General features: G+C 42.6%; 2 protein-coding genes and 1 long non-coding RNA gene across 11 annotated transcripts in view; all 3 read left to right on the top strand.

The window, feature by feature from the left end:
- The window catches only part of LOC106599995 (uncharacterized), a 12,675-nt gene extending 11,465 nt beyond the window's left edge, over window positions 1–1,210 (top strand). For 2 of the 4 annotated variants that reach the window (XR_006769131.2, XR_014391902.1), the window contains exon 5: window positions 326–1,210. This is a non-coding gene — a long non-coding RNA (uncharacterized LOC106599995). The remainder of the gene's footprint in view (window positions 1–325) is intronic. The other 2 variants (XR_001327648.3, XR_006769130.2) reach the window with 1 other exon arrangement.
- An 875-nt stretch (window positions 1,211–2,085) lies between these two features.
- LOC106600441 (dual specificity mitogen-activated protein kinase kinase 2) lies at window positions 2,086–18,214 on the top strand. Its single transcript, XM_014191798.3, has 13 exons — window positions 2,086–2,192; window positions 3,442–3,554; window positions 13,048–13,258; window positions 14,723–14,779; window positions 14,926–15,015; window positions 15,183–15,260; window positions 15,381–15,432; window positions 15,557–15,681; window positions 15,759–15,969; window positions 16,054–16,106; window positions 16,255–16,316; window positions 17,389–17,434; window positions 17,548–18,214. Exons 2-13 carry the CDS (start codon window positions 3,526–3,528, stop codon window positions 17,656–17,658), a joined length of 1,125 nt encoding a protein of 374 aa, XP_014047273.1. The 5' UTR covers window positions 2,086–2,192; window positions 3,442–3,525; the 3' UTR covers window positions 17,659–18,214.
- Window positions 18,215–26,106: 7,892 nt separating this feature from the next.
- Window positions 26,107–69,389, top strand: LOC106599996 (transcription factor E2-alpha). 6 transcript variants are annotated; one of them, XM_014191332.3, is made up of 21 exons: window positions 26,107–26,651; window positions 30,503–30,595; window positions 31,474–31,546; window positions 36,960–37,033; window positions 46,698–46,773; window positions 47,538–47,578; window positions 47,863–47,992; window positions 50,026–50,075; window positions 54,128–54,230; window positions 54,708–54,844; window positions 54,983–55,121; window positions 55,311–55,363; window positions 58,013–58,091; window positions 58,650–58,726; window positions 58,906–59,085; window positions 59,275–59,362; window positions 59,491–59,623; window positions 59,955–60,008; window positions 63,416–63,666; window positions 64,477–64,623; window positions 64,723–69,389. In XM_014191332.3, the coding sequence occupies exons 2-20, from the start codon at window positions 30,542–30,544 to the stop codon at window positions 64,614–64,616; spliced, it is 1,932 nt and encodes a 643-aa protein (XP_014046807.1). In that variant the 5' UTR covers window positions 26,107–26,651; window positions 30,503–30,541; the 3' UTR covers window positions 64,617–64,623; window positions 64,723–69,389. The 6 variants fall into 6 exon arrangements, with proteins under 6 accessions (XP_014046807.1, XP_014046805.1, XP_014046803.1 ...); XM_014191330.3 differs by having other exon boundaries at window positions 26,109–26,651; window positions 54,705–54,844; window positions 63,419–63,666; XM_014191328.3 differs by having other exon boundaries at window positions 26,109–26,651; window positions 54,705–54,844.
- The last annotated feature ends 2,700 nt before the right edge of the window (window positions 69,390–72,089 follow it).

Below are 72,089 nucleotides of genomic sequence, written 5' to 3'. Positions count from 1 at the left end.
GTGTTGCATCGTGCCTAAGAACAGCCCTTACCCATGGTATATTGGCCATATACCACACCCCCTCGGGCCTTATTGCTTAATTATACTCTTTGAGGAAAATGTCTATCTATCAAAAGCCCAGCCCACCCTGTAAATCTCTAGGACTAGGGTTAGGGAATCTGTTAATCTTAATTGAACTATTATTGACGGAAACTGCTACAAGTAGCTGTAATAACAGGTTGTAGTATATATTATGTGCTGATAGGTGTATTGTGTTGTAGTAAAATGACTGGTCTGTATTGTGTTTCCTTGTGTGGTTTCCTGCCCTGCTCCTGTGTCCCCTCAGATCAGCACATCCTGTCCCAGGTACTGGCGTTGCTGGACGTGTCTGGGGGCGTACTGTTTCCTCTACCTCTTATCCACTGCGCTCTTGTACACTGGCCTGGGCATGGCCTCCATGGAAGCACGCATAGAAAGCATCCTCTCCCCCACGTCATCTACATCAGTGTGTGGTGGGGGGGGGGGGAGTTTGTGTGTGCCGGTTTGTGTGTGTGTTTGTGTCAGGTATGGATGATTTCATGCATTAGCAAGCATGAATGTACACTGAACACAAATATAAACGCGTCATGTAAAATGTTGGTCCCATGTTTCATGAGCTGAAATAAAAAAAAATCACAGAAATGTTCCATACGCACAAAAAGCTTATTTCTCTCAAATTTTGCAGAAATGTGTTTCTACCCCTGTTAGTGAGCATTTCTCCTTTGCCAAGATAATCCATCCACCTGACAGGTGTGGCATATCAGGAAGCTGATTAAACAGCATGATCATTACACAGGTGCACCTTGTGCTGGGGACAATGAAAGGCCGCTTTAAAATGTGTAGTTTTGTCACACAACACAATGCCACAGATGTCTCATGTTTTGAGGGAGCGTGCAATTGGCATGCTGACTGCAGGAATGTCCACCAGAGCTTTTGCCAGAGAATTGAATGTTAATTTCTCTACCATAAGCTGCCTCCAATGTCGTTTTAGAGAATTTGTCAGTACGTGCAACCTGCCTCACAACCGCAGCCCACTTGTAACCACACTAGCCCAGGACCACATCCAACATCTTTACCTGCGGGATCATCATGCTGAGGAGTATTTATGTCTGTAATAAAGCCCTTTTGTGGGCGAAAAAATCATTCTGATTAGCTGGGCCTGGGTCTCCAGTGGGTGGGCCTGACTGCCAATTGGGGGGGGGGGGGGGGGGGCTATGGCCTGCAAGGCCCACCCATGGCTGCCATGTGAAATCCATAGATTTAGGGTCTAATTTATTTATTTCAAATTACTTATTTCCTTCAATGAACTGTGACTCAGTAAAAACGTTGACATTTTTGCAGGTTGTGTTTATATTTTTATTCAGTATAGTATGCATGAACCCAGATCTACGATGTTCTGTGCCATTATGATTGAATATACATATGTAGGATCTTAATTTGATCTCCCTGCAATGCAGGAAATGTAAAACTTGTAGTGTATTTGAGGTTTAAAAAGGCTTCTGAAGTTTGTAATTTCCACTTTGAAATTTTAGACTTCATTTTCCCTTACAAAAAATGTATCAACGCTTACAACAATGTCCATTAATTATAATCCACATAGTGTCTTCAGAAAGTACTCATACCCCATGACTTGTTTCACGTTTTGTGTTACAGCCTGAATTCAGAATGTATTACATGTTTCTCACCCATCTACACACAATACCCCAACATGAAAACATGTTTATAGAAATCTTTGCAAATATATTGAAAATTAAATTCAGAAATATTTCATTTACATATAAAAAGCAACAGTTCATGGCACAACAGCTTTACCCCATGTGACCTACTTGTTGTGTGTATGTACTGACTTGTATGTGACTGATAGATGCACACACACACCTCATGTTAATGTATGTCAATTGTAGTTTTTTTTGTCTGTAAGGTCTTTTTCGTTATGAGTCGGACCCCAGTAAGACTCAAATCAAAAACCTTTGCTATGACACTCCAAATTGAGCTTGGGTGCATCCATTTCCTTTTGATTATCCTTGAGATGTCGCTACAACTTGATTGGAGTCCACCTGTAGCCAATTCAATTGTTTGGACATGATTTAGAACGAAACACACCTGTCTTTATAAGGTCCCAGAGTTGACAGTGCACGTCAGAGAGGAAACTAGACCATGAAGTCTGAGGAACTGTAAGTAGAGTGCTGAGATAGAATTGTGATGAGGGATGTATCTGGGTAAGGATATAAAACAATTTCTAGAGTGTTGAATGTTTCCAACAGCACAGTGGTCCCCATCATTGGAAAATGTAACAAATGTGGTACTACCCAGACTGCCTATAGCTTGCCGTCCAACCCAAACTGGGCAACCGGGCAAGAAGGACCTTGGTCGGGGATGTGACCAAGAACCCGATGACCACAGACAGAACTATGAAGTTTCTTGTCTGAGATGGATGAACCTGCGAAAAGGATGTGTCTCAGCACATCACCAGTCTGGGATTTATGGGAGAGTGGACACATGGTAGCTATTCCTGAGCAAAAGGCACATGGCCGCATGCCTGGAGTTTGCAAAAAGGCATGTTAAAGACTGCGAGCGTAAGGAAAAGTATTCTGTCGTCTGAAGAGACAAATGAAACTTTTTGGCCTGAATACAAAGTGCTATGTCTGGAGAAAACCAGGCACAACTCATCACCCATCTAACATCATCCCTACTTTGAAGCATGGTGGTGGTGGCATGGTATGTGGGATGCTTTTCAGAGACTGGAACTGGGAGACTGGTAAGGATAGAGGGAACAAAGAATGAAGCCAAATACAAGCAAATCTGTGACAACCTGTTTCAGACTGCAAACTACCTTATGTATGTTCCAACAGAACAATGACTCCAAGCATACAGCCAAAGCAATGCTGGAATGGCTTCAGAACAAGAATGTGAAAGTTCTTCTTGAGTGGCCCAGTCAAAGCCCAGACTTGAATCCCATTGTAAATCTGTGGAAAGACTTGAAGGTTGCTGTTCACTGCAGCTCCTCATCTAATTTAAGAGATTGAGAATCTGCAGCGAAGAATAGGAGAAATGCCCCAAATCCAGATGTGCAAAGCTGATAGACATACCTAAGACACAACTCAAAGCTGTAGTCACCACCAAAGGTGCTTATACAAAGTATTGACTCATTGGTGTGAATACTTTGTAAACTAGGTTTCTGTATTTCATTGTCAATAAATTTCAAATCATGTCACTTTATTGGGTATTGTGTGTAGAAATGTTTTACTAATTCCATTTTGATTTAAGGCACACAAATGTGGAATAAGTCAAGGGTTATGAATACTTTTTGAAGGCACTAATAATTCACATTTCCTGTTGCTGCAGGATTATTTTCCTGCTATAGCAAACTGGCTCAAATTTAAGATCCTACATCTGTAAATAACTTGATCTTTCTGTTTTCAGGAGTTTACAACACAATCCTGCCATACATACTTTTTGGGATAATCAGCCTCTTCTCCGCTGGCCTGTCTTCTGCTTCTGGACACCATGGATTGTGAAGTCCAGATTATCACATGGTAGGTCATAAATGAGACATTGAACCATGGTACTAATTTATCTACATGTCATTGTAATATTTGTCAGGGGTTGTCATGAACCGGTAAGTGGAGGTCAACTTCTATAGACATTTATGGTCAAAGTTAGTGCCATATTGCTAATGTCGTGTGCCATATGATTTTGAAAAGGCAGAACCCAGCTAGCACATCTTGTTTCCTTGGAAGTTGTGGGAACATTGGTTGTGGCAATGAAGCCATACCTTTCCTAACTGTTAAAGAAATGTTTTTTTTAAACATTCTGAGAACAAGTGAAAATGTTGACTTCTGGGAACATTCATTTATAGGTTGCGAGGAGCTTCTGATAACATTTTGCTCTGGTTCCTTAACTTTTCCTGGGAGGTTTTATTAACACTCAGAACAGAAATGATAGGTTTTTGTGAATTTTACCAAATGTTTCAAGACTTTTAATAACACTACTAGTTTATCTTGGGTGAAATGTTATTTTTATCCCCAAGCACAGATGGGACACATGGCAATTCATTTCACTAGGCTTTCACAGATAGGGCTCTACCTATGCAGAGCACATGCCCCTTTGCCCAACCAGTCTCAAGTGCCCTTTTCAGTGGTATTTTCCAGAAAAGTGAGTTAGATGCACAAATAACTTCCCCTGTTACTGTAATGGTGAGAGGTTAGCATGTCTTGGTTATGATCAGTAGAGACCCCTCATTTAATGCAGGTGGGGCAGAGCCCCACATTTTTTGCAATAAATGTATTTAAGGCAGCTCCCAAATGCAGGTGTTTCAGCCTAGTTTAGTGCTTTCGGTGGTGGCGCGAGCCAGCAAAAATAGGAGCATTGCGCGGTGATTGGCTCAGTGTTTTTGTCACTCATGGACACTAAGTCATGCCAAGTTTAAGCCTTAGTAAGGATGGACATCCAAAATATGTTTGCATGTGACTATTCCTTTATTTGTTAATTTAAAAAAAGGATTCGGGGGGGGGGGGCATCCAAAGTATCAGCCCTTTGGGTCCTGCTATATAGTTATATTAAGAAGGCTCGGTCATTGGCCACAGAACGTGATTTTATCTACAGTAGCTTTGATTGAACTGATCATGTCAATCATACTTTCAAAGTCTTAGGTAGCGGTCATCATGAATCATATTGACAATCCACTGGCAAATCCTTTTAATTGTCATATGAAGAGAAATCACAAATGTATCGGTGCTCATTGGTCAAAGATTACAGCAAGTTAGAAATCGCAAATTCAACAATGAGTTGTTTGCAAGGAATCGGTGGCTAACTCAAAGCAACCAGTAGCCTGCTATTCAATGGCGTGGCTGTCTTTATTTTGAGTTCCCACCATGGCATTCTCTGGATTTTGACTTTGACAAAGGACTGCCGCGCCACCTTCATGTTTAAGTGAGCACAAGCCAAGGTGAGTCCAAAAAATCTCTTGTATGCTACTACATAAATAGTAATACTTTCTTAACTACAGTATACATAAGTGTGTAAGGTGTTAGTAGTCCATGTGCCTCACCCTAATAATTTGGTCTCTTTTCACTTAATTTTGCTTAATGTCACTGTTCTGACTTGGTGGCGCTGCCTATAACCTGTTTTTGAGAAATGTCATCTGATATTGTAAGAGCTTTCACTTATTTATCCTACGGTTCTGGCCTGGTGTACAGGGAAACTACTTTAAGAGCAGGCCATGTTCTGCATTCTGTCGCTGTACGTTTAAAAAGTGCTGAACAGTCATATTGACTACGTCTGTCGTCGCTCGCTCATTAATGTCCTAATCGAAATTACGGAATGCCTCATCTGCTCATCGCTCCCTTATGCCATCGTTTGTTCATCTCATTTGTCAGGAAACCACATTTGTCTAAGTCAGCTATGTCTTTATTTTTTTTAAGGAAGTAAACGAAGCTGAATGAACTGTTTCGCTGCCAGACAAGACTCCGCTGGTAGCCAGTTGTAGCGGTTGTAGGGACTCACTCTCAGGGGCGAAAATATGATATCAACTTTGGAGGGGACAATTACATGAAATTTTCTCAAGAGCAATTCCTGAGGGGGACACCAAAAGTAGTGCTGTAACACATAGCCTACATTGTAATATGGTAAATGTATATTGAGGAACCAAAGAAATAAGGTGTTTGCCGTACTCCTAACTACCGGTACCCAAAACTTCACAACAGCAATACCATTGCCTTTAACAAATCTTAGTTCAGTCACCAGTTTAAGTTGAGAGGGGGGGTATCCATGGCATTTTCCAATTATATGTTCCTATTTTACAAGTCAAAAAAAATGGAGAACCTTTCATAATGTTGCCAAACAAAGACTCAACAAACTTACCTGAGACTCCCTGTCTCTGCCAGTCTGTCCCTGCATATCTGTCCCCAACTCTGCTGTCTGTGTGCCATCTGTTGCCTGCTCTGCCTAATGACATCATTGTGAAACATTTCCATTAGAATTGCATTTCTTTCTTATGAACATTTTATCAACTAGTCTTTGAGATATTAGGCTAGTAGGGTTCTTTGCGTTTTGGTGTACTGAAAAATACTCTGATGTCCGTCTTTTATTTTTCTACCTGGCTGGCTACACAGTGTGTAGGTTATTTACAGTAGATGGGCTTCTATCATATCTTTTATCATTCTATTTGGGCTTTGATCTAAAAGGTAGCTAGCAAATGTGAAATGGATTAAAATGACAAGAGTTGACAGCTGTATGAGATCACCATTTACACAACATATGCTGTAACCTTTAGTAATTTTAGTTTGTTTCATATTGGCTGGCTTCCAACAATAGCTGAATTTGCAAAGCTAGCAAGCACCAATTCCATTTCAGTGGTGTTTGCTATAATCTTTGCTACCCGGGTGAAATAAAATGAATAAATAAAAGTTCCCTTGCGACAATTTAGCTTTTGTAACGAGACCATTAAATATATTTAAGACAATGGTAGAGTGTAGTTCAGTTTGGACTTCAGTTTATTGCTAACCTTATCACAGGGACTTTGAAGCACTAACTTACATAATCTGCATGCTGATCTTGGAATAAATTGACGATAGCAAAGATTCCATCTTTGACGAGGCCACATAAATGGAATAGGTACTAGCTAGCTTAATAGTTAATATTTGCACGCTAGCTCTGCATATTCAGCTAGTGTGTGTGCGCGATTGACTGGATTAACCTCACGTCAGTTACGTTCATTGAGTGCCTTTCAGACAGTAGATACGACCCCTCTGTTACCTTGTCAACTAAGGAACTGGCAGTGGATCAAACCATTGAGGCGGGGGGGGGGGGGGGGGAAGGTTGTTGTGCCCTCTCCACAACTTTTGGTTTGTTTGGACCATGATAGTTTGTTGGTGCTTTGAGGTCCACATCACAACTCTCAACCCGCTCCACTATGGCCCCATCAATATTAATGGGGGACTGTTTGGCCCTCCTTTTCCTATAGTCCATGATCAGCTCCTTTGTCTTGCTCCAGTTGAGGGAGAGGTTGTTGTTGTTGTCCTGGCACCACACTGCCAGGTCTCTGACCTCCCTATAGGCTGTCTCATTGTTGTTGGTGATCGGGCCTACCACTGTCATCAGCAAACTTAATGGTGATGTTGTGCTTGGCCACGCAATAGTGGTAGTACAGGAGGGGACTAAGCACGCACCCCTGAGGGGTTCAGCATGGCAGATGTGTTTTTGCCTACTCTTACCACCTGGGGGCAGCCCGTCAGGAAGTCCAGGATCCAGTTGAAGGAGGTCTTTAGTCCCAGGGTCCTTAGCTTTGTGTTGAATACTGAGTTTTAGTCAATAAACGGCATTCTCTCACTACCGTTCAAAAGTTGTCACTTAATGGCCTTGTTTTCCATAAACATGAGTTGCATAATGAAAAGGAAATAGTCAAGACATTTGCAAGGTTATAAATAAGAATTCTCCTTAACTTTTCTTTCGTCAAAGAATCCTCCATTTGCAGCTATTACAGCCTTGCAGACCTTTGGCATTCTTGTCAACTTGAGGTAATCTGAAGAGATCACCCCATGCTTCCTGAAGCACCTTCCACAAGTTGGATTGGCTTGATGGGCACTTCATACGTACCATTCAGTCAAAGCTGGTCCCACAGTAGCTCAATAGGGTTGAGATCCAGTGACTGCTGGCCACTCCATTATAGACAAATACCAGCTGACTGCTTCTTCCTTTAATAGTTCTTGCATAGTTTGGCACTGTGCTTTGGATCATTGTCCTGTTGTAGGAGGAAATTGGCTCCAATTAAGCGACGTCTATTGGGTATGGCGTTAGCCTTCCTCCAAGATCCCTTTTACCCTTTTCAAATCTCCCACATTACCACCACCAAAGCACCCCCAGACCATATTGCCTCCATACTTGACAGATGGTGTCAAGCACTCCTTTTTTTTCTGCATCTCACGAATCTTCTTTGATTTGTCTGTCATAACTTTTTTTTCTTTCCCAATCTTCCTGTCCAGTGTCTATCTTGCCCAGCTTAATCTTTTATTTTTATTGGCCAGTCTGAGATGTGGCTTTCTTCAACTCTGCCTAGAAGGCCAGCATCCCGGAGTCGCCTCTTCACTGTTGAGACTGGTGTTTTGCGGGTACTACTTAATGAAGTTTCCAATTGAGGACTTGAGGTGTCTGTTTCTCAAACTAGAAACTAATGTACTTGTCATCTTGCTCAGTTGTGCACCGGGGCCTCCCACTCTTTCTATTCTGGCTAGAGCCAGTTGGTGCTGTTCTGTGACGGGAGTAGTACACGGCATTGAATGGGGTCTTCAATTTCTTGCATGGAATATCATTCATTTCTCAGAACAAGAATAGACTGATGCATTTCAGAAGAAAGTTATTTGTTTCTGGCAATTTTGAGCCTGTAATCAAACCCATAAATTTCCATGCTCCAGATACTCAACTAGTCTAAAGGCCAGTTTTATTTCTTCTTTAATCAGAACAACAGTTTTCAGCTGTGCTAGCATAATTGCAGAAGGGTTTTCTAATTATCAATTAGCCTTTTTAAAATGATAAACTTGGGTTAGTTAACACAACGTGCCATTAGAACACAGGGCCATTATCAGCAACCATCACTCCGATGTAGATATTCCATAACAAAATCTGTTTCCAGCTCCAGTAGTCATTTACATTCAATGTCTACACTGTTTCTGATCAATTTGATATTTTAATGGTCAAATGTGGTGGGGGGGGGTTCTTTAAAAAAACAATGACATTTCTAAGTGACCCCAAACTTTTGAATGGAAGTGTAGGTGTTTTTTGTCCAGGTGGGAAAGGGCAATGTTGAGTGCAATTGAGATTGTTGGGGCTGTATGCAAATTGGGGTGTTGATGTGAGCTATGACTCACCTTTCAAAGCACTTCATGGCTACAGACTTGACTGCTATGGGGCAGTAGTCATTTAGGCAGAGTCCCTGTGCCCAAGAAAGCAAAGGTAACATGGTTGTCTGCTTGAAACGTAGGTATAATAGACTCGGTCAGGGAGAGGTTGAGAATGTCAGTGAAGACACTTGCCAGAGTACACATCCTGGTAATCCGTCTGGCCCTGCGGCCTTGTTAATGTTAACTCTGTAGCAGATGTGAGCAAGACCGTTATCACAGTTGTCCGGAACAGCTGGTGCTCTCATGCATGGTTCAGTGTTGCTTGCCTCTACACGAGCATAGAAGGCATGTAGCTCGTCTGGTAGGCTTGCGTCACTGGGAAGCTCACGGCTGGGTTTCCATTTTGTAGCCCTGTCTTGGAAATTCTAATCAAAGGTTGAATCTATAGTCTACAACTTATTTTATTATAAGATTTACAATTCTGGAGCGGTTGACAAACACTCAAACAGTGTAGTCATGAGCCCAAGCTTATTTCTCTCAAATTTTGTGCAGAAGTGTGTTTATACCCCCTGCATTTCTGCTTTGCCAAGATATTCCATCCACCTGGTAGGTGTGGCATATCAAGAAGCTGATTAAACAGCATCATTACACAGGTGCACCTTGTGCTGGGACAAGGACACTTTGTTGTGACAACTGCACATTTTAATGTCCACCAGAGCTGTTGCTAGAATTTAATGTTCGTCTCAATCATAAGCTACCTCAACATCGTTTTAGAGAATTTGGCAGTACATCCAAACAGCCTCCTAACCACAGGACCTCCACATCTGGCTTCTTCACTTGTAGGATCATCTGGGTGGGCCTATGGCTGCACCCTTTTTTTTATACTCTTTTGTAGTCAACATCTGGCACAATGGCAGAATGGCCAGAAAATAGGCAAACATTTTTTAAAGTTCTAGTGTTTCCTGATCAGATTTCATGATCCTCTGTCCAACTTTCATTACTCACTCTCCTGTCTATCTATAGGTTAGTTATACACATGAGCAAAGGGGATTTACTCACAATTCTATACTGGGTGGTTCAAGCCCTGAATGCTGATTGGCTGACAGCTGTGGTATATCAGACGGTATGACATTTTTACTGCTCTAATTACGTTGGTAACCACTTTATAATAGCAATAAGGCACATTGGGTGTCTGATATGGCCAATACCCCCCCCGTGCCTTTATTGCTTAAATATAAACCGAGTTCCAGCCCTGAATGCTGAAAGCTGTGGTTCCAGACCTTGTTCCCCTGGTATTTCTTTTTTTACTGTTCTAATTATGTTTGTAACCAGTTTAATAGCAAGTGGCAATTTTAGCATGTAAATCTTGGTTGGGCAAACCCCAAATGTGGGGGGATGCATGCCAGCAAAGTCACTACACAATACATGAATTGCACTAACTGTCTCCACAAACTGTTAGGGCCAACATAAAGCTGTACCAACAGCAGTCCTAACACCTTACAACTGCGACACCTGGCTATTAGCAGAGCCTTGTCTGGCAGCGAAACAACAGTTCATTCAGCCTCATTTACTGCCTTTGCCAAATCAGCTATGTTCAATTTTTTTTTTTTAGACTTGCTTAGACAAATGTGTTTTCTCCTATGAATTGAGATGAACAAAACTATGGCGTAAGGGGACAAGTGGATGCGGCAATCCATAATTTTGATTAAGACCTTAATGAGCGCGCTAGGACGGACATAGTCAACTGTTAAGCACTTTTGAAATGCACAGCGACAGAATTCGGAATATGGGCCATTAGTGTTCTCCCTGTACACCAAGTCAGAACCATAGGATAAATAAATGGGGCATATAAGCAGACAATGAAAGCTCTTACAATGGTCAATGACTGTTTCTCTAAAACGGGTTATAGGCTACATGTGCACCACCAAGTCAGAACAGGACTGGAAAATAGACCAAGTTATTAGGGTGAGGCACATGGGCTACTAACACAACATACACTAAGTAATACTTTCTTAGCTACAGTATACATACCTCCCTGGCATATTACATTTATGCAGCATACAATGCATTTTTGGACTCACCTTGTGCGGTGGTCCTTCGTCGGCAAACTTTGTCATTAAAGTCTGGATTTATGGTGCTTTCAGGACAACTGGGAGGGGGACACAAGGTTGAACCATGACTTCAGCAATCTTCAGGTTGTATCTCTAGAAAGAGGTGTGCTCATTACTTAGAATTCTGAGTTTGATGACCGTTCAAAACATTTTCCCAGTCGGCGCTTTTTTTTCTTGGTTTCCCAGTTGTCTTGAACTCACTGAAGTCAGATTTCCCAGCTCTGAGGTAACAGTTTTGACCACGGCAGAAGTCATGCTGGAATGACAGCATGGCCAATGTTTATAATTTTAATCTTGGAAAAGAACCTTAAACTGAGAATTGGGACCACACTCCACTGAATAGCAAGCTAGTGATTGCTTTGCGATGCTTGCAGTTAGCCACTGATTCCTTTTTAAACCACTCATTGTTGAATATGCGATTTCCAAGTTGTGTAATTTATGGCTGATTAGCACCACTATGTTATCTATAATTTATTTTCTCTTTAAGATTAAAATATTTGCTAGTAGGTTGTCGACTTGATTCATGACTGCTAGCTAAGACTTTGAAAGTAAGATGTTGACATGATCAATCAAAGCTACTGTAGAATTTCATCAAATCTGTGGCCAATGGCCTTGGATGGGCACCTTTAATGTAACTCTATGGCTGCACCCAAGGGGCTTGAATTTTCGAGCTCTACTCTTAGATTTGGCAGTGATGTAGTGTCCCCATGAGTGAGAACTGAGACAATCACGGTGCAACTAGAGAACATTACCAACCCCTACTCTGTTTTCCTCTGGCTGCCCCACCACAAAGCATTGAGCTAGGATGAAACTCATGCATTTTGGAGCTGCCTTCCTCAAGAAAGCAAAGAGACCATGTTTGTATGGAGGCTTTATTAAGTCATTGATATTTTACCTTGATGTGACACTGCCTCACCTGCCCTGAATGACGGGTCGCCACTGAACAGCAATAAGGTACCCCATGGTTTGTGGTATATGGCCGATAAACCATGGCTAACAGCTGCATCCAGGCACTCTTACATCATACTTAAGGGCAGCCCTTAGCCCTGGTACAGTATATTGGCCACATACCATAACCCCTTGTGCCTTTTTTAAGGGAGTATTATTTTCTCTTGCAACATTCAAATTCGTTTGTCATAGTTTGCAAGAAGTATTTTGAACCGAATTTTTCTAATTTCATTACAGAACTTTATCGCGCCAATTAAGGCTTAAGTAGAAAGTGTTTATTGTATAAATGTTGCAACTGCTACTTTTACCTTTGAGCAGGTTAAGTGGCAATTGTGTTGTAGTTTTATTAGGACCTGGCAACCCTGGCCAAATTTAGCTGTGTGCCCCCCCCCCCCCCCCCCCCATCTGGTGTACAGAGCCCCCAGCAGGAATGTAATTTATTGGTTCCTACAGTCCTCACCTTCTGGACGTTCTAGGCCTAGACTGTTTTGGCTAGTTAACTTGAATAGCTAAAGCATTTGGTATGAAATGTGCCTGTGGTCCATATACATTTGAGCTTGTGTTGGTAGCTGATTTATTTTTTTACCCCCAATCTGGACAACTATTTACAACGTAGTTAGCTAACGTTACATGTCTTACTAGTTATTGCTTTGTTACCGTAATGTTAGCTTGCTAGCTAGTGCCTGTATGCTAATTTATCCAGCCATCTTAAGTTAACAAATTAGCTTGAGTTAGACCAGATAACAGACAGCTTAGCTAGCTAACCACCTTGTCACCTGTTTTGATTTGATAGATGCACAGGCTAGTTTGATAGCTAGGCAGTCAGGTGGCTTTTGGATTGTTTGATCTGCCAGCTGCATTAAGTCACACTTCTGTAGACAGCAATTTGGGATCAATAAGCTTTATTTAGCGATCAAATTATTCTCCAAAACATGGCCCCCAATAGACCAGTGCACCTAAACATCACTCCCACTGGTGGTGAGGGAGTATTGTCGACCTCTACAACCATCACTGCTTCCTCAGTAAGTGTAATTGCTTAGCCAGCTGGCTACTGTTCAACAGATGCACTTCAAGTCCCCCTCTACTTTCAAAGTCTTATCCGTGAGCTAATTCATCCTCCATCCCTCCCTCAGCGCTAACCTGGAGGCCCTACAGAAGAAGCTGGAAGAGATGGATCTAGATGAGCAGCAGAAGAAGCGCTTGGAGGCTTTCCTGACCCAGAAAGCCAAAGTGCGCGAGCTGAAAGACGATGACTTCCACCACATCTGTGAGCTGGGCGCTGGCAACGGAGGTGTGGTCAACAAGGTGTGCCACAAACCCTCAGGCCTGGTCATGGCCAGAAAGGTGAGTGGTGTGAATTCCGTTGCCAGTATGAAGTCACCCCCCCACCTTTTTTCTTAGGGTGTTCTTCACATATAGTATTCTTTCAAATAACTGATCTGTCTTTAAATTGAACCATGCGGTAAAATAATAGCTAATTCACTGTTGTGATTCTCACCATGTCTTCTCACACTATTCAATCGAATAAACAGTTTGAAGCTGTCTTAGCCTATAGTTCACATATTGCAAACAAATAATCAAAACACTCCACATTTTGGAATTTCTGCACCTTGACTTGCTAATCATATCCAAAAACAGTTGTTTTTTGCGACCCTTCACAGCTCTGTTTTGGTTCCAGGGGTTATGGCAGGGGAAACGGTGTTGCAGTTGTCTAATGTGTGCTGTGGGAATAATGACAAGCCAACCTGGGGAGCTTTGTGTTCACATTGCCCTAAAAAAGGGAAATCAACTGTGGAATTCAAGTGACCTGAACTCAGACCACCTCTCGAGATGGTGTCAGTTTTGGTTCGCTTCTGGGGCTCTTGAGTGGTTCTCACTGCACAAAAAATAAGTAACTCGCCTAGTTACAATTGTCTGAATGGGACCAAGTGTGACACCCTCCCATTCCTTCCAGATCTAAGAGTGTTATCAGATTGAGGGGAAGTCCACTTGGACAACCAGTGGTTTAGATGGCATTATTCCGTTACCGTGGAGTTGCACCTGAGACTGAATTTTCACTTTAAAATGTATGCTAAACATTTGATTTCCAAGTTTAACAAACCATACAACTCTATGCACAATGATTACTTTGAACAATTTATGCAATACATAGACATTTACTCTATGCACAAGGACTACTGTAACAAACAAATTACTGAACAGATGTAAAGTTTGGTAACAGAATTATTGTAAAAGCTACCTCAGTTTTAACCTTTGTCGGTAGCTTTTACAGTAAATCTGTTAGCAAACTTTGCAAGCTTTTCCAGTACATGTTATAGTAGTCCTTGTGCATAATGTTCTATGGTTTAGTTAAACTGAAATCAATGTTTTTTGTTTGGAATACATTTTAAAGTGAATGAGTCTCCATGGAATTGCCTGTAGCTTATCAAATTGCTTACACCTGTCTGATCCTTATGTATTTAGAGTATAGGGGTTGGTCATTTTATTTATTTTTTTCAGACTGGATATCTGTCATGCTAGTGTAACCAGTGAAATGGCTGGCTAGTTAGTGTTTCAAGCGTTGATGTCACTGACTTTGAAGTAGTAGTTTCCCTTGCTCTGCAAGGGCTGCGGCTTATGTGTAGTGATGGGTAATGATGCTAGTTGGGTGACTGGTTCAAGCCCAGGTTGGGCCAAGGGGAGGGACTGAAGAAACGCATTACAATAAAACAATTAGATGGCCATTTGATTCAAAACCAGCATTGGCTACTAGTGATGAGACAAAGCTGTTTAGATTGTGTATTGTATTCATCCCTCCTCCCTCCTCAGCTGATCCATCTGGAGATCAAGCCAGCCATCAGAAACCAGATCATCAGAGAGCTACAGGTGCTGCTTTTGTGATTCAACTTCAAATACAAAAATGTAGTATTCCACAATGTTAAATGTTTTAGTCACTGTTGGGATGTATCAATAATTTAGTAATATTTGAGCTAAAGAATAAGTCTATTCCCCTGTGTTCTATCTTCCCTCAGTTGCTACATGAGTGTAACTCGCCCTACATCGTTAGTTTCTACGGGGCCTTCTACAGCGACGAAGAAATTAGCATCTGCATGGAACACATGGTGAGGGAGGGGGAGAGAATGGGGGGGTGAGTGCCTTTCAAGAGCAAGGAAAATATTTTGTAGGAGTGGGGGAGATGGTGAAGTTGCAAATGTAATGCAGGTAGACTCAGACCTTGCCCTACTGTTGACATGTGGTGGTTGTGAGTGGCTCATCTCTCTCCCTACAGGATGGGGGCTCCCTGGACCAGGTGCTGAAGGAGGCCAAGAGGATCCCTGAGGAGATCCTAGGGAAAGTCAGCATTGCTGTGAGTACCAGCAAACCAGCTATGTAGCCTAAAGATGGTGCCAGTCAGATGGCCAGCTTTCTAGTGCCATTTCTTTTTTTTTGAGACTTACCCCAAAATGTTTTGTCCTCATCTTCACAGGTTCTCAGAGGTTTAGCCTATCTACGAGAAGAACATCAGATCATGCACAGAGGTACACGTTGATTTGTTATGCAGTTTGATTTACCTACTATAACTGTAGTTGGTGTTGTTAGCTCTGCCTTTGTCTGTCTTGTATGTAGTTGCCCACACTCACTGACATCCCATCTGTCCCACAGATGTGAAGCCCTCTAACATCCTGGTGAACTCTTGTGGGGAGATCAAGCTGTGTGACTTTGGCGTGAGTGGACAGCTCATAGACTCCATGGCCAACTCCTTCGTGGGAACACGCTCCTACATGTCGGTGTGTACACCTCCTCTCTCTCTGTGTGTGTGTGTGTAAGCCTATGTGTAATCCAGTTATCTGTCTCTAACCAACAGCCGGAGCGATTGCAGGGCACCCACTTCTCTGTTCAGTCTGACGTGTGGAGCATGGGCCTGTCTCTGGTGGAGCTGTCTATCGGCCGGTACCCCATCCCCCCTCCTGACACCAAGGAGCTTGAGATCATCTTCGGACAGCCCATGGATGGGGCTGAGGGAGACATGCACAGCAGCACCTCACCCAGATCCCCTGGGGGCAGACATGCTAGCAGTGAGAACACAGAGTATCTCCTCCAGATGGTTAGAATTAACTTATTTGTACAATTGATCTCAGTAATGTTTCACTGTCTTGCAGGCCATGGTCCTGAGATGGCCATCTTTGAGCTGCTGGACTACATTGTCAACGAGGTGAGCACTGCTGAGGATACCACCCCCTCATGGCATAGAATAATAAAAATTATTGTAATAGACCGTCTGGCGCTAAGATATGACTGACTCTATATCCAAGGCATAGTGTATAGATGGGCTTGTTTTTATTCTGATTATCTTGTTCCAGCCTCCCCCCGAACTGCCCCATGGCGTATTCACTTCTGATTTCCATGACTTTGTGACTAGATGGTGAGTCTCCCGCAGTCTGAATGATTTAAAGAATACAATGTCTTGATTGATTGAATTGCATTTATTTGGGTAACAAGATGTACAATAAATTCCCAGAGGATGGCGCTAAACCCTTTACACTCGAGGGAACTGGCCTATATGGATGGGGCTAAATTGAAATTTTTGTTACAGAAATATGAAATGCATAAGAATGATAGCAATTGAAAAGGAACAGTAGAGTATTGGACTGTTATTAGACAAGTTGAGGACAACGGTGAATCCAAACAATACACTTGATTTTGTACATTTTATTATACTTTTTGGCAGATTTGCTGATGACAATCAAATACTCTGGATAAATTCAATGATAGGAATGCAGCATGTATGAGTAGGTGCAACATGTGTGAATTATTTTTTTTTTTTGAAAGGGGACTCCAAGTGTGCACAGCTAAGTTATAAAATAGTTTTAGGCTTTCGCAAGGCAATTCAGAGGAACCAATGGTAATTTTGGTGCGCATAAGTCTTGCGTGTTCCGCAGCGAGTTCTTTACAATAGATAGGCTCAGTCTGTTCAGAACCACTCGGTATGACACTGTCAGCTTACAACTGTATATCAAAGATGTTGATACTGTATGTGACATGAGTTTGATACAGGAATAAATGGGGAAGTGCACATTTGGACTTAAGGGTGTTGGCCTGCTTGCATGACATCAAAGATAGTTATCCTCAACGTCTCATCTTTCAAAATACATAGTCTTAATTTACAGCATTTCCCTCACTCGGACATCAAGAGTTGCCCAATTAGTGGGAGCGATGGGGGCGACTCCTTGTCGCGTACGATGCTTAAGTTCATAAAGGCAATCAGCCAAACCCCTACAGCACTGAAGTGCAGAGCCTGAGCTGCCATTTATAGCATGTTCCTGTACAGCCACTGTTCCAATTTTAAGCACACATCAGAGCCCAAATCTGCAGTTTTCAACCTGTGTATATGGGTACGAGTGTAAAGTCAAACACTTGTTTCCAAAGTGATCCTCAGCATTAGATCTCACTGCTTTGTTAGATCTATGACTACTGGCTTCCTTGTGCTTCCTCAGTCTCATCAAGAACCCAACAGACCGGGCTGACGTGAAGATGCTGATGGTGAGTTTTGTGCTTATCAACTGCTTGACTTATAATAACCAGGGAATTGGACAGGATAGATATTTTACATGCTGATGTAGTTTTGTACTGAGCCATGTATGTCTTTGTTTCAGAACCACACGTTTATCAAGCGCTCTGAGGTAGAGGTGGTGGACTTTGCTGGCTGGCTCTGTAAAATCATGGCACTGAACCAACCCAGCACTCCCCCATGCACTGCAGACTAGACACACATGCAGTGGCCTGTGGACACGCATGCAGCCTCAACAAGCACATGTATACAAACGTACTTTCCTTGTCAGCGACCTATCCTCTCGGGTGATCCTGGTATGAACTGGCCCTAGTCACTCGCCTCTGTCAGAAACAAGCCCACAGTTACAACCTCAATCAACATTGCTTCAATGGTGTGTTTAGGGCAACCCCTCACGCTGTCAGATTCCCCTATCAGACCGTCAAAGCGGTCTGGCTGTTGTAGTCTGCAGTATCAAGTGTGGCATCAGGGAGCTTCATTACCCTGGATGAGCAGACCTAAGGTGTAAAATATGCCTGGTCAGAGGTAGAGGCTTTAGATGTATACACTCATGCAGTGAACTCTTAACTCAATCTTCAGTTGGCACCAAAAGTTTTGGTTTTGACATTTATCTACAGTGCCTTCAGAAAATATTCACATCCCTGGACTTTGTCCACATTTTGTTACAGCCTGAATTTAAAATGGATTAAGTTGAGATTGTCACTGATCTACACAATGCCCCATAATGTCATTGGAATTGTTTCTCAATGTTTACAAAATGTATTAAAAATGAAAAGCTGAAATGTCTTGACTCAAGTAATCAACTTTTTCTTTTTAAATGGCAAGCCTAAAGTTCAGGAGTGAATGTGCTTAATAAGTTGCATGGACTCACTGTGCTATACTGTTTAACATAATTGTAAAAAAAATCTTCTGTAAGGTCCCTCAGTTGAGCAGTGAATTTCAACCAGAAAGACCAGGGAGGTTTTCCTATGGTTCGCAAAGGGCACCTATTGGTAGATGGGTAAAAATAAAAGCTGACATTAAATAACCCTGAGCATGGTGCAGTTAGTAATTTTACACTTTGGATGGCATATCAATACATCCAGTCGCTTCAAAGATACAGGCACCCTTCCTAAATAAGTTACCAAAGAGGAATTTCACCATGAGGCCAGTGGTGGGTTTGTTTTTTTTAAACGGTGATCAGAGTTAACTGAGGATGGCTTAAAATAAATGAGTGGAAAGAAGCCTCTACAGAATTAAATATTCCAAACATGGATCCTATTTGCAATAAGGCACTAAAGTAATATTGCAAAAGTGGCAAAGAAATGTACTTTTTGTGCCGAGTACAAAGTGTTATGTTATGGGGAAACTACATCAGAGTAACACTCCCATGTTTTCAAGCATGGTGGTGGCTGTATCTATGGGTATGCTTGTTGTCGGCAAGGACTTGAGTTTTTGGGGCCTTTTTAGGCTAAAAAGAAACGGAATATAGGTAAGCACGTACAAATCCTAAAGGAAAACCTGGTTCAGTCTGCTTTCAAACAGACACTGGGAGACAAATTCACCTTTCAGCAGGACTGTAACCTAAAACACAAGGCCAAATCTACACTGGAGCTGCTTACCAAGATGACATTGAATGTTCCTGGGTGTCCTAGTTTTAACTTGAATCAACTTAAATCTACGGCAAGACCTAAATGGCTCTCGTGATTATTTTTTTTGAATGGGGAAAATACTGTACAATCCAGGTGGCAAAGCTCTTAGACTTACCCAGAAAGACTCACAGCTGTAAATGCTGCCAAAGGTGACATATGTATTGACTTGGTTGAATACTCAACAAAATTGCATTTCTTTCACTTTGACATCAGTGTTTTGTGTAGATCATTGACAAAGAATGACCAATTTTAATCCCACTTTGTAACACAATGTGGAAAAAGTCAAGGGGTGTGGGTACTTTCTGAAGGCACTGTTTTGCGTTGCTGTAACACCAGAACCCTTTTGAGCAGAGGTTACGCAGAAATATACACCTTGTTAAAAAAAAAAAACATCTGGATACTTGATGTCATAAACTAGGCAAGACCTGTTTCAGCTTCCTGAGTATGTAAACATCTGCACTTAATCTATTTTCCCAAGATCATCTTATTTTGCTTTTCAATTACATGTATCAATCACTCTATACAAGCAATAACCCAAACGTGGGCCACAGCTGCAGTGTATGACATTGGTCTTTTTGGCAGGCCATAGGTATTACAATCATGATTAGGACTTACAATGTACATGTATGTCAATACATGAGTATGTCTACTCATCTCCGTGTGCATATTCAGCAGAGGTGGCTGGTGGGGGGGAGCTATAGGAGGATAGGCTCATTGGAATGGAATAAATGGAACGGTAATAAACATGGAAACCACATGTTTGACTCCGTTCTGTTGACTCTGTTCCATTTATTTCATTCCAGCCAATACAATGAGCCTGTCCTCCTATAGCTCCTCCCCCCAAGCCTCCTCAGATATTCATATGTTAAGCTTATTTGCATACTGTACATCAGTTTTTATTTTTCTCTTTCGGCAGATGAGTGAGTAGTGTGTGTCAATGAGATGTGGGATGACACTGAAATACTGCACTGATGATGCAACTGTGGGTGTGTCGCATCCTGTCCAATTCTTTCACATCAGTGAAGTTAAAGGAAATTATACTGGAAGAGGATGCCATTTAGACTATTGAGATGCAGCCCTAGTGTCTGTGTCCTGGCCAGGCTCCCTCCATCCGTTTGGCTGTGGGAGAGATGCATGCCTGACCTGTGTTGGGAGATGAACACACCTTAGCCAGAGTCATTTATATCTATATCTCCTAATACAGTGTTTCCCAACTCCTGTCCTCATGTACCCCCAACAGCACACGTTTGTTGTAGCCCCAGACAAACTCACCTGATTCAATTCATTGAGGGTTGTGGGTACTCGATGACTGGAGTTGGGAAACACTGTCGTAATATACACTTGTGTACAAAACATTAACACCTTCCTAATATTGAGTTGCACCTCCTTTTGCCCTCAGAACAGCCTCAATTTGTTGCGGCATGGACTCTACAAGGTGTCAAGAGTTCCACAGGGATGCTGGCCCATCTTGACTCTAGTGCTTCCCACTGTTGTGTCAATTTGGTTAGATGTCCTTTGTGTGGTGGACCATTCTTGATACACATAAACTGTCGAGTGTGAAAAACCCAGCAGCGTTGCAGTTCTTAACACAAACCGGTGCATCTGACACTTATTACCATACCCCATTCAAAGGCTCTCAAATCTTTTGTCATTACCATTCACCCTCTGAATGCCACACACACACTATCCATGTCTCAATTGTCTCAAGGTTTAAAAATCCTTCTTTAACCTGTCACCTCCCCTTCAAATCAATCAAATTGTATTTGTCACATGCGCTGAATACAACAATACAATGTTACTGTGAAATTCTTACTTACAAGCCCTTAACCAACAATTCAGTTTTAAGAAAATAGATTTAAGAAAATATTTACTAAATAAAGTTAAAAAAAATGTAAAAGTAACACAAAATATCAATAATGAGGCTATATACAGGGGGTACCGGTACCGAGTCAATGTGTGGGGGTACAGCTTAGTCGAGGTCATTTGTACATGTAGGTAGGGGAAAAGTGACTATGAATAAATAACAAACAGTGAGTAGCAGCAGTGTAAAAACTAAGGTGGGGGGTGTCAATGCAAATAGTCCGGGTGGCCATTTTATTCATTGTTCAGCAGTCTTATGGCTTGGGAGTTGAAGCTGTTAAGGAGACTTTTGGACCTAGACTTGGTGCTCCGGTACCGCTTGCCGTGTGGTAGCAGACTGTGCTCTCTATGATTTGGATGACTGGGGTCTTTGACAATTTTTTGGGCCTTCCTCTGACATCGACTAGTATATAGGTCCTGGAGGCAGGAAGCTTGGCCCCAGTGATGTACTGGGCTGTATGCACTACCCTCTATAGCGCCTTACGGTCGGTTGCCGAGCAATTGCCATACCAGGCGGTGTTGCAAGCGGTCAGGATGCTCTCGATGGTGCAGCTGTAGAACTTTTTTAGGATCGGGGGACTTATGCCAAATCTTTTCAGTCTCCTGAGGGGGAAAAGGCGTTGTGCTCTCTTCATTACTTTCTTGGTGTGTTTGGACCATGATAGTTTATTGGTGATGTGAACGCCAAGGAACTTGAAACGTCATCTACACTGATTAAAGTGGATTTAACAAGTGACATCAGTAAGGAATCATAGCTTTCACCTGGATTCACCTGGTCAGTCTGTCATGGAAAGAGCATGAGTTCTTCATGTTTTGTAAGACTTAGTGTATATAAAAGCATGTATACAGCAGGGCATGGATCTGCCATAAAATAAGTGCGTTTCTGTGTCCTGGGGGGGTCGAGGGCCTTTCGCTGCTTTCTTTGCTTCTCTTTGTGTATTTCTTCTCAACAATGTCAAAAACATAAACTTTGTTTTCTTGTCATAATTGTCAATAAATGTTATGTATTGTCACAACGGAACACAGTCTCCTTATTTTCTCTAAAACTATTGAAAGCAAATTCTAAAGGGATTTTCTTTCATGGCATGACATGAACTACCGGTACCCTGGGGTGTATTAACTACCGGTACCCTGGGGTGTATTAACTACCGGTACCCTGGGGTGTATTAACTACCGGTACCCTGGGGTGTATTAACTACCGGTACCCAGGGGTGTATTCACTACCAGTACCCTGGGGTGTATTCACTAGGAACGAAACGTGGAGGGACCTAGCTGAATTTGTAAAATAAACTCTTGTTTCGGTAGCAATATTTTTGCAACTGTTTGCTACATTGTGGTAAAACACTCATGATACCACTAGGGGGAAGTATAGCAATTCAGAGGCGCTCAGGGTAGAAGTTGCCCTCAAGCACAGATCTAGGACCAGCTTACCAAGAGGGAAAACAGCAAACCTGACCTTAGATTAGTGTCTAAAAACAATTGTATCATATCCCTTCAAAGGCCACTTCAGTAGAGTCAACAAATTCCCCACAGCCGACCTTAGCTATGTGCTAAGGATGTTGATTGTGTAGGTTTTGTGTGTACACTCACGCTTGAGCGTGTGTGTGTATGCGTGTGTTGGGGATAAGTCGGAAGCTTAAAGAGCTCAGATTCTAGCAGAGTGTGTGCAAGTTTTTGTATATAAGTCTGTGTGTGTGTACACACGTTTGTGTAGTGGGGGTAATTCTAGAACTTAGAGGGGAGGGGGGCTATGAGGGAGATGGGGGGGTGGGTTGCTCTAAGCCACTGCGGCAGTAAAACAGCAAAGTCTGCAGTCATTAATATGCAAATATGCAAATTAGAGGGTAATTAAGATCCTGCGTTCGTCAGTAGCTCTTTGATTGCTAATGAATTCCAATCTGCAAGAAAGGGGGAGGGGAAGATGAGGAAAAAGCAAGTGGAAAAGAGAGACAGAGAAGAGTAGAGAGAAGTATATTGCACCTCTAATCACGTTCTGTGAAAACAGGAAAGGGTAATGGGGGTCCATCATTAGAGGGTGAATAGGCCTATGCATGAATGCTTAGATGGATGCTTTTGTCTATTGTCATGACAGAATGTTGTCTCTGTCAGAGAGTGAAGGGTGTGGTTGTTGTTAAACAGTGATTAACGTACATCATCACCAAACACACAGCATGGTGCAAGCCAGACCCCGCTACAGAGAGCAAGAGAGATGCATGCTGGTTAACGGTGATTCTTTTGACCCCCGTTGAGCTAGAGAGGGAGAGAAAAAGAGAGCAGTATGGAGAGAAAAAGAGCAAGAGGTAGCCTGGCGGGGGGGTTGCAATGGCAGCATATGTGTCATTGAGCGCGAAGGATGTTATTTTATATTTTTGGCAAGCAGTAACTTCACCCATGGGCAGACACACTGCTGTTATTGTTGCTTCAGTGCTCCCTTGGCACCCCTAATCCCCCCCCCCTCGCTCTCTCTCCTTACATAGCCTTCAACCCCCACCCATCTTCATCTCTTTCTATCTCTCTAGCGTTCGCTTGCATGTTATGGCAAAAACACCTCTTTCAAAACATTGCCACAGAAGTAATTTTGTTGCTTTAGAATTAAGTTGCCCTTCTGCACTGATCTAAGATCAGTTTTGTGTTTTTTCTTGTAATAATTTATTTTGGCAGTAATTATGGCAAGCTGGTCCCAGATCTTCACTATTGAGAGTTTGTTGCATTTGTTACAGGAAACAGGAAACCATAGTCATAACAGGAAGCCCCAGGTTGTGCACACTGTACCTGATGCGTGGGTGGCTGCACGGGGCCTACCTGCTGAGTAAGGGGAGCTGTACGACTGTAGAGAGAGGGAGCCCATGAAAGCGTGGGTGGAGGAGAGGGTGCTTTAGGGTTAGGAGGATGGGGTTCCACGCTTAAAATAGCTTTTCATACTTCGCGTAGGCCTATAGGTAAACCACACCACCGTACAATGCTACAGTGCAAAGATGGCAATACTTACATAAAACAGAATTTCACGCTTTTACAGAAGAAGTGGTAAGACATTTCCACAGGTGCAAAAGCCTAGTAAATCTAGGACATGGTAACCTTTTGTCATAAACTTCTCATAGCTGAGAGGGGAGGAAAAAACACAACGTAGATACAAATGTATAACAGCAATAACATCAACTTCGAATCGGCATAAAAAATCATTACAACAACAGAACAGTAGAAACGAGGTGAGGGAGGAAAGAGCAGGTCAGGAAACGAAGTGAACATCTCACCCTTGGTTTGTGAAGCCACACGTGGTGGGCTCTGTATTCTTGTGAAGGCTGGGGCAGGTGTAGCTCAACTCAATACCACTGAATATGTTTTTCTTTTGAAACACATAAACACACACACACACACACACACACACACAAACTAACATGAGCCACAGACACATGCTGTGCTTGTTGATTTTACCACTGAAATACCTGTCTCATGAGAACCAGGTCTAGAGTCTGTATTATTTACCATTCCCTCTGCAAAACCATAGGGGAAAACCAGGCACTCTTTTGCCCTTTTCACACACACACACACACGCACACACACACACACACACACACACACACACACACACACACACACACACACACACACACACACACACACACACACACACACACACACACACACACACACACACACCTTTATACAATACACACTTCATGTCAGACCCAGCTGTTACTCAGTGCCCGACCCCCCTCAACTGATGAAGCCTTGGTTCATTCAGACAATTCTTAACAGACTACTTGCCCCTGTGGAGGGAACACTACAATCATCCAAACTTCCATTTCATTATACTACTGATGGACACAAATAATCTTGACAGGGATTTTGGATTTAAGCCAATGGCTAACACCATTAGTGGGCTTATCATAGTGGGCTTATAGTGACACAAGTCTCAACTATGTCCAAAAACGGGTTCCAAAAACCTAAGAAATAGGAAATGAGACGCACTTCAAATAAAATCATCTGAATGTTGTCAGTCAAACAAATGTATCATCCTCATCCCAAATGGAGCAAAGGTGTCTGTCTATACTAACTAATCACAGTGTAATAGAACAGTAATAACACATTTTCCTGTTATATGCACTCCTTGCCCTCTCTCTATAACACATGACATATGTTCCTGCCCATACAGTTTCCCTACCCCCACGCTATACATTCTTGTTGTGGTCTTGTCCACTAATTCTTCACCTCCCAATGTATATTGAGTCATAAGCTAGGGCTACCAGGGATGGTTAGTCCTCTGTTTCAGGTCCAGATTTGGTTGCAGAAAAAAAACACTGTGCACTATTCTCTCCTGGTGAACCTTATATAAGACAGAAAAATAAGTTACATACTTAGATGAAAACTTCTTAGCTCACAAGCTGTTCTCACAAAGGATCAATATAATAGGCAAATGCTGCTGCATCCTGTACTTTAAACCCCCTCTTTAACCACACTTTCACACCACTGAGGTGGAGCCATTTGTCCAACGCTGCCTTTGGAGTGACACACACACACACACACACACACACACACACACACGACAAGCAGAAATCCTGACCCCTGATCTGCCTCCTCTAATAATTTTGTGTAAAATGAATGTTAATACTGGTAGGCTAGATTATTATTAACAGATACTGGCTATGTGCTTAAATCTGCAATACTCTTTTATTTATTGGAGGATAGGGTGGGCTGGTAGATCACATTAGGTCTATAATAGGCTAAATGGATTAGGATACTACTAACCTTCACGCATTATCTTAGTAGCCTATATTCATGTTTTGTTGTTGTTGTTTTTACAGAATTTGTGACTGAATTGTATAGGCACTGTGAAAATAGGATATATGTATGGCTTGTTGATGTACCTAATATGAGGATACATATTTTGCAATGGTTTTCAAGTTCAGCCTTTACCAATAACTGCATCATGCACTGTTATTGCAGTTAAACACATTATTAAAATGAAACGCTGTACATAGCACGGACCATAGCGGGTCCATGATGGGGTAACATTGGAGGCAGGCCCAACGAACAATGTCGATATATATTTGGACTTTCTTACTGTCAATCAGATTATCGTGGCATACCATTGGTTGTGCGTCTGCGGTATTATCGTTCCATCTCACACTGTTTCTGGTCTTGCCACTATTCGGTTTTCCGCAGTCTCCCTCCGCAAATTGACGTAGTTCTCATGGTTTGCGATTTAAAAAAGATGACATTTTAATGCAACGACAATAACACTGATGCTGTACAGTATTTTAGTTTATCTCCATATCGATGTGTTACTGGATGTCTATTGAAAACGGCAGTTTTTAGTTGTAGGGCGTTTGAAATCGGACACCACTGGTGTTTAACGATCCTCGTAAGCCGCGGAGGGATACTCTTTTGGAACCGACAATGTGGAGGCTGTTAACATGTCTACTCGGAAGATAAAATGGTTACAATTGTAGCAACTAAAATAATCGATTGAGATATCACAAGAGTTATGAAGCTATTTGGAAACATTGTTTCATTTTCGTGACGTGGCCTGTATAACGAACCATTAAGGGTTTGGGAGGACACGATATCGTCGTTCGCTCTTCATTTACAGTCCGGAGCACAGAGAGGGAATCTATCCCCAACTTTGTTTTTCTCTCTACAAGCGTTCTTTTTCCCCCCCTCCTGTTGGATGCTACATAATTAAAGAGGTTACTGAAAGGTAAATACACCACATCACACGCTGTATATTCGTGAACGATATTATATTGACCGGCATATGTTTTGCGGGGGCATTGTGCAACTTTCGCGAATAATAATGAGTTGTGTGAGTAGCACTGCCGGAGAAAACGGGGTCTTGAATTCGGCCTGGGCCATGGGAGCGAACATGCAGCAGTTGGGCAGTAACACTAGCTACCTGCAGCCTTGTGGGAAAATACTTCTTTGTTCACTTTGGACAACATTGTCAAGTTTAAAAGTAACCTAACATGCCAGTTCGAACGGCTAAATCATTGTAGTGATACTACTGGCATTTCTGTGTCAACATTTTCTGGAATAACAAACTAAATGTTTTAGGCGGTTCGACATTTGGTTAAATATTTAGAGGAAAACTTCGTGGTGTAGAGGAAAGTTGCGCCCAGAAAGGCACGCATGCATGCCTCTATTTTTATGGGTCAAATAGGCTGTTTTGATATTTTACATTTTATTTTGTAATGCACGTACGACCTAATTTATCTCAATTCCCAGTTATGTGCTCCTCAACATTTTCCACTCTGTTTATTTCGCATTTGGCAGTGAATTCCTTTTTCCCCCACCCTCTTCTCTCGCGTTGAACCCCGTGAACATGGACATAAGCAATGTACATTCTTTACGCACGGTTCAACACATTTTATTATCGTTTTCCATCATGCACATTTAATTTAATACGCAAGGAGTGCAACTCTTACTCCATTGTTCTAGCCGTTATCACAAACTTTATCAGGGCCTGACTCTCTTTGTGTTCTAGAGTAACAGACTAGTGGAGAATTCGTGTGTATTCAACAGCTAATTCACAACCGGTTTCTCACCCATCCCAAACGCACGAACTGAACAATAATTTATGGGTTGACATAAAGCTTCTGTTGTTATGGTAAAACCTGCACTCGGGGGATTCCGTCGAAATCCGCAAAAACTATTTAGATTCGCCGACCGGGAAGGCCTAAGTATGGGGGGGGGGGTCGTCAGTGGGGCCCATTATAGAACTTCGATTTTAGGGAGGAAGCAGATTTCCGCAGCGAATGGGACATGCAGAGAACTGTCAGGCAACTGTTGAACGTCTGCTGCAGCATGATTTTCTGTACCAACAAGATCATACTACTCTTCAGTAGTAATGCATGTGTTAGTGTACTCCTTATACTAGTCATGTCCATCAAAAACATCCTGATTATGTGATTCTAAGTTTTTTTTTTTTTTTTTTTTTTTTTTTTTTTTTACAAGGCTTATATAACTATCATATTCATGATTACATTCCCCACAGTGACAAGTTTACCAAACTGAGTTTTGCATGAGGCCCCCTCTTATCTTTGCACTTTATTGTGTGTTGGCTCTTGGCCATGGGGTGCTGCCTGCCTGGTAGTGTTTCAGATGCTGCCCTCGAGGGAAGACACACTCACTGTCACCAACAACACTGATGCTCAGCACACATAGGCTGCTCTTGTTCTTGATGTGTCTGAAATCCTTTCATACAACCAGAACCCAGTGCTTGTCGATGCCCTGGGCTGTTCATTAGCCTACTTAGATGATCGTGTTTGATTTTGGAATACAGATTTTGTAGCCTAAACCTTACTCTGGCTGAAGTTTGAGGAAAACACTTGAAACCTGAGTTATGTTCATCAGGTACAAGTGGGGAAATGTTGTGAAACAGAACAACTAGGTCCTTTATTTGATGAACTCATTGGGTTACTGTGCTGGTAATGTTAAGATATTTCATACCATATGTAATGGCCTTTGATGTGTAGGCTGGTATTGTTGTTGGTGAGAACGACTCTTGAAGCAGGTTGGTTTCTTAGGTTGCAGAGGCAGCCAGGGCTGAGGAAGGAGGCGAGTTTTGGATTTGTGGTAGACCAGAGGCCATACTCCAGATAGCTGACTGATGTGGGCTAGAATGGGGAAAGCCCAGAGTTTGTGACACTAGATCTCTGATAAAGGCACTCAGAACCTCTAATACCCAATGATTAAAGCATCACCAGTAGTTCATCCCAGAGTGTAAGTTTGCCAGTAGTTCATCCCAGAGTATGTTTGCCAGTAGTTTCCATACCTTAAGGGATTCCACACCACCTGTTTTGTAGATTGAACTATGTAGCACAAATCAGCAGGCCACAATTCCAAATGAATGGGAAAGAGTTGCATCATCTAACTCAATAACAGAGCAGGAAACTTGTAGCAGTGAAATAACTAGTAGGCTATATTTGTGCCATCCTCCCCCTTATTGGCCCTTTGAAGTATGTGTGTGTGTAAAGGGTGCTTTGTGTGTTTTGCCAACCCTAATGTTGGTCATTCTATACAGAATGCTGACTCGATGCGACGCTCGTGACATTTTCACCATGATGGCCGACCGGGTATCAAACCTGATTTCCTTTTGTATCCCCAAGACTGTTAGCCCACTGAACTAAAGCCTATGCGTGGGAGCCCCTTGTTTGCTCAGGGAGCAAACTTCAGTCTTCAGGTCTCAGACAAGGTCGCTTATCACATAGACCACCTACATGCTCTGCCAAATGTAAACTTATGTTCTACAAGGGGAATTGTAATGTGGAGTATCCATTACAAAGAGATGTCTAACCACACAGTAAAAAGTGGTTGCTACCAAGTTAATGGTTTGTGTAGAGAAATCTTGGTGTCTGAATAAGCAATTTGTTGGTGGATTTGAATCATGATGCTGAAAATGTACCCTTGACACAGGAATCAATTGAGTAAGATTTGACTTCATACTTTTGTCACTCTGATTCTCTTGTCTTCTGTCTTTCAACTATTTGTACCTCTAGACCAGGAGTCTCCAACCTTTTCTAGCATGAGAGCTACTTTGAGAGCCCACACACAAATTCAGTTTTATATTTCTCCCCCCCCAAAATTCTCGATTTTATTTTTCCTGATATTAGATTTTTTTAATATTCCGCTCAAAATGTCTATTGTTCATAGAGAAACAATGAAATTGGATGTCCTGTGTCCATGCCAATGCTTAAATCACATCAGAAGACCATTTATTTTTAGTTTAGGAAGATTTGAGTGTACTTCCCCTTTAATTACATCTAGTGTGTGAGGAATGTGCTGTCTAGTGTGCAGGTCTAGCAATGGTTCTTTACTGCTGCTACTCATTTCATGGCAAAGTATGCAAATTAACAAATAATATATTGATTTATGTACTTACTCGTGATATAGATATACTTCTGCCAGGTAAGCCTACTTTGCAGTTAACATTTAATTGAGAAGGTTTTGGGGAAGGTATTTCTGTCAACCCACAAGACGGTTATCGCATCAATGGTCTACACACAGACAAACGCACACACCACACAGACAGACAGGGGCAGATATTGTTTATTGGCAGATATTCTGTTAGGTTTGGCTTCTTTTTTATCCCCCAGGGGTAGAATAATGTCGATGTCGTGTTGATTAGATATTAGCTGGAAGCTAAATTTGTTTATGACCGTTTTTTTTTTACGCTGCAACACGTGAAAATTGCATGTACTTTCAGAATTGTTTGGCGAGCTACTCATAGGTGGGCTGCTGGTGGCTGGCGATCGACCCGCTGGAGACCCCTGCTCTAGACCACGTGTCAAACTCATTCCACTGTGGCGGAGTGTCTGTGGGTTTTCCCTCCACCTTTGTGTTTGCTTGATGAATTAAGGTCATTGATTAGTTAGGAACTCCCCTCACCCGGTAGTGTAGATCTTAATTGGATACAAATTGAAAGGGAAAAACCAAAAACCAGCAGACACTCGGCCGTCCATGGAATGAGTTTGACAACCCAGCTCTAGACTTTGCCGGTTGGTCTATTATCCCACTAAAGATCGGTTCGCTCTCGCTCTCTCTCCCCCTCAGTTGCTGAGACTGCGAGGGCCAAAGGAACAGCAGCAGAGAATGGCTACAGTGGGAACAGACAAGGAACTCAGCGACCTGCTGGATTTCAGCGCGGTAAGACATCTTTGCGGTCAACAGCCCTGCAATGTTTTTGTTTCCAATACTAGAATATATTTGTCCAGAACAGCTCCTTCGGGTATATAATAGGTTGTTTGTAGTCAAATACACATAGTATCTTATAATGGGATGGGCAGGGAAAAAACGTAGACTGATTAAACTATTTATCTAAAATAATACATTTTATGTACACAGAAACACTTCAACACATTTTGTTGTCAAGACAAGACGGATAAATCCAAACCCATAAAGATAGACATGCCAAAGACCATTTGCTAAAATGTCTCTTAACTATAATAGTGTTTTTTGTTGTATTGTTTGGTATAAAAGGTTAGTACATAAAGTGAATAGCACGGTATTAATCAGCCAGTGTTGTCATTGGGCTGTTTTTGTGAGTCACTCGCGTCAATGACTAACTCATAGCTTGGCATGTTTTTTTTAGATTGCTTCACACTGCTGACAGCTGCGGGAGTCTGTTGTAACTGAGGACGACTAAATCCTTCTATTGGATAGATTAAATTAGCGCCTAGCACCAAACAATGTAACATCAGAGGTGTAATGTAACCGTTGTTATTGTACTTTGGTTTCTATTAAGAGCAGCTTTGGGTTCCTGTAGTCTAATGAAGATGACTACTGACTAGTTTAGTGAAGTGGTTGCTTGTTTTTTTTTAGAACTTTAGGGCCCATATCCACAGTACTGCTCAAGCATCAGGTTGGACTTTTACATCATAATGAATAAGGTTGTATGAACTGATCCGAGATTAGCGCTCCTACGCTGAGATACTTTGCGGATATGGCCCCAGGACTTAAAAAAATAAAATTTACACCCCATTTCTGGTTTAATGTTTTTGACCCAGTGTTTGTCTCTGTTTCAGATGTTTGCACCACCGGTGTCAAATGGGAAGATCAGGCCCACCACTCTAGCCAGCAGCCAGTTTGGAGGCTCCGGTAAGACCTGCCCTTGGTTTTTATACAAAAATAAATGCCCACCGAATGCTTACGGCTCCCCATTAGATTTTTAATAAAGCCTAATTATGGTACAATCATTTAAGTATTTCAGTTAACATGGTCTTCAGGTCACCTTGGTGATAGTTCAACAACATTTTGACCAACATGGTCTTCATATGTGACCATATGATCTAAAATGGTCAACATCCACCTTTTCCCTACATCTCATCTGAAGCTGTTTCATTATGGGTATTATTGCTTTGTAATGGTCCCCTATATATGTCTTTAAGGAACAGCATGACATCGTTGGGCTGTTACAACCCTTTCAACAACACTTTCTTATTTGTCTTCCGAGAACCCTCCCCACTGTCCCACCTCTGACCCCCCCCAACTGTCCCTCCTCTCACTCCCCGTAGGGAGTGTTGTCAGTGAGGTCAAATCACAGTAGCTGTATCAATACTCCAAATAGGCTAAAATGGCGTACTGTCATTCATTACCACTGATGAGTCGAAGGATTGGATATGATTCCACCGGTCTTCTCCTTCCAGATGTTTGTTAATCAAGTTCATAAAGAAAAGGAAGCAGCCTCAGTCTTCCCATCCCCCCCTCCAGGTGTCCCTGCCCTCACCTCAGCTGCTGCCTCTCCATCACACTCTACGGAGGGTGTTAAAACAGGAGGGGGGATGGGAAATGACCCTATTCACCCCAAAATTCCCCATCTCTCACCATGTGGGGAGGGGGGGAACTATTTCCATTATTCTTCGCTCCTCCTCACCCCCAAACAACCAACCAACTACCCTCCCTCAATAGATCCCATCTCCTCTTGTTGATAACCATCCGAGATCAACACAAGACCATGCTCCACATCCAACTTGCATCCTCTCTCTCTCGGCCTCAAGCCACTTTTCTTAAACCCTCTCCCCTCCGCCAATCATTTTCCTTCACCCCCCCTTCTCCTCCAATCACCTTCTTTCACCCTCCTCGAATCCCTGAACCGTTGATGTAGGTATTTTCAGGTTGTAACTGAAAAGAAACAGGATATTGAAGTAGCATAAATCAGATGAAAGGGATGGAGTAGGTGAAGCGTGGAAACCGAACTACGGTGTTTCTCTAAGCTTGAAGGCCACTTACATTTTATTTTGTAGCGACAAAAGGTGCACACTTACAGAAAAAGGCCGTTACTGTTCTCAATCCAACGGCTGCTCCTGGTATTGTGTGGCAGCCCTCGGCACAGGTCTCCACAATGCTCATCAGAGGCCAAAACAAAGGGCCTAGGCCGCAGAGAGAGAAGTGGATAGGCAGGCAGCATATGTGGCCCAGTGTATGATTTCACCCAGGAAGCCCCCACCCATCCTCTCACAATGGGGAGGAAGAGGCTCTATAAGGGAAGGTTCCTAGTCTCTCTGCACTACCATCTCCTTGGTAGCATTGGTTAGTATCTGCTCTGCCTTGCCTTTTTTTTCTAGATTTGATTTAGATGAGCTGTGGTTTATTTGTATTTTTTGGTGCTCGTCCCTGTAGAGTGGAAAAGGTTTGACGTGTGCGGTCATGGATTAGGATGAGTTTAGCCTGACCCAAGATATTGATCTATGGTCAATTTTTGGGGGAAGGGTGAGCTGATCACATATCTGTGTCTTTGGGAGATCATTACCTGTAGGAACGTTTGTTGTCATGCATCCCTAGTTCTCTCTGACCTTGGGTGTCTATGTGCAAATCCCTTGAGGTGAAAACTAACTTCCAACCAAGTTTCATTTACTGGCGAGCAGAAACTGAGATTCTGAACTGGTATTTTTAAACTCTGGCTTGGGTTGAAATGCAAAAGAGGAACGTATGCATTTTGCATAAACTTTTCGTTCTTTAGGAACTTTCCATCATGTGAATGGAAATTTGGATTTGGTAATTCAGTAACTTGATCAGATTTTGTCATGAATTGGATTCCTTGTGCAGTATAGAAGCATACTCTGTCAGACTTGATCAAACCACAGAGCTTTAAACATAAGATACATTGTCCAGAATATGCTTGTAGCTTCTAACTTGAATGATTCAAAAATAACTTCAATATGGAAAGTACCATGCCTAATCATGTTCAAATTTGTAATTTCAAGTTGGTGTTGAATATTGTCCTCCCAGCATAGTGACACTGGCTCTTATTAATCATTTCAGACACGTCCTATAACACACAAGATACTGTTGCGTATCCATTGTAGACATTCCCTAAATCATAATCACACTCCTTAATGCACAATGCCTAATAAGTATTATGTCTGGTTGACTCACATTTCTGTCATACAGGGCTGGGATGAAAGGAAGGAAGAAAGTGTAGACACCAGACAGTACACCAATCAGTGCCCGGGGCATTATCCTATAAAAACGTAGTGTGTTTGTGCTGCATGTTCCCTGTGTGTTGGTCCTGTAGCCTCATAGCTTGTGTGACTCAGGCTGACTGGTCGTTTCCAGTATCTCTTCCTGTGGTAATTATAGGCCAGCCTCGCTTGAAGGGGTGGTGAGACCCGGGTTTAAAGGGGACTCGCTAGTGAATGTGTCTGGCCTGACTCAACCCTCTCACTCTCTGAGCTAACGTGCTGAGACGTTCTCTCACTCACTCTTAACTCACTCAGTCACAGAAGTATCCCTGGGGGGCAAACCCTATAAAAGAGGGTAAGGTGTGGAGTTCCTGCTTCATGTTTTTTTTTAGGGTTGTTGTCATCAGCAATGGCTTGGTAACATAGTAGACCAACTATTTTCAAGATTCTTGGTTAAATTAATCCGTATAATTAGAATGTGGAGTTTAATACTGGGTCCTCTCTTCTACCAGGGTTCTGTGGATAAGAGCTCTGTGGTTTTCTCTGATGTTCTATTTGTCTTATATCAGGCTGTCATGGTAACGACTTGCAGGAGGAAGCCATTTGAAGTTTTGAGGAAAACAAATGAGTCTACTTAGACGACTCTCACTTATTCTCTCCTTTATACTAATCAGCAGATCTGTTAATTAGTAGGAAAATGTGGTCCTAATGAATATGCATGAAAGCAATTTTAATGATGTTTTACTTCAGAGTTGCTCACTTGCCCTCTCCCTCACTCAATGTGAGTAATTTGTGTGGTGTGAAACTTTCTTCCTCTTTGTCTCTTTTTTAAAAAAAATTCTCCCCAGTTGAAACACAGCTTCCCGTCCATACATTTCAATGCAGTCCAAATCCCTGGACCAGCCATTTTAAAATACCTTGCAATAAGAGTTGTGACGCTACTTACCCCAGATGGTCCAGGAGAGCGCTTCCTTCCATGCATTCCAGACACCCTCTTCTCCATTCGCTCCATACTTCCTGTAGACCCTTCCTCTCCTCAGGAGAACACATGAATAACCCGAGGTGTGAGGTCCTAGCTACCTGCAGAGCTCCCTATTACTCCCGTGCCCTTGTGGATCTCCATGGTGTCAGTTCAGGTCTATATCCCCCTGCCTTCCATCTGTCGTCTTCCTAAAGAGCAGTAAGGGATACCCACCATGTTCATTTCCTACCCCAGCGGCTATTCTAAGTCTTCCACATTCTTCAGATGACCATATTTTAGCCGCCTATTCACGGTGTTGACGTGAGGGGGAGCGAGTGGCTTATAAAGTTCTGGCCTGATTCAGTAGCAGGACACCAGATTAAGATGTCCTGATAATGTTTGTTGGCAGCCCTCGACAGAGTTATGGAGATATTTAATGGTCCATTGCAGCCGTTTTTATCGCTATCAAATCATTTCTGGTTAATAATTAAGTACCTTACTGTGATTGTTACTTTTTTACCATTTTAATTGAAAACAAACTGGGCTTCTTAGCAAAGGGCAATTTCTCAAGCAATAATTTTGATAGACCACTCCCAGACAGTCCTGAGTGGGGAGGGGAAAACAACTGAGAATTAGCTGTTATTGGCAGAGAGGTTTGGAAGTCTTTTTATATATATAGACCAATAATTAAAAAAAAAAATATATATATATATATATATATTTATTTATTATTGGTCTATTAACTAATTCACTGCATGTAAGGCCAAAACTCCATCCCACCAAAAGACTGAAATTTCAGCCATTATTTTCAAACAGCTCTTACTGTAAAAATGAGAATGCCCTTTTAGTGTATCATTCCAACCTCATTTATCGGTCCACAATATTCAGCACATTTCATAATTTGTGGGAGCTGTTTCATTAATTGTTGCCTTTGCGATCCACCTATGAAATGTCTAGGGGAAACACTGGTGTTAGTTCAGCAGGGGAAAGGACTGGTCCATATGTCTCTATGTACATGTCCTCTTTCTGAGTCTGTTCTACTGCTGGACATGGAGAGTGACAGTCAGGTTGAGGCAACAAACCCCTCGTCTCCTTCATCTGCGTTTCTGCTGCCATCTCTCCTATAGATCAGTTGTCACGGTGATATAGCAGCTCTTTCCTCTCTGGACCCATCATTCTCCTTGATGGCTGATCCAGTCGTGCTTCCAGCCTGCTCCCCTCCGCCCCTTTCCATTTTTTTTTATTAGACAACAAAACAAAAATATGAATATTCATAGAGCGAAGCCTCATTAATATGCACAATTATGCAAATCAGCACACAATTAAGCCTCAGCTTCCCCCCAGAGATGCTGGGTAGCGGTAAGAGAGGAAACGGAGGGGGAGGAGAGAAGGGGAGGGGGGCAGGAATTTCTGCTTCAGCAATCTTTAAAATCACTCTCCCTACTTCCCCTTTTTCAATACAAATCCTTTGACCAGGGACAACATGCATGACGTGTGTCCCTTCTGTCAGTTGTGTACTCCTTAGTCCGTTGTCATGCGAAGTGAGGTGTGAAGGGATGGGGATTCGAACAACTACTGCGTTGCTTTGGACAGAAGTGGAGAGAGTGGGAGAATGACAAATGTTGAGGATGATTGTAGGAGGCTCATACTGGGTGTTAATTATTCAAACTTCCTACAGCTCATAGCTACACTAAGTGACAGTGTGGTGGCAGAGCTGTCATGTGGAGCTGAAGTAGCAGCGCTCAGCCAAAGGTTATTTAGAACACTTCTAGCCAGTTAGGAAGCAGCAGTGCTTCCTAACTGGGTCACCCTCCATTGCATATTGGCTTCTAGCCTATATCGCCTATCTCCCTAGGTACTGGTGTACATCTTAAAGGACTAGATAGGTATTGGCATTATCTTAACGGACCCCCTTTGCCCTCTGATTGGCTTGGTGGAATTTTTTCTGTTTTGGTCACATCTCCAACTTCTCAAACCTACAAATGCTCTGGGAGGGTACTAGGAACTAGGGGTTTATTTGTAGTTTGGTGAAAGACTACCAGTCTACTACTAGTTTTGGTCCCTTTCCCTCTCTCCTTATCTCTTTTCCCTTACCAGTCCTACATGGTTCTGAGTGAGCAGGTCTAACCGTGTGCGTTCCATCTTCTAGGTATAGATGAGCGGAGCGGTCCTGGCCCCTGGGCATCAGGAGAACAGAACAGCCCTTCCTTCAACCAGGGACGGGTAAAGGAACACTGCACACTTCATACTGTACACTACACACTAGAGTGACTACACACTGATCAGCATGGACATGTTTTTCTTACACGGGGGATATTACTAATAGTATATGACTTGCAGGGCTCTAAATAAAATAAAAAATCATTGGTAGCACTGGTGCTTTTAACATAAAGTTAGGAGCACCACACAAAATTTGAAGAGCACAAAAAATAATGTACATGACAAAAAGTATGTGGACACCTGCTTGTCGAGCATCTCATTCCAAAATCATGGGCATTAATATGGAGTTGGTCCCCCCCTTTGCTGCTATACAGCCTCCACTCTTCTGGGAAGGCTTTCCACTAGATGTTGAAACATTGCAGCGGGAACTTGCTTCTATTCAGCCACCGGAGCATTAGTGAGGTCAGGCACTAATGTTGTGTGATTAGGTCTGGCTCGCTGTCAGCGTTCCAATTCATTCCAAAGGTGTTCGATGGGGTTGAGGTCTGGGCTCTGTGGAGAACAGTCAAGCCCTTCCAAACCAATCTCGACAAACCATTTCTGTATGGACCTCACTTTGTGCACGGGGGCATGGTCATGCTGAAGCAGGAAAGGGCCTTCCCCAAACTGTTGCCACAAACTTGGAAGCACCGAATTGTCTAGAATATCATTGTATGCTGTAGTGTTAAGATGTCCCTTCGCTGGAACTAAGGGGCCTAGCCCAAAACATTGGAAAAACAGCCCCAGACCATTGTTCCTCCTCCACCAAACTTTACATTTGGCACTATCCATTGGTGCAGGTTGCGTTCTCCTGGCATCCTCCAAACCCTGATTCGTTCTTCGGACTGCCAGATGGTGAAGCGTGATTCATCACTCCAGAGAACACGTTTCCACTGCTCCAGAGTCCAATGGCGGCGAGCTTTACACCACTCCAGCCGAGGCTTGTCATTGCACATGGTGATCTTAGGTTTGTGTGCGGCTGCTCGGCCATGAAAATCTATTTCATGAACCTTCCATCATACAGTTATTGTGCTGATGTTTCTTCCAGAGGCAGTTTGGAACTCCGTAGTGAGTGTTGCAATTGAGGATAGACAATTTTTATTCATTTCAGCAATCTGAGGTCCTGTTCCGTGAGCTTGTGTGGCCACCAACCACTTCCCGGCTGAGCCGTTGTTGCTCTTAGATGTTTCAACTTCACAATAACGGCACTTTAAGTTGACCGGGGCAGCTCTAGCAGGGAAGAAATTTGACGAACTGATTTGTTGGAAAGGTGGCATTCTATGACTGTGCCACCATTGAAATTCACTAAGCTCTTCAGTAAGGCCATTCTACTGCCAATGTTTGTCTATGGACATTGCATTGCTGTGTGATCGATTTTCTAAACCTGTCATTAACGGATGTAGCTTAACCTCCCTGGGCAAGGTGGGACGTTTGCGTCCCACCCTAGTCAACAGCCAGTGGAATCGCGTGGCGTGAAATACAAATACCTCATAAATGCTATAACTTGAATTTCTCAAACATATGACTATTTTACACCATTTTAAAGACGAGACTCTCGTTAATCTAACCACACTGTCCGATTTCAAAAAGGCTTTACAGCGGAAGAAAAACATTAGATTATGTCAGGAGAGTACCCTGCCAAAAATAATCACACAGCCATTTTCAAAGCATGCATATATGTCACAAAAACCAAAACCACAGCTAAATGCAGCACTAACCTTTGATCTTCATCAGATGACACTCCTAGGACATTATGTTATACAATACATGCATGTTTTGTTCAATCAAGTTCATATTTATATCAAAAACCAGCTTTTTACATTAGCATGCGATGTTCAGAACTAGCATACCCACCGCAAACTTCCGGTGAATTTACTTAATTACTCACGATTAATGTTCACAAAATATATAACAATTATTTTAAGAATTATAGATACAGAACTCCTTTATGCAATCGCGGTGTCAGATTTTAAAATAGCTTTTCGGCGAAAGCACATTTTGCAATATTCTGAGTAGATAGCCCGGCCATCACGGCTAGCTAATTTGACACCCACCAAGTTTGGCCCTCACCAAACTCAGATTTACTGTAAGAAAAATTCGATTACCTTTGCTGTTCTTCGTCAGAATGCACTCCCAGGACTTCTACTTCAACAACAAATGTTTTTGTTTGAAATAATCCATAGTTATATCCAAATACCTCCGTTTTGTTCGTGCGTTCAGGTAACTATCCGAAGGGTGACGCGCGAGCGCATTTCGTGACAAAGAAATTCAAAATATTCCATTACCGTACTTCGAAGCATGTCAAACGCTGTTTAAAATCAATTTTTATGCGATTTTTCTCATAAAATAGCGATAATATTCCAACTGGGCGACGTTGTATTCGTTCAAAGATTGAAAGAAAAACATGGAGTCCTCTCGTGGACGCGCACTCAAGTGTCATTGTTCCCTGCCTGACCACTCACAAAAACTCCTGCTGTTTTTCGCCCAGAGACAGCAGAGACGTCATTCCACTTTCTGGCGCCTTCTGAGAGCCAATGGAAGCCTTAGAAAATGTCACGTTACAGCAGAGATCCTGTATTTTTGATAGAGATGCCACAGAAGGAGAACAAATTGCCAGACAGGGCACTTCCTGTGTGGAATCTTCTCAGGTTTTGGCCTGCCATATGAGTTCTGTTATACTCACAGACACCATTCAAACAGTTTTAGAAACTTTAGGGTGTTTTCTATCCAAATCTACTAATTATATGCATATTCTCGTTTCTGGGCAAGAGTAGTAACCAGTTTAAATCAGTTATGTTTTTTTTATCCGGCCGTGCAAATACTGCCCCCTAGCCCCAACAGATTAACCTCTCTGGGCTAGGTGGGACGCTTGCCCGGCGCGTTTCGTGACAAAAAAATTCAAAATATTCCATTACCGTACTTCGAAGCATGTCAAACGCTGTTTAAAATGAATTTTTATGCGATTTTTCTCGTAAAGAAGCGATAATATTCCGACCGGGAAACCCTGTTTTCGTTCAAAGACAGAAAATGTAAACATGGTGGAGTCTCGTGCACGAGCGCCCCAGTCTCATTGTTCTCAGATCGACCACTATCCAAATGCGCTACTGTTTTTCAGCCATGGCCTGCAAAGTCATCATACAACGTTCTGGCGCCTTCTGAGAGCCTATGGGAGCGTTAGAAAATGTCAACTTATGCCAGAAATCCCCTGTTTTGGATAGAGATGATCAAGATGGCCAAGAAATAGTCAGAGCGCTTCCTGTTTGGAATCTTCAGGTTTTGGCCTGCCAAATGAGTTCTGTTATACTCAGACTCACTCTTCTTATACTCACTCTTCTGTTATACTCTGTTATACTCAATTATATGCATATTCTAGTTACTGAGCAGGAGTAGTAACCAGATTAAATCGGGTATGTTTTTATCCGGCCGTGCAAATACTGCCCCCTATCCCCAACAGGTTAAATAGCCGAATCCACTAATTTGAAGGGGTGTCCAAATACTTATGTCTATATACAGTTGAAGTCGGAAGTTTACATGCACCTTAGCCAAATACATTTAAACTCAGCTTTTCACAATTCCTGACATTTAATCCTAGTAAAAATTCCCTGTCTTAGGTCAGTTAGGATTACCACTTCATTTAAAAAATGTGAAATGGCAGAATAATAGTAGAGAGAATGATTTCTTTCAGCTTTTATTTCTTTCATCACATTCCCAGTGGGTCAGAAGTTTACATACACTCAATTAGTATTTGGTAGCATTGCCTTTAAATTGTTTAACTTGGGTCAAATGTTTTGGTTAGGCTTCCACAAGCTTCCCACAATAAGTTGGGTGAATTTTGGCCCATTCCTCCTGACAGAGCTGGTGTAACTGAGTCAGGTTTGTAGGCCTCCTTGCTCACACACGCTTTTTCAGTTCTGCCCCCACATTTTCTATAGGATTGAGGTCAGGGCTTTGTGATGGCCTCTCCAATACTTTGACTTTTTTGTCCTTAAGCCATTTTGCTACAACTTTGGAAGTATGCTTGGGGTCATTGTCCATTTGGAAGACCCATTTGTGACCAAGCTTTAACTTCCTAACTGATGTCTGGAGATGTTGCTTCAATATATCCACCAAATTTTCCTCCTCATGATGCCATCTATTTTGTATAGTGCACCAGTCCCTCGTGCAGCAAAGCACCCCCACAACATGATGCTGCCACCCACCGTGCTTCACGGTTGGGATGGTGTTCTTCGACTTGCAAGCCTCCCCCTTTTTCCTCCAAACATAACGATGGTCATTATGGCCAAACAGTTCTATTTTTGTTTCATCAGACCAGAGGACATTTCTCAGAAAAGTACGGTCTTTGTACCCATGTGCAGTTGCAAATCGTAGTTTGGCTTTTTTATGGTGGTTTTGAAGCAGTGGCTTCTTCCTTGCTGAGCGGCCTTTCAGGTTATGTCGATATAGGACTTGTTTTACTGTGGATATAGATACTTTTGTACCTGTTTCCACCAGCATCTTCACAAGGTCTTTTGCTGTTGTTCTGGGATTGATTTGCACTTTTCGCACCAAAGTACGTTCATCTCTAGGAGACAGAACGCATCTCCTTCTTGAGCGGTATGACCGCTGCGTGGTCCCATGGTGTTTATACTTGCATACTATGGTATCTTCAGGCGTTTGGAAATTGCTCCCAAGGATGAACTAGACTTGTGGAGGTCTACAATTTCTTTTCTGAGGCCTTGGCTGATTTCTTTAGAATTTGCCATGATGTCAAGCAAAGAGGCAGTGAGTTTGAAGGTAGGCCTTGAAATACATCGACAGGTACACCACCAATTCACTCTTATGTCAGTTAGCCTATTAGAAGCTTCTAAAGCCATGACATCATTTTCTGGATTTTCCAAAGCTGTTTAAAGGCCCAGTCAACTTAGTGTATGTAAACTTCTGACCCACTAGAATTGTGATACAGTAAAATAATTTGTCAACAATTGTTGAAAAAATTACTTTGGGTCATGCACAAAGTTGATGTCCTAACCGACTTGCCAAAACTATAGTTTGTTAACAAGAAATTTGTGGAGGTGTTGAAAAACGAGTTTTAATGACCCCAACCTAAGTGTATGTCAACTTCCGACTTCAACTGCATATAGCTTACATTGGTTCTGTATGAATCCTACTTACTTTTGAAGCACATCTCCTAAGAATATATCACTTTTCCTTTCTTTCTGTGGCAGCAAATGTTTGCGTATACTGGTAAAGTTACCACGTTGTTAGGAGGACTGCACGATAGGGACAAAAAGTATTGTGATTTTACTTGCGCTATAGATCAAAACACTTGGGTGAACCATTGGAATCAAAGAGAATGATTATTCAACAGTTGGTGGTGGTGGTCATGAAAACAAATGAAAGACTGGTATGAGTTATGACAGGGTATTAACCAAAGTGTTGGTCAGTGTTTCCCAAAGGTCCCATAATCACATTGGAATATTTTTTTTTTTTGTGCTTTTTTTTATGCTTGCATACAGTGCCTTGCAAAAGTATTTACCCCCCTTGGCGTTTTTTCCTATGTTGTTGCATTAGAACCTGTAATTTAAATTGATTTTTATTTGGATTTTATGTAATGGACATAAACAAAATAGTCGCAATTCGTGAAGTGAAATGAAAAAAATAACTTCCTTAAAAAACAGAAAAGTGGTGTGTGCATATGAATTCACCCCCTTTGCTATGAAGCCCCTAAATAAGATCTGGTGCAACCAATTACCTTCAAAGTCACATAATTAATTAAATAGATTGCACACAGGTGGACTTTAAGTGTCACATGATCTCAGTGTGTGTATATATATATATATATCTGTTCTGAAAGGCCCCAGAGTCTGCAACACCACTAAGCAAGGGGTACCAACAAGCAAGTGGCACCATGAAGACCAAGGAGCTCTCCAAACAGGTCAGGGACAAGGTTGTGGAGAAGTACACCAAAACTCACGGACCAGGCAAGGACGGCATTAATCAGAGGCAACAAAGAGACAAAAGATAATCCTGAAGGAGCTGCAAAGCTCTACAGCGGAGATTGGAGTATCTGTCCATAGGACCACATTAAGCCGTACACTCCACAGAGCTGGACTTTACGTAAGAGTGGCCATAAAAAAGCCATTGCTTAAAGATAATTTTTAAAAAAGCCATGTGGGAGACTACCCAAACATATGGAAGAATGTACTCTGGTCAGATGAGACTAAAATGTGGCTTTTTGGCCATCAAGGAAAACGCTATGTCTGGCGCAAACCCCAACACCTCTCATCACCCCAAGAACACCATCCCCACAGTGAAGCATGGTAGTGGCAGCATCATGCTGTGGGGATGTTTTTCATTGGCAGGGACTGGGAAACTGGTCAGAATTGAAGGAATGATGAATGGCGCTAAATACAGGGAAATTCTTGAGGGAAACCTGCTGGTCTTCCAGAGATTTGATACTGAGAGGAGGACAATGACCATATGCATACTGCTAAAGCAACACTCGAGTGGTTTAAGGGGATACATTTAAATGTCTTGGAATGGCCTAGTCAAAGCCCAGATCTCAATCCAATTGAAAATCTGTGGTATGATTTAGATAGCTGTGCACCAGTAGGAACCCATCCAACTTGAAGGAGCTGGAGCAGTTTTGCCTTGAAGAATGGACAAAAATCCCAATGGCTATATGTGCCAAGCTTATAGAGACATATCCAAAGAGACTTTTGAAGCCGTAATTTCTGCAAAAGGTGGCTCAACAAAGTATTGACTTTGGGGGGGTGAACACTCAAGTTTTCAGTTTTTTTTTTGTCTTATTTCTTGTAAGTTTCACAAAAATATTTTGCATCTTCAAAGTGGAAGACATGTTGTGTAAATAAAATTATACAACGCCGCCCCCCCCCCCAGGTTGTAGGGCAAGAAAATAGGAAAAATGCCAATGGGGGGTGAATACTTTCTCGAGGCACTGTACATACAGTACCAGTCAAACGTTTGGATGCACCTACTTACTCAAGGGTGTTTCTTTATTTTTACTATTTCCTACATTGTGGAATAATAGTGAAGACATCAAAACTATGAAATAAAACAAATGGAATCATGTAGTAACCAAAAAAGTGTTAAACAAATCAAAGTATATTTGAGATTCCTCAAAGTAGCCACCCTTTGCCTTGATGGCAGCTTTGAACACTATGTTCCTGTAGATTGTTCTAAAACCATTATTTAGTCAACAGTAATATCCGATGCAGTATGTTGATTCCTGCTATGAAAGTATCTGCCTGTTTCACTGTCGGCTGCTGTGTGAGCGAGCCACTCTCACTCCCTCTCCCCACTGTGTGCATGGACGAGGGAGAGATGCGTTCTGAGAAGCACAAGCATATGACCGTTGCACAAAATGCAATTGCGGGAAAAATACAGTTTTCAGTGAGACCACTTATAGAGGGGAAAATCACAACTTTCTGTGAGTATCTATCTATTTCTATGGTTTTGATGCGCCGCGTAGCAGAGTGCCCCATTTGCAGTGAATAGGCCTACATCAAGTAGCCTATGCCTAGAGCTGGACATTTTTTGTTGGACATTTTAAGATGACTAAATTAGCCCACATGGCTATATAGCAACAATCATGTTTTGAGTACAATCAGGTGGCTTTATAGGCCAATATGCACAAAGAGGTCGGCAAATTCTCTGAAGAGCCAAAAATAAATCTGATCATTCTGGATCCTATTTTGACAGGTTGTACATCAAAATATGAATCATGCATTCTCTGGATATGTAATCTGAAATGGCTTACTTTTTGAATCATATGCTACCGTTTCAGTTGTCTTACATGGCAGTGGGTAAAAATTTGTCTAGGTCCCTGCCGCTAATGTAAACAAATAGCTTATTTTTTTTCTTTTACGTATTTCTAATCCAGCAAAATTGTCAAATTTATCACGATATGACTTTTGTCTATCTCCCAGCTCCAATACCCCCCCCCTCCCCCTAAAAAAGTTATTTATCTGACTTATCATTATCACAAAATATGGGTCATGGATTTTTGTCCTTATTGCCCAGCTCTACTAAATCAGAGAGCCATATACACAAACTAATAGTATAATTAGAGAACATGCTAATTCATATTTAGAAGGAATGTGGAAAGCAGCCATGTTCTTGTTTTGGAAAAATCTGTTCGAGCAGTGTTGCGGCAAAATAATGTTACTCATGTAATTTTTTGGGGGGGATTTTAGTCGCACTGGTGCTCTCAATAAAACTCCAGGTCGCACAGCCTAAAAATTTAGTTGTGTATGGAAACCAACTTGGTCGCGCTTTAGAGCCCTGATGACTTATCTGGACTAGGGTTGGGCGATTATTATGATAGCATCGTTGATGCTTAACAGCAATCGTCAATGATGAGGACATCGTGATGTGACAAATAATGGTTTAGCCTATTTGAACTTGACTGGCGCTGCTCAGGAAAAAACTGTCTCACAGCGCAGCACACAAGTGACATTGAGTAATTTGTCTAGTCCTATTTCAATTAATGTTCTCGCCTACAGAACACGAGAGGAATGTAGGCCAGACAGAGTGGAGAATTTCACCAAAGCAGCACACAATCTCCGGTCAGACAATATTGTTTCTCTGTCGGATGAATGGGCGTTAGACTATAGCCTAAACCATTTTTGTATTTACATTTTTTATAACTGACTTAATTTTTTTTTTCTTCCTATATTCCCTTCTCTCTCTTCTTTTCATAGGCTATAAATATGACTGAAGGCTTCTCTTTTTGTTTTATGCGTGACTTTCTCCCGATCAAACAGTGAATGTAACGGAGTTCCAGCTCAAAGTTATTTGAATAGCCTAAAAACACAAGCTTAAACTTCTCATTCAATTTTTCTATAGGCTATTGAGATTTTGTTCCCTCTCATTATTAGTCCTCTGTCTATCTTAAGAAATAAATTATCCATGCGGACCAGGAAAATCCCTTAATGCGAGGTTGAAAACCAAATAACCTATCTTCCTACTAGGCCTATCCTAAAAGCTTTACGACAAGTAGCTTATTTCCCAAGTATTCTATCATACGAAGGCATTGTCCCAAAGTTGTTGTGGCTTTCAAAAATAACAAAAAATGAAACTCTATAGCATAGGCTCTTCTCAATCACAGCTTTATGAGGTATAGAACGGACAACATTATTTATTTTGCGGCAAATAAAGCAATTATTATCCAGTTATAAGGACGGTAGAGTGCTTTTATCCGTCCCGTGATGTAGGCCTATAACCTAGCTCACTACGTTAAGACAGCCCGTTCCTCATCAGACAGTCACTGTTCCATCATGTGCACACCAGACCGACGCACACAAACCTGTTCTGCTCCTCCACCAGAAAGGAATATCAGAAAAGATTTGCCATTGCCTCTGTCCAGGCTTTCAAAACTATTATCTTTCATTATGATTCGCTCAGTTGCATTACATTTTGCACTATAGCCCAACTGCTGTTGTATTGTTGTCATTAATTAAAATATATATGGGGCTGGCCAATAGGGGTGATTAGCATCGTATGTCACAATATTTTATGGGTACATCACGATAGTACAAAGGTTGACATCCCCCCAACCCTAAGCATAGATTAGCCCAAAGAGCCCACATTCGCAGTGCGTTTGGTTGAAGATGGGCATACTGAATCTGTTTAAGACACAGCAATTGATTTTTAAGTCTTCATATTATCTCTATCTCTCTCCCTCCAGGGTTATGGCGAAGGAGCTCATTACAACGAGCACGAAGGCCTCGCTTCCACCCACTTGTTCGGCTCGGGGATCGTTGGTAAGGAAATCTGAATATATTTCCTCCAACCTGGTCTGTGGTTTAGACCTTGGAGCAGGTTCTCTCCTCAACCCTTTAATTAATCTCAGCTGATTTGACGGCCCCATCAAGACAAAGTAAACCCACTAACAGGTCCCTGTGGTCTTGTGTGGCTTTCGGAGCTGCAGTAAGCCACCCTGTATTTACAATAAATGACCAGGAGAAGTGACTGCGTAATGATGCGTCTTTAGGGGCGCAAATTGAAATGCACATGAGTGAATAGAGATGCAGTTGTATGTGTGTCTCAGAGGACACAGAGACTGTGTGTGTGTGAGAACCTCACCTACTGTCACTGTATATGAGAGACCTCCTTCAGGGGCATTCCATGTGTGTGGAGGTGACTAGGAGCATACACGGGGACAGGGTGTTTAGGCTGTGTGTTGGAAGGGGGTTAGGGGTTTAGGTGCACCCAAGCACAAACAAACCTCTGCCAGAGGATTAGTGTGGCCTATAGTGTGTGTCTCAGCTGAGCTGTCAGAGGAGAGATTGGGGGGGGGGGGGTTGGGTTGGGTATGATGGTATGGTCCAATTTGTTGTTTTGCGCCTGTCCAAAGCCATAAATACAACACTTCATATACAGCACCACACAGCAGGCAGGCAGCAGATGATGATGGGGGGGGGGGGGGGACACCCCGGAATGGGTGTGAATGTGTTGGACATGCGTAAAAGGTGGCTTTAAAGGTTTTAACGATGCGCTGCCCTGATTGTCCCTCTTGTTTTTATAGGGAAAGGTGAGCGAGGACCCTACTCTTCCTTTGTAGCGCAGGTAAAATCAGACTCCTCTCTTGACCTCGCTTCTCTTCCAACGTGTCAAATGTTTTTTTTCTGTGTCCCCTCTGAAGCTACCGTCTCTTCCTCTGACTGATGTCCTTGTGAACCTGCCCACCTTGTCCCATCTTCTCCTTCATCCCTGAGTTTTCTCCTCTCTCCCATTCCCCCCTCCTCCCGTCGACCTTCTCATCCTCTTTCCACATTGGGATAATCTCCCATGCAGTATTTGTGTGTCTAACCTTGTCTTCTCTCCTTCTCTCTCATTCCTCTCCTGCATAGCCGGGCTTTATGCCCAGTGAGATGCCCATGCCCAGTCCTGATGCCCTGTCACCCTCGGGCCTGAAGTCTGGCTCCCAGTTCTACCCCTCCCAATTCAACCCTCGCAGGAGACCCACCCAGGAGAGCATGGGTAAGGACAGAAACCACTGAATATTACCCCATAAAACACCCATGCTATCCCCATTTCCTAGCATGGATACATGCAAGGAAGATGGTGCACAGAATTAGAACGGGTAGAATAGACATACTAATGTAAAGCAGTGCCGCAGTGCCAATTTTCCTGGTGGCCACATTGGAGGGTCTTTTAAAAAAAAAAAACGTTGAATTGAAGCTTATGGAATGGAATGGCATTTCTATTGAAATGCTTACTACAATGCATTTGTTTTAAATCTCGGACATTCTACATAGGGCTGAGCGATATATCAAATTCATTATAATTTATGTTTTTGCGTGATATGCCAAATGAATCAAGGTTTATTTTAAATAATTTTTCATTTTTGTGAGCGTTTATGTTCTCATGTCTTTTTGGTCTTGTTCGCTCCGTCTGTGCTGTGCACCTTCCCATTTACACCAGAGATCTGTATATAATTACGAGATGCTCATGTCTCCGCCTTAACAATGGGAGTCGTTGTCCCAAAGGCGGGGAAGGCAGGCGGCAAGCTTAAGTTCAAAATAAGCGCATAGAAACCCATTAGGCTTATTTTGACCAGATTTTGGCCAGAGTGAAACCTCTCGCTTCGTCTAGTTCTCCCAAGCCCTTCCCCCTACCACTCACAACAACAAAGATGAGAGATCACTTCTTCCTCTCTGACAAACGGTTTCATTTAAGACAGTGTCCAAAGAATCGGTCATATGGACACAACACATGGAGACAATATTTTACTGTAATAGAGGAGACATTAACATTTCCTACCATCCCCTGTTTGTTTCAACTCCTCAAATTTAGAGCAGAGCAGACACTACTAAAATGGATGTACCAATGAAAACATTCTGGAAAATGAATGCTCAGTTTTTGTGCGCATTACGGTACCACGTATCGCTAGCAGCATTTTAGTCAAATAAAGATTGTTATACTAGCTGTTTAGTCTGTGTATTATAAATGTGCAATAATCATAAGACAATTATATAAGGAATTGGCAACTCGTTCTCATTCTGAGAAATAAGGTAGGCTATTTTGATATCAACATCTGAACAAAGTGGAAAGGCTAGAATGCCATTTTAAATAGATGGATTCGGACATAAGGTTGTGTTCATAACAACTGTTGCTGAATTCAGAGCTTGTGAAATTATACCTACATCCAAGTTGACTAAACTTTTAAATTATGAATATTAGCTGGCTTATCGCTAGCACGTGGGCTTGGCTTGAGAGATTGTTTGAGACCAGTGGTAATTTTCTACATTATTAGTGGGGGTGCATTATGCATGGTTCTGGTTAAATGTTACAAAAAGGTCATTTTTATAGACTAACCTGAAAGCCAGATCAGTGATTATTGCAACAACAAAAAAGCAGGTACTACTATTTTGGTAAAATAATTTAATTATGAGTTGGTCTTATAAGGCATATATTCAGCCTAGGTATAATTGACCAAGTTCTGAATTCATTAGATTATTGCTGTTTTAATTGCAGTGCATTTTACCTTGAACCCCGAAGCTTATTTGGAGAACATTTTAAAAAGAATCTAGATGTATATCGGGGAAAAGTTGAGATGCGTTTTAGGCCAAATCGCCCAGCCCTAGTTCTACATGTATACTGTCGACTAATTGCTACCTCTTTGTACAAAATCACATGGAATTCATGACCGTATCCGCTCCACTTTTACTATGTCAAAGGAGAGGAGTTGCTCTTTATTCGGGTTCATATTTCCGACTGATTACCTTCACTTCTCCTACTGAGGTTTAAAATAAGAACCTGAGAAATCTCACTTCTGCTAAACCTGCAGGGGATTCAATGGAAGGAGAGGTGGTGTGAGGCCGCCGCATAAACATATTGGTTGTATTAGGTTACATTTGATGAAGTTATGGGCCATAAAGACAGATATTCCTACCAGCACAGCGCTTACCAATTATTTGGAATGCCCTTAACTGCTTTCATAACTCTGTTTCATCTCGTGTGTGTGTGTGTGTGTGTGTGTGTGTGTGTGTGTGTGTGTGTGTGTGTGTCAGATGCCCAGCCAAAAAAGATCAGGAAAGTTCCCCCTGGCCTGCCCTCTTCGGTAAGTACTGTTACGTTCCCCAGCATGAAAACCAAAAGTCGCTCAAACAGAAGGGGGAACTAACAGAGTAACTAACAACAACCATTAAAACAAAACAGGTGGGGTTTTAGGAGGGGCTCTAAAAGACAGTCACGGGGGTGTCCACTGAAAGTTCCATAGCAACAACAACTGGGACCTAAAAGACACTCACCATGAGACCCACTAAATTTAACCACTAAGAGGCAAACAAAAGAAAAAACCCACACCAAACTTAAAGACAGGAAGCAAACCAAAAAAGGTGGAGCAAAACGGAATCAGGGAAATCAGACAAAGGAATGTTTTTCTGGAAATCAAATAGAGAGAGCCAGCTAAAGGTGTTCGTTCACCTTTCACGTCTATCGAGACAACTGGAGCACTGGGCCAGCCGCTCTTAAATATCACCTGTGCCAGCACAGTTGAAACATTTTCTGACTAACAAGATGACAAGCCAGCACAGGTGTAACATACTGACTAACCAGGTGACACCAATTGGTGCCCCCATATTGCTAATATCCAACCTTGAAACATAAATGGAACACCAAAGCCTGTAAAACTGTCCCCCTCTCCAGCCCCACCATTACTCCCCTCTTACCAGACTGCCACACCCTAGTCTGCCTATTTGCCCCTTAAGAACACACACCCATCTCAGACCTTTTGCCCTCTCCAAACCCAAAATGTACCCACCTACCCAACCATATCCACACCTTTTCCCCACCCATTATCAGGAATGCTCCCTTATCCAAGCTATGCCCCACTCCCTTACACACAATTTTTTTGCATCCCCCATACTTAAAATGCCTCCCAGCCCTCATCGTCACTGTGTGTGCACCCCAATACCCAGACTAAGGCCCCCCCCCCCCCCCACACACACACACCACACACACACACAGTCCCAGTGGCATGGCAGGCTTCTCCCTGGTGTTTAGAGCAGCAGCCTAACTGGCAGAGAGAGAGCCTCCAGACCCACAGCTGTGTGCCTTTACACTGCCGACGAGGTGAAAAAAATAAACAGAGCCCTACTCATTCACCCATTCATTTATATAGACATGTTTTTATAGAGGGACATATTTATAGGCCATTTATTTCATAGTGCTAGCATTACATCCAGCCCAGCACCCTCGTCCACAGATTACTTCAGGGAAAAAATGATGCTTGATGACATGCAGACCTGGCCATTACCTGTCTTTACTATACCGTTTCTGCTTTTCCCCTGTTCTCCTTCCTATTCTCCCCCTGTCGCTCTCCCTTCAACTCCCTATCTTTTTTCCTCTCCCTCTCTCTTGTGTGCTCTCTCCCTCTCTCTTGTGTGCTCTACTTCCTCTCCTACCCTCCTTTCTGTTTCTCTCTCGCCCCCCCCCCCCCCATCCCCCTCGTTCTCTCCCTCCCCCATCCCTCTATCCCAGCTGCCCGTAGAGTTGGCTGCATTCCAGGAATGGGCAGATGGCACAGTAATTAGTAGTGCATCTCTCCATTCCCTTTTGTACCTCTCCTCCTCTCTTCCTCTCCTCCTCTCTTCCTCTCTCTGTTCAATCAAGTAACAGAAAAAACTTCAATGTGTAAGATCTGAGTTATCGGGCATATAGTTTGATTCTCTAATCCCTGCCAGAATAGAGCTGATTCTGAAGGGCTCTCCTAGTTCACAACCTCAGGACCTTCACCTCTTTAGTGACACGCCAGAGACTACTAGCAATCCTATGGGTGATGCTCTGTAAGCCACAGAGGAGACTAGATCATGTGTGTTAACCAGACCTAACTTGATCATGTGTATAAAACACACAACATATCGCAAACCTAGCCGTAAGGCCCTGAGATCACAGAGAAGAAGCAGTAAGTTGAGGGCGAAATCACCCCTTTTTCAACCATTAAAGAAACCATTTGTTGTCTTGGTAACAGAGCATTAAGATGATGTCAGGTATTTGGATCATAAGGAGTTCAGACATTGTGCTGGGTTAATGGAAACGTCCATGTCATTAGTTCAAGGCAGTGTATTGAACCTACAGCGCCTTCGGAAAGTATTCAGACCCCTTGACCTTTTCCATATTTTGTTACATTACAGCCTTAAACTAAAATGGGTTAACTAAATAAAAAATTCTCAATCTACACACAATACCCCATAACGACAAAGCGAAACAGGTTTTTAGAAGTTTTTGCACATTTACTGCAAATAAAAACATATACCTTATTTAAATAAATATTCCGTCCCTTTGCTATGAGACTCTGAATTGAGCTCAAGCGCATCCTGTTTCCATTGATCATCCTTGAGATGTTTCTACAACTTAATTGGTCCACCTGTGTTAAATTCAATTGATTGGACATGATTTGGAAAGGTTATATAAAGTCCCACAGTGCATGTAAGAGCAAAAACCAAGCCATGAGGTCGATGGAATTGTCCGTAGAGCTCCGAGACAGGATTGTGTCGAGGCACAGATCTGGGGAAGGGTTACCAAAACCTTTTGCAGCATTGAAGGTCCCAAAGAACACAGTGGCCTCCATCATTCTTAAATGGAAGAAGTTTGGAACCACCAAGACTCTTCCTAGAGTTGGCCACCCGGCCAAACTTAGCAATCAGGGGAGAAGGGCTTTGGTCAGGGAGGTTACCAAGAACCCGATGGTCACTGACAGAGCTCCACAGTTCCTCTGTGGGAGAACCTTTCAGAAGGACAACCATCTCTGCAGCACTCCACCAATTAGGCCATTTATGGCAGAGTGGCCAGATGGAAGCCACTCCTCAGTAAAAGGTACGTGACAGGCCATTTGGAGTTGCCAAAAGGCACCTAAATATTCTCAGACCATGAGAAAGTAGATTCAAGATTGAACTCGTTGGCCTGAATGCCAAGCGTCACGTCTGGATGAAACCTGGCACCTTCCCTACCGTGAAACGTGGTGGTGGTGGCAGCATCATTCTATGGGGATGTTTTTCAGCGGCAGGGACTGGGAGATTAGTCAGTCAGGATCGAGGGAAAGATGAACGGAGCAAGATCCTTGTTGAATACCTGCTCCAGAGCTCTCAGGACCTCAGACTGGGGCGAAGGTTCACCTTCCAATAGGACAACGACCCTAGGCACACAGCCAAGACAACGCAGGAGTGGCTTCGGGACAAGTCTCTGAATGTCCTTGAGTGGCCCAGACAGAGCCCGGACTTGAACCCGATCGAACATCTCTGGAGAGACCTGAAAATAGCTGTGCAGCAACGCTCCTCATCCAACCTGACAGAGCTTGAGAGGATCTGCAGAGATGAATGGAAAACACTCTCCAAATACAGGTGTGCCAAGCTTGTAGCGTAAAACCCAAGAAGACTTGAGGTTATAATTGCTGCCAAAGGTGCTTCAACAAAGTACAGAGTAAAGTGTCTGAATACTTATGTGAATGTGATATTTCAGTGTTTATTTTTTATGTTTTATAAATTTACTAACATTCCTAAACCTCTTTTTTTTCTTTGTTATTATGGGGTATTGTGGAAAAATTAAAGTAATACATTTTTTGAAAAACCTAACAAAATGTGGAAAAAGTCAAGGGGTGTGAATACTTTCCAGCAGATTGTACAGGTGTACAGTGTTTGGGCTGTACTGTGTATAGGCCAAATAATTACATAAAACGAAAGGAGAATATTTAGTTAAGATGCAGCCAGAGTTTTCTTGTAGTAGTCTTTTAATGTGGCCAAAAGGTTGCCGTATTAAGACTGGGAGTCTGTGTGTGTCTGTGGACTTGTTATTTTCAGTCTGTTAAAAAACCTTCCACACTGCTTAGTTATAGAGATATGTCAATGACCCAGTGTCCTCAAATGTCACAAGCTGTCGATTTGAATTAATAAATAAAAATACATACTCCTCAATTGAAAAAACCAACAATTGATAAATGCTATATTGTACAAGGGTATGAAGGATATGATGGGTATGATGGGTATCCTAATCAAGATATCGATACATGTTTTGTTTTTTTACCACACCTTCTCTAGTATTTCCAATCAATTGGGACTATTAGAAAATAGTCCGTTTGACGTACTCATCTCCCAACTCTGTGTGTGTGTTCTGTAGGTGTATGCGTTGGCCTCAGGAGAGGAATATAACAGAGACGGTGCAGGGTATCCTGCCTCCAAGCCTGGAAATGTAGGCTACCCCGGCTCCTTCTACATGCAAGGTCATTACTTTATACCAGATTGTGTCTGGGGGCCAAAACTACACAGTATACGTATCATAGTGGGTTAGCCCATAATGCTAACTCTGCTATATGGAGAAAGTGGAACAAAACACTGTTTTAGGTGAGGTTAATCAATTGAATAATGCATTAGCTGACCAGTGATGTCTATGGCGATGACCCATTCCTGTCTTTTATTTTCTCTATTTCTGCCTGTGGAAACACCTACTGGCAGTGTGATAGTGAGTCAAAGCCCCGAGCTAACGTGATACTCTGCCTGCCCTGTGTGTCTATCTGTACACTAGGATGAAGTCATCAGGCGGATATGACATGCTTCATATGTTGTGGCCCCTTATTGTATTATCTCTGGATGCTGCTCGTCCCTTTGGTGCTCACCCTCTCTCTCTTTCATCCACACCCCTACCCCCTACCCTCCACACACAAACACCCATCTCTACCCATCCCTCCCCCTGATAGAAGGCCTGCACCCTTCCCCTGACCCGTGGAGTTCTGCCGGGTCGATGGGGCAGCCAGGCTACTCTACAGCCATGCTGGGTAACTCCCCCCACCTGGGCCAGCCTACACCCTTCACAGCCATCAACCCTCAGGACAGACTGGTGAGACTTCTGTCACAAACGCATACACCAACAGGTTCTCTGTTTTAAATAAGGGTTACATAAGATGGTAGTATACACCACTGTCATCTCGTTCTCTCCCAAAACCCAGAGAATGACTTTAAGCCTGTTTATGTGCAGAAACGCCAGCCGCTGCCCCTCTCGCCCCAGAACTACCCCCTGCACGGCAGCGAGGTGAACGGGAGCTTCCACTCAGGATCCACTGGCTACGGAGTCTCCAACCACACCTCCCCCATCAACGGAACAGACACCATCATGGGTATGACTGTCTACCACTGACGCTATGTAGACTGTCTTTTTCTATATAGCTTCCTGTTTCTGTCTATTTTTCTCTTTCTCTCACTTTCTGGCCCTTCCTTTGTTTGTTTTTCCCTTTACTTCTATATGTTCTTCAAAATGGAAACGTCAGTGGTAATAGTTTGCTGTCTACTTTATTGTTTCATCACAGCCAACCGGGGGACAGGAAGCTCAGGAGATGAGATCGGCAAAGCCCTGGCATCAGTGAGTAGAATCGCACAGACCACATCAACCATAGTCTTCAGGCATTATGCCATGTTGATTGATCCACCAAGACCAAGAAAAAAACTAGGGCTGAACCCAGTTAGTCGGCTGGTCGATTTATTTAATTTTTTTAGGCTGCTGGTCGACCTACATTTATTTTAGTTGAGCAGTAACGTGTGTGTGTGTGTGTGTGTGTGTGTGTGTGGTGTGTGTGTGTGTGGATATATATGCGCCCGTCTCAGTGAACTAATCCATTGCTGAGGCCTAGACTAAAGGCCAATTTATGCTTGATACGAAAATATGGTCAGGGGCTCCATATGGACAGTGTGACATAATTGCAGAGCCTCCAGAGGAATGCAGAGGCCAAATCCAGCTCTGTACCGCATCGCCTCCCAAATTTTGTAACAATGCGGAGGGCTCTGTATAGCTCCTCATTGACATGACTGGTTGACGGTAGGTGGGGGCGGTACATCCTGTATAAACACAAACTCACTTCCTTGAAAACAGCTCTGCTCCACGAAGCGCTAGAAGTATGAATGCCCTAACTTCTTCTGAGGCCGTATCACCTTAAATGCTGCATGGCCAATGCGGATGTCATATTGACCATGCGCCCAAATGCACAATGCACTTCTCTCTCCAGAATATGTCTCTCCCGCCAATTTGTGCACATTCATTGTTTCATAACTTCATTGTGTGAATTGTTTGCATTTTGATTGTTAGTGTACATAAATTCCCCATTACATACAGTACCAGTCAAAGGTTTGGACGCATCTACTCATTCTATTGTAGAATAAAAGTGAAGACATCAGAACTATGAAATACCACATATGTAATTATGTATTAATCAAAGAAGTGTTAAACAAATCAAGACAAATTTGAGGTGTCGGCTACTCAGCTCCGGTGAGCTTCTTTTCAAGTCATGCACTGCTTCTTATCCCTAGCGCAAATGGCCTACAACTGTCTGTCCCAAGCTCACTAGCGCAGGAAACTCTTGAGGGCCCAGAATATTTTATACAATCTTGCACGTTCCTTAGCGCATGCTTCGGGCAGGACCCAGTTAGTAGTTGATACAATGTTTCAAGTTTGGCTACATATGGTCTGTCTGCAACAATGTGATTCATCGGATATTTATTTTTATCCGGATATTTACTACCTGCAGGCTGCAATGTTTTTATTTAGCTTTATGTAGGCTATATTTACATAGATGGCAATAGAAGTTACTTTTTAGGTTTGTATCCTTTTCATTTAAAGTTGGATAGAATTTTGATTAACCCCATGACAGTGATTTTGAGATATGAAGAGGTTATTATAAATCTAAACTGTTTCAAGAAAATGTGCAAATGAAAATCGTAATGGGCATGCAGATTGGTAGAAATAGTTCGATAAATTGGCAATCCACGTGAAAAAAAAGGTTGCCGACTCCTCGTGTAGCCTTTTACTGGCAACTTCAGGAGAGTAATGGCAAAATCTGCGAAAGCCAGCTGGAGCGGGAGGAGAATAGTTGGGTCAGGTTACGTTTTTTTTCTTCTGGTTATCTAGATCTCTGGCGCCCTCTTGAGGCACTTGTCTTCGTCAAACCGTAAGCTTAAAGCATCAGACAAGCTCAATGCATATAGTTGATTTTATTAAAACACATTGGGGGTGTCTATATAAGGGGAAAATACACATTTAAAAATGTCGACCAATCAATTTGGTCAAAACTATCTGCAAATAAAAGAGAATGCAGAGTCTTATGTAGTTCTCTGTGTCTGTGTTTTTCAAATTGCATACTACCGTGCTCTTAGCATGCAAATTGGAGCATGAGTCCAAATCAAAGTATTCGAAACGGAGCACGGAGGGCACTTCTTGAATGTGTACTTCGTGACTGCTTCAATGGTTAGTATGCAAAGAAATATGAAGCAACCTCATAAATTACGCTCATTTTCTTGAAATCAATTATTTGAGCTGACGCAGGGGAGAAAATGCACTCTGACTTTTGAAGTGTTGCCTATTCACATCTCATATGTTGCCTGACTACAATATTTTATCTTGATATGTTAATAAATACATGCTGTATAAATTTTGGCATGGTTACCTGCCTACAATACCCACTGTAGGTTGCAAGCCCATAGTAAGTCTGTAGTGCTAACTGGCTAGCTACTACTGTTAGTTAGCCAGATATCCACGAAGAATTTACATCTACCTTGGATGACATTGGTTTTAGGTCATTTTTGCTTGAAGTGCTAACTGGCAAGGCACAAAGTGTTAGGTAGCTAGCTACCCACAAAGAGTTAAAATCTACTGTACTTTACATAACATTCATTTTAGGTCATTTTTGCCTGTTTAACTAGCTAGCTGGCTAGATTACAACAATCCACATATCTAGCTGATAACTATCAAATAAAATGTTTGCTTTATGTACATCTTGTTTCGTCTCTATTGTTGCCATTGTCCTGGCTGGAAGAAGGTTCAGTGATTGGGGAGGTACAGCATGAGGTAATACAGTAGGGGGAGTGCGAGTGCTTCTCAAATGTAATGTTTTATGTGTTCTCCACACTCATCCTCACAAGAACGTCCCCTAAGAAGGCACTTGGAACATGAGTGTGGAGCACGGTAGTATGCATATTGAGAAACACCCACCATTTCATGTTGTCTTTTGTTTCTGTGTAGATTTATCCCTCAGACCACAACAGCAACACCTTCCCATCATCTCCGTCTACTCCAGTGGGCTCTCCCCAGGCCATAGCAGGTGAGTGGGCAGGGAGAATACACCTGGAGCTAGGAGGATCGCACCTGGGTTAGTTAGACTAAGGGCTAACTTAGCATAGCGTTTCCCAAATGGTGGGTTGGAGCCTACTACTAGTTCCTAGGACTGGGCTAAGGTGTTATTTCGCTAAGTCTTTGGGTGAGTAAAAGGGCAAAAACATTAGTGAATCACTGACCTATGAGATCACACCTGTTTTAGGCCTTAGGGGGCACTATCCTGGGGTGTAAGGTTACAGCCACATGGAAAACGACAAGAAAATATATTTTTCAGAGGCAGAGGAAGCTTAAATGACACTGTTTACAATGATAATATGGCTCCATCTATTGGTTTAGAGTGGAACTGAGTAATAGGATTAGGTTCTTGCTTGACAACAGTGCTTTGAGTGTGGCGTCTGAAATGGGGTTTAGGGTTGACTACTTTTTAGCCGACAAGAATGGACCGTTTGCCTGGTAGCTGGACAGACCCACTCTGCAGTTAGTGCCTACTGTTTTCAGACCCGTAAGGTTGTTGTCCAGATGCTCAATGTCTATACCTCTGTAGGTTCTGCCTCTCAGTGGCCCCGGGGCTCGGGACAGGCCACACCCTCTCCAAACTTCGAGGGTGGACTGCAGGCTCTGGTGAGTAACTTATCATGTTCAACTCCATGCATGTGTGCAGTGGCACTGGTATGAGTAACAGCCCTAGAGGATCAAAAATACCACCTTGATCTAAGCAAGTTTGAGGAATTAAAATCGATAAATTAAGTGTTAACTCATTCGTTTTCCTTTACCTCACCCTTTCCCCCTCCCCCCTACAGCAAAATAAGATGGAGGACCGTTTGGAGGAGGCCATCCATGTGCTCCAGCGTCACGCCGGGGGACAAGGGGGTCCAGGGGGGCTGGCTGACATGCACAGCCTCCTCAGCGCCGGGATAGGAGGGCTCGCCCAGGCCTTCAACAACGCTGGCCTGGGACTGGCCAACAGACTGCCCAGTCTGGTAAGAACAGGAGGGATAAATGCATAGTGGCCATATCTAGCCACATGGGTGGTGTAATGGTTTGGGGTGTTATGTCCATTGATTAGTGTCACACTATTATGTACATCCTCCATGTGATACCAATGTAACACCTACTTGTCCGTAGTACTGTCTACTTGCCTAATACCATGTTTCTCATCTGCTCTGTAGATGTCCAACCACCACGAGGACTCGACTGGTGGGGGTGTGCATGGTCACCACGGCCCTCCCTCTGGCAGCCAGCCCGAAGGCTTCACCAGTGAGTCTCCCCCCCCCCCCCCCCCCCACTCTTTCTTTTCCTCATAATTTCAGGAAAGGACACACAATGTTTGACACTCTCTCTCTCAAATTATCGGCTGTGCTTTTCATTGACTTATCTTCCCTCAGGCCTCTCTCGCTCCACACACTCATCCAGTGGCTCTGACATCAAAAGGGAGGACAAGGAGGATGACGAGAATTCCTCTGTGGCTGACAAGTCAGAGGATGAGAAGAAAGACTCGAAGGCCCGCACTCGAACAAGGTGACTAACCCTTCTGATAGCGATAAAACATATCAGAAACACACACATCCATATGATTTGAAGTCCGTCTCTCTCGGCCAAATCTTGACTTGAGACGCGCGTATGTGGGGTCTGTGCCACTGTCATAAGGGGGGTAAACTCTCACTCACTGAACATTATCATGATTTATTTAATGATTTAATTTATCTGCTGCTTGAAAATGATTAAATGTATTCAGCGAGTGCAGGTTTGCCATCATTATTTCAACTTAAGACAGCCTCAGCACCCAAAAAGAGGTGATTCTCCGTAGCACTGTTGTCATTTTTGCCCTCGTGTCTACCGTTGTTTTCAGAGAGATGTTCTCCTTCCAGACCTTCTCCTCCTCCCTATCAGACACGGGAGCAGAGTAAGTCTGCATCCAATCACGTGAGCCTCACACTTAAGGGGGTGTGGCCATAAATATAGATAGCTATTTAATTATTTTGAGAATAATAAAAAAAATGGATTATATCAGAACCATTTTAGACTGTGGGTAGAATTTCAGCGTTAAAAAAAAAAGTACTCGGGCATAGCAAACTTTCTTTATTTTTTTTTTTTTCTTGAGCCGTGCTGTTAGTGCCTTGAGAATGGTTTGTACAATCTTGAAATTATAACACATTCTTATAGCGTACAATCTCTGAAGCAGATAACCTGAGTTTAATAACTGATGGCGTAAGTATTATGAATGTGAATGTTCAATTTGATGCCTTTCATTTCAGTTAAATAAGGTGGTATCATGTCAGAGCTATTTCATGAATGTAAACCTGGCTTTTATTGTTTATGTTCTGTCAGTTTGCAGAAATATGTAACTGATGATTTATATAAAGTCTTGTGTTGTAAAATTTCTAGCAACATGTTTGCCCCAAAGTACTTAATTAAAGTAAGTACTTTTTGTAATCATCGTCCACAAACTAGTACAGCACTCTCCCCGAATGATAAAATGTAGTAATTATCTAGCGTGAACAAAACATAATACTTGTTTGGACAGTCTTGTCCATCTTAGTAAATATGTCAGTCATACCCATGTAATGTCTTTTATCCCCCCTTCCAACCAAACCTTCCCTCCTTGGCCCACATTGACTTTTCATCAGTCGTGATGATGAGGACGAGGACGAAGAGGATCTGCCGCCGGAGGTGAAGGTGGAGCGGGAGAAAGAGCGGCGGGTGGCGAATAATGCCCGCGAGCGGCTGCGCGTGCGGGACATCAACGAGGGCTTTAAGGAGCTGGGCCGCATGTGTCAGCTCCACCTGACTAATGAGAAACCCCAGACCAAACTGCTCATTCTGCACCAGGCCGTTAATGTTATACTCAACCTGGAGCAGCAAGTCCGAGGTCAGTGTGCTGTCACTGGGGGATCCAGGTTTAAACAGGAGAAAAGACCAGGGTAGGGCCGCGTCCCAATTCTGAGTTTCTAGTCTCATGTTCTTGTTGAAGGCCCTAAGATGTGTCTCGATAGTCTTGAATGGTTTGGTCTCTGTGGCTCTCTTCCTTCATTGATGTGATGTAATTGGAAAGGTGTCAGTCCATATTGCTTTCACCTGTTCTGTGTTTTTAGATCATTGCAGATGAAGGAGAGGAGACTAGGAGGGGAGGCCACTTTCAAGTATCGAGATGCCTTTAGACTAGTTTCCAACCATCAAGTTGTGTTTGTTGATCAGTGATGATGGGAGGAAAGGGAATGAGGAAAGCAGGCTATTTAGACTGTTTTGGGACTAGCCCTTCTCGAGTGCTATAAGACTTTGCTGCTGTGGACACATACAGGCCAGCACTGGACTCATGTCTGGTGACGTATGTGTTGCCTGCTCGAAATGGCATGGGGCTGTCTGTCTGGGCTGTCTCCACTGTAAAATATGCTTCGTGTGACTCTGCCTCACCTTCCACTATATTAACATTACATCTCTGATTTCCTTTATTTGCTTCTATCGCTGTCTGTGTCCAATCACTGTGCTTCTTGTCTGAGGCCTTAGCAACATAGCAACACAGATTTACTTTTTAACAACATTATGTAGTAACATTATGTAGGCCCTCTACCTCCAATCTTCTTACACTTCACGTTAAAATGATTTCAGGACCAGATGATGGCTTCTGTATTTGTTTCATCAGCTTTGGCTAATGGCCCAATTTTGAAGTGTGAAGATGTCTTTTTTTGTCTGAAGGGGGTTTTACATTTTTTCCAAATGTAAAACACTCATAAGCAATATATCACCAATCCCAAGTTACGTTCTAGTCTTGTTTTATTTCTCTTGGTTTAGCTTATATGGGCTTGTCTCCTCTGTTATCCACAAAAAAAGAAAGGAAAGAAATTCAGACAGCTATCATTTGACATTTACCCCTCAACTTGTTTTAAAAACAAGACCTTACCACTTCTGTTTCTACAAATGTGTTACTGTTATGTGTCTGGCTCTATGCATTGACCCCCCCCCCCCCCCCCTCTGTATTCTGCTTGCTGATTGGCTATGCAAATGCAGACACAGGTTGTGATTGGATGGAGGGGCTCACTGTTCTGCTCCTATCCCATTCCTCCTCAATGTATTGTTGCATGCCCTTATTTGTCAAATGTTAACTTTTTTAATGTACTGATTTCGTTGGTCATCTCCACGCCTCTCCCTCTATTCAACCCCCTCCCTCTTTCTCTTTTCGTCGTTTACTTTTGCAGATGGCAGCAATGACTTCAGCTTCCTTTAATTCGGATAATACATCTATGGCCGCTGATGTATTTAACATGAGGCACCAGTGGCATTCAGCTCTCTGTTGTCCTGTTTCCCTATCTCTCCCCCCGGCTTCCTCTCTGGCCTTGTGTATGATCTAGACCTGCCAGAGGGTGTCGCACTCTCTTTCTCCTTCTTTCTCCCTCTCTTCCTTGGTCTTCTTACCGCCTAACTGACAGCCCCCCCCCCCCCCCCCCCCAAAAAGGCCTCATATTATCCTCTGACTCCCACCCTGGACCCTGATCAGCAGAAGACACAGACTTGTCTTGGCTTTCAGATTCCATTTGGAACATTTGGTCTGATAGTTGTCAACCCATAACGGCTCAACATTCAAAACGCTCAATTTGACAAAAGAACCCTAAAATGATCTATTTTGGCCAAGTGAAAGTCTGCCGAGAAGTAATAAAGTTGCTTTGTGAAAGCGGTTTTGTTGTTACATGCCAATTTTCTTTCTTCGGAAGTGAATGTAATTTGCGAGGTCCAACGCGGTGCCTTCGTTGACAGTAGCAGTAGTGCTCTGGCCTTAGGATTCCTCCATGTAAAATTTTTTTTATAAAAAGGATATTAAAGAAAAGGATTCTAGTACCATGTCCTTGGCGGTCCATCCCTCCGCTCGATCTCTCGCTCTCCTGCACCTTGGCGCCACTCCACTGGGATCAACCATCCGTGACCCCCATCCTCCTCACTGGAATACATTGTCCATCCGGACCTCCACAGCTTTCTGCTGCTGGCCTCCTGCCCAAATATGGCACTTAAATAATGACTGCTGTCAGCTTCAGCCAACCAGGCCGTCTGCTCTAGGGTGTGAATTGAGTAGTGTGCAGGGAATGCTGTAGCCCCTCTGAGGTCACACTCCAGGGAGAGGCTGCCCCTAAATGCTCGTCTAGGATCAGATCTAACGATGAGCTAACTGACCCTGGAACAGCAATTTGCTATCCAAGGAAAATTTCCGCAGAAATTGTCCTTAGGGCTGTAGTTAGGGGCAACTTAAATCTGTAAGGGCAACTTGGAGGGTAAAAGCAGCAGGTGTTGGGGTGTACCATAACGACCCTCCTCCCTCCTCAGCAGCAGCAGCTGCAGCACGGCCTCGCTGAACGATGAGAACCTGACGGCCGAGGAGAAGGAGAAGCGCGAGCGGGAGCGCCGCTCGGCCAACAACGTCCGGGAGAGGGTGCGCGTGCGTGACATTAACGAGGCGTTCAGGGAGCTGGGCAAGATGGTGCAGGTGCACCTGCGCAGCGACAAGGCCCAAACCAAACTCCTCATCCTGCAGCAGGCCGCGCAGGTCATAATGGGTCTGGAGAAGCAGGTCCGAGGTAGGCCTCTCTTTACGAATAGATCCAGTACCGCCAACCACCTTCACTCAGCCAATTAGCTCTTAATACTGGGCATGGAGAAGCAGGTACAAAGTAGGGCTTCCTGTACCAACCGACCCAGTAATGTCCACCTCCAACCAGTCAACTGGGGCTTGACTAGTATGACGGCTACAGAGATCATACTGTGCCTGGAGATGCAGGTGCGACATAGGGCTTCCTTACCAAAAATTCCAGATCCAGTATGATTCACCTATAGGCCCTCTACCTCCACTCAACCACCCAACCAGCAGTCACACCTCTACATGCACTCACCTGCCTCTGACTGTCCTTCTATCCTCTTGGATAATGGAAAAGGGGCGAGCAAAAAGAGATGGAGGTGGGGAAGATGGGGGCTGCACCTCTGTCAAATACTCAATGATCTCACCACTGCTGCCATCTGGTCGTTCCTCTGTCCTGTCCAGCTGTCTCTTCCGTTCTCCATTTTGGTATACTGTCCTCCATGCTTTCCGAGGATATACTTTTTAATATTTGTTTCATGACTAGAATCTCGCAGCATTTACACCTTAATCATACCTTCTTTGCCCGTCTAACCCCTAACCCTTTTTGTTTTTAACATCTCTCGTTCTTCTATACGCCTAACCTTCTCCGTTTACTAGAATATACTGTGAAACCTGATGGTTTTGCCACTTGCCTCCATCTCTTTGACAATCTTCTTGATTGTGTTCACCATCGGTTTACCTGAAGTTTCAGCCAAAACCTGTAGATCCACTCCAACCCTCTGATTCTAACCTGTGTGGCCTCTTCCTAAAGAGCGTAACCTGAACCCCAAGGCAGCGTGTCTGAAGCGGAGGGAGGAAGAGAAGGTTTCGGGGGTGGACCCCCAGATGCAGATGGGAGGGGGGCACCCCGGGTTAGGGGGCGATGGACACAACTCTGTCAGCCATATGTAACACCCGGGTAAGTTGTCATTCTCTGCTGTCATACTGTCCATATCGCATGTATTGTGGCATGATCTGTGTTTACCATAATATAACAATCCCTGTTTCTCTCTTCCAGCTCCTGATCCTGTTGATTTGTACAGCTCTTAGAAGACGTGGCCTTATTCTCTTATCATGCATCTCAGTGTGCGTCAATCCACAAAGGTGCTCTCTATATATGCTAGCACATATAGTGGAGAAGCGCATTCTCACACAGACACACACAAAACTGACAAACGCCAGTGGCCACATTCCTGACCATGAACACAAGAGCAACATACACACCAATACACAGAGTTTTGAAGAATACTTACAGTAAACACCCTGAACTCCAAGGAGAGACTGGATCACAGGCAGAGGAAATTTAAACGCAATTATTTTTTTTGCGTAATGGTCATGTTTTTGTAAGACATTTTGAAGAAGTTGCTTTACGTGTTGGGAGCAAAATTTGTTTGGATCAAATAGTATTTTTGGATCAATTGCTCATGTGAGCAACCTAGGATTTTGTGTCCTTTTGATAGTCATTTGCCATTCCCACCTGAAAAGTAGGTCTTACTTTCATCACAAGAAAAGGTGACATCAGAATCTAACCTGTATGAGTAACTATGTGCCTGATATACATGCATAACGCCAAGGCTTGGGCAAGTTACAATTGTCGTCGTCATCCCCCTCCCATCCTTTTTACTATTTTTCTCAATGTCAAACACAGAAGTAGAGTTTGAGGTATCCAGCCACCAGAATTGAAAAGACTGGACTGTCATAGTGACGAATGGACTTGAATTGGCAGGCAGAGTGCTGTTATATAGCACAATGATAAAAAGGAAACCCTAGCCAACTTTGGCCATATTTCTTTGTTTATGCCTTCTCGTAAGGGCTGCCCAGACACAGGCCCGCCTGAAGATTTATTATGGTGTGTATTTTTTTGGTCCAGGGATCCTACAAGCCTTCCATTTTTTTTCTTCCCATTTTGTCCTCATCTGTTTGTCGTCACTGCCATGAGTGGAGTTGAAGGACTGCCAGTGAGGAAGGTGAGCTCATCAATACATACCGAGACCCAGGACAGGTCATGATGACGCGCTACTAGCTGAAAACCACTCCCCGTTCACCTACTATTCCACAGGATCACACTGGCATGGTCATCTCAAGACTTCCTCACTCTGTCTTGGGGAGATTGGACTGAAACATGCAGGAAGTGTGTGTGCTCTAAACCAGAGCAAGCCTCTCCCCCTCCACTCCCTTTACCGTACCCGTCTTTGCCCCTCTGGTTCTGTTTCCATTTCAGCCAGGCCATGTGGATGCGTGGTCAGTATACTCTGCCCCAAACTCAGTCAACCACATGCCTTCATTGCCTTCTCCTCTTCACGTTTGTGGAGCAAGTGTCGTCAGTTGGCAAGGCAAACCTAGATGTCCAGGTCATGTGTACTTAAAAGACTATGTAAGACGGACTATGTAAGTTTTCAGTAGACTAAAGTTAGTTTGAAGATTATGGAAGAGGAGAGGCTATATGGACACACTTGGTGCCCAAATTGATGGCGTATGTCGTGCAGCTGAGTCAAGTGGAGCTGAACCGATTCAGCTCAGTCAGTTGCGCTGAAGAGACCTTCCCAGCTAGCTAGTTTATGCTCGTGGCTAGAAAATTCAGCAAGAATTTAAAACTTGTCTGCCGAAGTTGGGACTTGGAAGAGTTTTCAGAATCATTCAGTTTTAATCAGAGTAATTGTTCATCCAGATGGTGACTACCAGTAGAACAAGTTATTTCTCATCTAGGCTGCTATCCTACTCAAAATAAAATCAAGTGGGATGGAACAAATTGGCCCCTTTTAACTACCTCCGGGGATATGTTATACTGCTGCCCAGTGAGAAGCAACTCACGCCGACAAGCACCACGTCATTCGCGCCGATCTGTCGTTACTCGCCCATAGAAATAAACTTTACTTTCTTTTACAAGTTAAATTTTTTTTAACTAGTGCCATGCTGCTGTTTTAGCCAGCATAAACTAGCTAGCTGTGAAGGGCTCATCTGGACGACAGACTGAACCGAAGCATTCATCTCCACTCGACCCACGGCTGCATCATTCATTTTGGCACCATGCGTATCCGTATAGCCTCTCCCGTACAGAAGGAATGGCTGTTGGACTTCAAGAGGGTTTATTTTGTGGTGTGCATTCTGAAATGTCATGGATATCTTCCCTTGAATGCATTCAACTGCCATCGATGGACAATTTTTATTCCTTAAATTACAGGAAGCATTGGGTGTTTTGAACAATTTACAAAGCCTAAGGATCCTCCTTTTTGTAGAAGTGATTTGTTTTTCGTTTGTTTTTTACTTTGTAAGATAGCTGTATGAGTTTTCTTTTGGATTGCTTACTTTTCTTTTCATTTACATTGTTTAAATGTAAGGACGACTCGTTTTAAAGATACCAGGAACAAACTTTAAGTGTCTCTCTTCCCTCCCAAATGTAGTGATCTCTTTATTTTTTTTACATTGGGAAAAGCATGACGTGCCAGTTGCTTTGGTGTAAAAGTAGTTAATGCCAACTCCTAATCTGGCTAGAACATCCCCAAACTGTTTTGGAAGTACCGGTAATTTGGAGAATGTCTGTTTCAGGAAAAAAACTGCAAAAAGTCTGTATATGTAATTTAAACCAGTTATTACTACTTACTCACTATCAAAGGAAAATGGAAATGTCCAAGTATAGAGTACCACAGTATGAGTCATAATATCCATAAAACCTAGCGGTCAAAGAGATATGTTTCCAATTGTTTTTCCACCATTCATTTTTCCCGTCAGGGATTTTAGACACACTTAAAATAAGGGCTGTGTTTCATGTAGGTTTACCCTGGTGTGACGTTTTGATAACTGAGTAAATCATTTTAGGACAAGGTAATTTAACAATATATTCGCTACTACAAATGCCATGATGATCTGGACAAGACTGCCGAATCAAGGCAGTAATCTCTGGATTAACAATCTGTTAGCTAATTGTTGTAATTAATAAATTGGCTAAATTTCTTTAAATTTACAATTCTGGGAACTGTCTTGTGCAAGTTGTAACTTGACACACTTCCTGTTAGCGAAGGTGTTAGCTTGAGATGGTGTGCAGGAGCTTGCAGGGATTTGTAGTTTTGCATGGTCTAATTTGATGGTAATTTGCATTTTTGAATCTGAGAGTAAATGGAGTCGAATATATTGATAAAAGTCCCCTTGTCTGAGAGAGATTTACATGGTTGTCAAAACGTCAGGCCAGGGTAAGCCTACACGAAACACAGCAGCCCTTTAAGTGTTTACAAAAAATCCCCTGTGTGAAAAATGCATGGTGGAAAAACAATTGGAACCATTTCCCTGTTTGATTGCTAGGTTTTATGACTCCTACTGTGGGGCTCTATTGGCAAGCTTTGTCACGCAAACATTTAGTACAAACTATTGAAAAAGGAACAAAATTCTATGAAGTGTTCCATTCAAGTTAGATTTTATATCAATACCTTTCGGCTTGCTAGGTCTACAGTTGCTGTATTGTTCATGTCTGTTGGTCCTAGTTAAACATTTCAAAACAAACAGAAAAAGATGTATGAGGAATTAATGAATAGGGCAACCTTAGTCATTCTCCTGACTTTGGGATCATTGTTAGTGGTTACTCACCAGTGCCTGAACACTGTTGAATTGCTATTGTCTCTGCATGTATGGCTTTCCAAGAGAACCTTTTACAGATTAACAAAGTTGACATGGGAGGGAAGAGTGGGGCAATGCTTCAGTAAATCTCTATGAATATTGTTCTTATTAGCGCCCCAAGTAAAATAAATTCTGAAGTAATTTTTTTTACACCTTTTCTCTCAGTTAATGATGGCATCTCAGATTTTGGCAAACAACTGAGTCCGCTTTGATTTACTAAGCCCTATTACCAGTTTCTATAATAGGAGTGTCCCCAAACCTTTTATCTTCTGTACAAACCATTGGCGATTTGGAAACAATACTCATGTGGAATAGAGTATGATGTCCATATTTTTTTATTTGCAACAGTCTGAACTTTTATTTTCTACTGAATAGGGCAGAGATTAATTTTTGTTATCATATCAAACATCTGAAATTGACATGTCCTATATGTACCTATACAGGACATGGCCAGTTTTGTTTTAATTATCAACTAAACAGTATTTTCCTGTGCAGAGTGATACTGAATTGTAACAGTATTTTCTTGACTTTGTCAGTTTGTCTTTCATAATAACCATCCTCCAGATTAAACCCTAAGCATTAGTATCAGTAATGTATTATTTCCAGCTCAACTGCCATTGGTTTATCTGTTTCACAGAGGACATGTATTCTTTTGATTTATTACTCAAATGAGATTTGAAAACTCAACATCGCTGACATGTGTTCCTTTTTGTTAATATTAACTGAATGTTGAGTACAGTATCCTTAGAACTTCCCTTGTCAAAATGCACAACTAGTATTTTGCCAGGGGGCCTTTCATGGTCTGCCAATCTCTGCCCTGTTCAACAGATGGACACACTGCTACAAAACTCACTGTCTCTCTTACATTGGGGACAGAATCCATTTGTCCTCAAAGTGCCTCCAGTTTCCTATTTTTTATATATAAAGTAGATATTCAGAACTGTCGTGTATATAACAGTAATGTAGCAATAAATGTGCCATTTTTAATAACAGAAATATACATTTTTTCAATGTCTGTCTTTTTGAGCTTCTATACCTAAATGAGAAAAAAAATTGTAATAAAGGGTTGAAAACATACTTAGATTATTTGCTTTTATTGTGTGTGTAGACTACTGTGTATTGAAAACATGATTATCTCTCTGCGAAGGTCTACTACAGTGCGATTCCACCCTTCTCCCTGATGCTCACGCCCTCTTCATGGATTTAGAAGGAATAGGTAGATCTAATAAATATAGTTGAATCGCCGCCTAGCATCAATACAACCATTTGTTCCTTTTCAGTCCTCAGGCCTCGTAATATTTGGGATCTGTTGGCCATTTTTTTTGTAAAGGTGTGTGTGCTGCAGGTAGCCTGAAAGAAGCGGCTGAGAATGCCCCAAGTGTTTTAAAACATCTCCAAGCATTTGTATGTTTTGAATAATTACAAAGTGCTGGATGGGAAGAGGGTCTATGGCTTTTCTATATGGCTATAAATGTATACCTGTCTGTACTCCATTGCAACTAAAGACAGATCTGAAAGAAGGCTACTGGAAGTGTACTCCCATTTACAGGCTAAATATGATATTCTCCAGTCCTTTGAAATTGAGTTATGACCCCCATACAATGTCAGTGATTATTCAATTTCCAATGATTCTAGAGCTATGAGAGGAGAGACTCGGTGAGAATGAAAAATTTGGCTAAATACTTATTTACAGTCAACAGCGGCAGTTTAGACACGAAACAGACACTTATGCTCGCTACCTTCAGACTGTTTGCTAACATTTAGCAAACAGTTGCAGCTAACACAAAGCAAATGGAATGTTAGCCAATATTCGCAAACTATTTCCCTTGTTAAACACACCAATTAGGTGTTATTAATCATTTTAACTGGGTGGTTCGAGCGCTGAATGCTGATTGGCTGACAACTGTGGTATATCAGACCGTATACCATGGGTATGACGAAACATTTATTTTTACTGTTGTAATTACGTTGGTAACCAGTTTATAATAGCAATAAGGCACCTCTGGGGTTTTGTAATATATGGCCAATATACCACGGCTAAGGGCTGTGTCCTAGCACTCCGGGTTGCATCGTGGCTAAAGAACAGCTCTTAGCGGTGGTATATTGGCCATATACCACACCCCCTCAGGCCTTATTGCTTAATTATTAAGTCGTCAGACATATTAAGAACATAAATTATAGAAATGGGTGGGGTTTATGACTTCCTCACTTGCCCAGATAGTGACGACCATAGAGTTAGGAATTAGAATAATAGAATGAACATGAACCTTCTTATGATGCGATAAAGGTCAGGGAGTTGGTCGACCATGGTTTGCAAGTGCTGTGATAAGATGTTATGTAAAATAATGAATTTGAATTTATCTGCACTGTATGTTTGTTAGCTAGCCAGAAAGTTTCAGGGGAATGAGTCCATAAATTGTTCAAATTAACTGCCAATATGCCATCATTCCATTCAAACAATGCAGTCAATCCACAGCCAATACACTGGCTTAGGGTGTTTTCCCTTTCAGCCAATTTTTGTGAACTCAGTGAGGTTCATTCCAAAGGAACTCAGACCATTCAAAAGAGGCCCTGGAGCGAACTGAGACCATCTGGAGAGGTGGTCGGAGTTCGGTTTGCTTGTTATTATTCCCCCACTACAGATAAGACTACTGCAACACTGTTTCCCCTGCCAGTAACATAAGTACTCACATTGGTGCCACAAAAATAGATGATGTGCAGGTTCGGGGGGAAAAAAACATGTACTGTTTTGAGATATTGATTTGCTATTGCGAAGGATGCACAGAAATCCGATATGTCTGTGGTTCAGATTATTTGTTTGCAATATGTGATCTGTAGGCTAAAATAGCTTCATAGTGTTTCAATAACATTGAATCTGCGGTTATTCTGATATTTTTGGGGTTATAGTATCTTATTACAATTATTGTCTCTTAACTAAATGCAATCTATTAGCTTCAAAAATTTAAGTATGTGGACACCTGCTCGTCAAACATCTCATTCCAAAATCATGGGTATTAATATGTTACCCCCTTTGCTGCTACGACAACCTCCACCCTTCTGGGAAGGCTTTCCACTAGATGTTTAAACATGGCTGTGGGGACATGCTTCCATTCAGTCACAGGAGCATTAGTGAGGTTGGTGTTCCAATTCATCCCAAAGGTGTTCGATGGGCTTGAGGTCTGGGCTCTGTGAAGGCCAGTCAAGTTCTTCCACACCGATCTCGACAGACCATTTCTGAATGGACCTCGCTTTGTGCACAGGGGTATTGTCATGCATTAAGATTTCCCTTCAATGGAAATAAGGGGCCTAGGCCTGAACCATGAAAAACAGCCCCAGACCATTATTCCTCCTCCACCAAACTTTACAGTTGGCACTATGCATTTGGGCAGGTAGCATTCTCCTGGCATCCACCAAACCCAGATTTGTGTGTCGGACTGCCAGATGGTGACGCGTGATTCATCACTCCAGAGAACACATTTCCATTGCCCCAGAGTCGAATAGGCGGCAAGCTTTACACCACTCCAGCCGACATTTGGCAATGTGCAAGAGTGATCTTGTGTGCAGCTGCTCGGCCATGGAAACCCATTTCATGAAGCTCACAATGAACAGTTCTTGTGCTGACATTGCTTCCAGAGGCTTCAGCACTCTGCGGTACCGTTCTGTAAGCTTGTGTGGCCTACCACTTTGTGGCTGAGCCATTGTTGGTCCTAGGCGTTTCCACTTCACAATAACAGCACTTACAGCTCTAGAAGGGCAGAAATTAAATTTGATGAACTG

The sequence above is a fragment of the Salmo salar genome, chromosome 03, assembly GCF_965601325.2.
Source record: "Salmo salar chromosome 03, fSalSal1, whole genome shotgun sequence".
In the NCBI taxonomy this organism is placed as follows: domain Eukaryota; kingdom Metazoa; phylum Chordata; class Actinopteri; order Salmoniformes; family Salmonidae; genus Salmo; species Salmo salar.
The sequence above is the reverse complement of the archived record's forward strand: the minus strand, read 5'-3'. Positions and strand labels throughout refer to the sequence as shown.

Bases quoted from the DNA above. Each gene is read 5' to 3' on its own strand.
- LOC106599996 (XM_014191328.3), top strand. From the start codon at position 30,542: ATGGCTACAGTGGGAACAGACAAGGAACTCAGCGACCTGCTGGATTTC. The intron at 54,845-54,982 runs GTGAGACTTCTG...GTTTATGTGCAG, and splicing joins TCAACCCTCAGGACAGACTG to AAACGCCAGCCGCTGCCCCT. The intron at 59,624-59,954 runs GTGACTAACCCT...CGTTGTTTTCAG, and splicing joins AAGGCCCGCACTCGAACAAG to AGAGATGTTCTCCTTCCAGA.
- LOC106600441 (XM_014191798.3), top strand. From the start codon at position 3,526: ATGGATTGTGAAGTCCAGATTATCACATG. The intron at 15,970-16,053 runs GTGAGAACACAG...ACTGTCTTGCAG, and splicing joins TGGGGGCAGACATGCTAGCA to GCCATGGTCCTGAGATGGCC. The intron at 16,107-16,254 runs GTGAGCACTGCT...ATCTTGTTCCAG, and splicing joins TGGACTACATTGTCAACGAG to CCTCCCCCCGAACTGCCCCA.